The sequence below is a fragment of the Phyllobates terribilis genome, unplaced genomic scaffold (genome assembly GCF_046119375.1).
Source record: "Phyllobates terribilis strain yellow unplaced genomic scaffold, ASM4611937v1 Scaffold_12__6_contigs__length_324123572, whole genome shotgun sequence".
Classification (NCBI taxonomy): Eukaryota; Metazoa; Chordata; class Amphibia; order Anura; family Dendrobatidae; genus Phyllobates; species Phyllobates terribilis.
Window position 1 is genome coordinate 110,918,355 of NW_027362772.1, and position 72,089 is coordinate 110,990,443.

Consider the following 72,089-nt stretch of genomic DNA (forward strand, 5'->3'; position numbering starts at 1 on the left):
CAATTCTGAAATTTTTTGCTTTTTCCTGCTCCTCTTAGCATGATAAAGAAGATTCAAAGAGAGTGAGATGCCAGCTCTTTTCATTCAGTCAGTAGCTTCAAACATTTCTGGTATATGAATAACATGATGTTTTTCAATGGCAAAAATCAATGAATATTGTAAATGCACAAACAGTAATTTCTCCGCATTGCAAGGTGCAATACTGAAATTTTTTGCTTTTTCCTGCTCCTCTTAGCATGATAAAGAACATTCAAGGAGAGTGAGATGCCAGCTCCTTTCATTCAGTCAGTAGCTTCAAACATTTCTGGACGTTTTTCAATGGCAAAAATCAATGAATATTGTAAATGCACAAACAGTAATTTCTCCACATTGCAAGGTGCAATTCTGAAATTTTTTGCTTTTTCCTGTTCCTCTTAGCATGATAAAGAAGATTCAAAGAGAGTGAGATGCCAGCTCTTTTCATTCAGTCAGTAGCTTCAAACATTTCTGGTATATGAATAACATGATGTTTTTCAATGGCAAAAATCAATGAATATTGTAAATGCACAAACAGTAATTTCTCCGAATTGCATGGTGCAATTCTGAAATTTTTTGCTTTTTCCTGCTCCTCTTAGCATGATAAAGAAGATTCAAAGAGAGTGAGATGCCAGCTCCTTTCATTCAGTCAGTAGCTTCAAACATTTCTGGACGTTTTTCAATGGCAAAAATTAATGAATATTGTAAATGCACAAACAGTAATTTCTCCACATTGCAAGGTGCAATTCTGAAATTTTTTGCTTTTTCCTGCTCCTCTTAGCATGATAAAGAAGATTCAAAGAGAGTGAGATGCCAGTTCTTTTCATTCAGTCAGTAGCTTCAAACATTTCTGGTATATGAATAACATGATGTTTTTCAATGGCAAAAATCAATGAATATTGTAAATGCACAAACAGTAATTTCTCCGCATTGCAAGGTGCAATTCTGAAATTTTTTGCTTTTTCCTGCTCCTCTTAGCATGATAAAGAAGATTCAAAGAGAGTGAGATGCCAGCTCTTTTCATTCAGTCAGTAGCTTCAAACATTTCTGGTATATGAATAACATGATGTTTTTCAATGGCAAAAATCAATGAATATTGTAAATGCACAAACAGTAATTTCTCCGCATTGTAAGGTGCAATTCTGAAATTTTTTGCTTTTTCCTGCTCCTCTTAGCATGATAAAGAAGATACAAAGAGAGTGAGATGCCAGCTCCTTTCATTCAGTCAGTAGCTTCAAACATTTCTGGACGTTTTTCAATGGCAAAAATCAATGAATATTGTAAATGCACAAACAGTAATTTCTCCGCATTGCAAGGTGCAATTCTGAAATTTTTTGCTTTTTCCTGCTCCTCTTAGCATGATAAAGAAGATTCAAAGAGAGTGAGATGCCAGCTCTTTTCATTCAGTCAGTAGCTTCAAACATTTCTGGTATATGAATAACAGGATGTTTTTCAATGGCAAAAATCAATGAATATTGTAAATGCACAAACAGTAATTTCTCCGCATTGCAAGGTGCAATTCTGAAATTTTTTGCTTTTTCCTGCTCCTCTTAGCATGATAAAGAAGATTCAAAGAGAGTGAGATGCCAGCTCCTTTCATTCAGTCAGTAGCTTCAAACATTTCTGCACATTTTTCAATGGCAAAAATCAATGAATATTGTAAATGCACAAACAGTAATTTCTCCACATTGCAAGGTGCAATTCTGAAATTTTTGGCTTTTTCCTGCTCCTCTTAGCATGATAAAGAAGATTCAAAGAGAGTGAGATGCCAGCTCTTTTCATTCAGTCAGTAGCTTCAAACATTTTTGGTATATGAATAACATGATGTTTTTCAATGGCAAAAATCAATGAATATTGTAAATGCACAAACAGTAATTTCTCCGCATTGCAAGGTGCAATTCTGAAATTTTTTGCTTTTTCCTGCTCCTCTTAGCATGATAAAGAAGATTCAAAGAGAGTGAGATGCCAGCTCCTTTCATTCAGTCAGTAGCTTTAAACATTTCTGGACGTTTTTCAATGGCAAAAATCAATGAATATTGTAAATGCACAAACAGTAGTTTCTCCACATTGCAAGGTGCAATTCTGAAATTTTTTGCTTTTTCCTGCTCCTCTTAGCATGATAAAGAAGATTCAAAGAGAGTGAGATGCCAGCTCTTTTCATTCAGTCAGTAGCTTCAAACATTTCTGGTATATGAATAACATGATGTTTTTCAATGGCAAAAATCAATGAATATTGTAAATGCACAAACAGTAATTTCTCCGCATTGCAAGGTGCAATTCTGAAATTTTTTGCTTTTTCCTGCTCCTCTTAGCATGATAAAGAAGATTCAAAGAGAGTGAGATGCCAGCTCTTTTCATTCAGTCAGTAGCTTCAAACATTTCTGGTATATGAATAACATGATGTTTTTCAATGGCAAAAATCAATGAATATTGTAAATGCACAAACAGTAATTTCTCCGCATTGCAAGGTGCAATACTGAAATTTTTTGCTTTTTCCTGCTCCTCTTAGCATGATAAAGAAGATTCATAGAGAGTGAGATGCCAGCTCCTTTCATTCAGTCAGTAGCTTCAAACATTTCTGGACGTTTTTCAATGGCAAAAATCAATGAATATTGTAAATGCACAAACAGTAATTTCTCCAAATTGCAAGGTGCAATTCTGAAATTTTTTGCTTTTTCCTGTTCCTCTTAGCATGATAAAGAAGATTCAAAGAGAGTGAGATGCCAGCACTTTTCATTCAGTCAGTAGCTTCAAATATTTCTGGTATATGAATAACATGATGTTTTTCAATGGCAAAAATCAATGAATATTGTAAATGCACAAACAGTAATTTCTCCGAATTGCATGGTGCAATTCTGAAATTTTTTGCTTTTTCCTGCTCCTCTTAGCATGATAAAGAAGATTCAAAGAGAGTGAGATGCCAGCTCCTTTCATTCAGTCAGTAGCTTCAAACATTTCTGGACGTTTTTCAATGGCAAAAATTAATGAATATTGTAAATGCACAAACAGTAATTTCTCCACATTGCAAGGTGCAATTCTGAAATTTTTTGCTTTTTCCTGCTCCTCTTAGCATGATGAAGAAGATTCAAAGAGAGTGAGATGCCAGCTCTTTTCATTCAGTCAGTAGCTTCAAACATTTCTGGTATATGAATAACATGATGTTTTTCAATGGCAAAAATCAATGAATATTGTAAATGCACAAACAGTAATTTCTCCGCATTGCAAGGTGCAATTCTAAAATTTTTTGCTTTTTCCTGCTCCTCTTAGCATGATAAAGAAGATTCAAAGAGAGTGAGATGCCAGCTCTTTTCATTCAGTCAGTAGCTTCAAACATTTCTGGTATATGAATAACATGATGTTTTTCAATGGCAAAAATCAATGAATATTGTAAATGCACAAACAGTAATTTCTCCGCATTGCAAGGTGCAATACTGAAATTTTTTGCTTTTTCCTGCTCCTCTTAGCATGATAAAGAACATTCAAAGAGAGTGAGATGCCAGCTCCTTTCATTCAGTCAGTAGCTTCAAACATTTCTGGACGTTTTTCAATGGCAAAAATCAATGAATATTGTAAATGCACAAACAGTAATTTCTCCACATTGCAAGGTGCAATTCTGAAATTTTTTGCTTTTTCCTGTTCCTCTTAGCATGATAAAGAAGATTCAAAGAGAGTGAGATGCCAGCTCTTTTCATTCAGTCAGTAGCTTCAAACATTTCTGGTATATGAATAACATGATGTTTTTCAATGGCAAAAATCAATGAATATTGTAAATGCACAAACAGTAATTTCTCCGAATTGCATGGTGCAATTCTGAAATTTTTTGCTTTTTCCTGCTCCTCTTAGCATGATAAAGAAGATTCAAAGAGAGTGAGATGCCAGCTCCTTTCATTCAGTCAGTAGCTTCAAACATTTCTGGACGTTTTTCAATGGCAAAAATTAATGAATATTGTAAATGCACAAACAGTAATTTCTCCACATTGCATGGTGCAATTCTGAAATTTTTTGCTTTTTCCTGCTCCTCTTAGCATGATAAAGAAGATTCAAAGAGAGTGAGATGCCAGCTCTTTTCATTCAGTCAGTAGCTTCAAACATTTCTGGTATATGAATAACATGATGTTTTTCAATGGCAAAAATCAATGAATATTGTAAATGCACAAACAGTAATTTCTCCGCATTGCAAGGTGCAATTCTGAAATTTTTTGCTTTTTCCTGCTCCTCTTAGCATGATAAAGAAGATTCAAAGAGAGTGAGATGCCAGCTCTTTTCATTCAGTCAGTAGCTTCAAACATTTCTGGTATATGAATAACATGATGTTTTTCAATGGCAAAAATCAATGAATATTGTAAATGCACAAACAGTAATTTCTCCGCATTGCAAGGTGCAATTCTGAAATTTTTTGTTTTTTCCTGCTCCTCTTAGCATGATAAAGAAGATTCAAAGAGAGTGAGATGCCAGCTCTTTTCATTCAGTCAGTAGCTTCAAACATTTCTGGTATATGAATAACATGATGTTTTTCAATGGCAAAAATCAATGAATATTGTAAATGCACAAACAGTAATTTCTCCGCATTGCAAGGTGCAATTCTGAAATTTTTTGCTTTTTCCTGCTCCTCTTAGCATGATAAAGAAGATACAAAGAGAGTGAGATGCCAGCTCCTTTCATTCAGTCAGTAGCTTCAAACATTTCTGGACGTTTTTCAATGGCAAAAATCAATGAATATTGTAAATGCACAAACAGTAATTTCTCCACATTGCAAGGTGCAATTCTGAAATTTTTTGCTTTTTCCTGCTCCTCTTAGCATGATAAAGAAGATTCAAAGAGAGTGAGATGCCAGCTCTTTTCATTCAGTCAGTAGCTTCAAACATTTCTGGTATATGAATAACATGATGTTTTTCAATGGCAAAAATCAATGAATATTGTAAATGCACAAACAGTAATTTCTCCGCATTGCAAGGTGCAATTCTGAAATTTTTTGCTTTTTCCTGCTCCTCTTAGCATGATAAAGAAGATTCAAAGAGAGTGAGATGCCAGCTCCTTTCATTCAGTCAGTAGCTTCAAACATTTCTGCACGTTTTTCAATGGCAAAAATCAATGAATATTGTAAATGCACAAACAGTAATTTCTCCACATTGCAAGGTGCAATTCTGAAATTTTTGGCTTTTTCCTGCTCCTCTTAGCATGATAAAGAAGATTCAAAGAGAGTGAGATGCCAGCTCTTTTCATTCAGTCAGTAACTTCAAACATTTCTGGTATATGAATAACATGATGTTTTTCAATGGCAAAAATCAATGAATATTGTAAATGCACAAACAGTAATTTCTCCGCATTGCAAGGTGCAATTCTGAAATTTTTTGCTTTTTCCTGCTCCTCTTAGCATGATAAAGAAGATTCAAAGAGAGTGAGATGCCAGCTCCTTTCATTCAGTCAGTAGCTTCAAACATTTCTGCACGTTTTTCAATGGCAAAAATCAATGAATATTGTAAATGCACAAACAGTAATTTCTCCACATTGCAAGGTGCAATTCTGAAATTTTTGGCTTTTTCCTGCTCCTCTTAGCATGATAAAGAAGATTCAAAGAGAGTGAGATGCCAGCTCTTTTCATTCAGTCAGTAGCTTCAAACATTTCTGGTATATGAATAACATGATGTTTTTCAATGGCAAAAATCAATGAATATTGTAAATGCACAAACAGTAATTTCTCCGCATTGCAAGGTGCAATTCTGAAATTTTTTGCTTTTTCCTGCTCCTCTTAGCATGATAAAGAAGGTTCAAAGAGAGTGAGATGCCAGCTCCTTTCATTCAGTCAGTAGCTTCAAACATTTCTGCACGTTTTTCAATGGCAAAAATCAATGAATATTGTAAATGCACAAACAGTAATTTCTCCACATTGCAAGGTGCAATTCTGAAATTTTTGGCTTTTTCCTGCTCCTCTTAGCATGATAAAGAAGATTCAAAGAGAGTGAGATGCCAGCTCTTTTCATTCAGTCAGTAACTTCAAACATTTCTGGTATATGAATAACATGATGTTTTTCAATGGCAAAAATCAATGAATATTGTAAATGCACAAACAGTAATTTCTCCGCATTGCAAGGTGCAATTCTGAAATTTTTTGCTTTTTCCTGCTCCTCTTAGCATGATAAAGAAGAGTCAAAGAGAGTGAGATGCCAGCTCCTTTCATTCAGTCAGTAGCTTCAAACATTTCTGGACGTTTTTCAATGGCAAAAATCAATGAATATTGTAAATGCACAAACAGTAATTTCTCCACATTGCAAGGTGCAATTCTGAAAGTTTTTGCTTTTTCCTGCTCCTTTTAGCATGATAAAGAAGATTCAAAGAGAGTGAGATGCCAGCTCTTTTCATTCAGTCAGTAGCTTCAAACATTTCTGGTATATGAATAACATGATGTTTTTCAATGGCAAAAATCAATGAATATTGTAAATGCACAAACAGTAATTTCTCCGCATTGCAAGGTGCAATTCTGAAATTTTTTGCTTTTTCCTGCTCCTCTTAGCATGATAAAGAAGATTCAAAGAGAGTGAGATGCCAGCTCCTTTCATTCAGTCAGTAGCTTCAAACATTTCTGGACGTTTTTCAATGGCAAAAATCAATGAATATTGTAAATGCACAAACAGTAATTTCTCCACATTGCAAGGTGCAATTCTGAAATTTTTTGCTTTTTCCTGCTCCTCTTAGCATGATAAAGAATAGTCAAAGAGAGTGAGATGCCAGCTTTTTTCATTCAGTCAGTAGCTTCAAACATTTTTGGTATATGAATAACATGATGTTTTTCAATGGCAAAAATCAATGAATATTGTAAATGCACAAACAGTAATTTCTCCGCATTGCAAGGTGCAATTCTGAAATTTTTTGCTTTTTCCTGCTCCTCTTAGCATGATAAAGAAGATTCAAAGAGAGTGAGATGCCAGCTCCTTTCATTCAGTCAGTAGCTTTAAACATTTCTGGACGTTTTTCAATGGCAAAAATCAATGAATATTGTAAATGCACAAACAGTAATTTCTCCACATTGCAAGGTACAATTCTGAAATTTTTTGCTTTTTCCTGCTCCTCTTAGCATGATAAAGAAGATTCAAAGAGAGTGAGATGCCAGCTCTTTTCATTCAGTCAGTAGCTTCAAACATTTCTGGTATATGAATAACATGATGTTTTTCAATGGCAAAAATCAATGAATATTGTAAATGCACAAACAGTGATTTCTCCGCATTGCAAGGTGCAATTCTGAAATTTTTTGCTTTTTCCTGCTCCTCTTAGCATGATAAAGAAGATTCAAAGAGAGTGAGATGCCAGCTCCTTTCATTCAGTCAGTAGCTTCAAACATTTCTGGACGTTTTTCAATGGCAAAAATCAATGAATATTGTAAATGCACAAACAGTAATTTCTCCACATTGCAAGGTGCAATTCTGAAATTTTTTGCTTTTTCCTGCTCCTCTTAGCATGATAAAGAAGATTCAAAGAGAGTGAGATGCCAGCTCTTTTCATTCAGTCAGTAGCTTCAAACATTTCTGGTATATGAATAACATGATGTTTTTCAATGGCAAAAATCAATGAATATTGTAAATGCACAAACAGTAATTTCTCCACATTGCAAGGTGCATTTCTGTAATTTTTTGCTTTTTCCTGCTCCTCTTAGCATGATAAAGAAGATTCAAAGAGAGTGAGATGCCAGCTCCTTTCATTCAGTCAGTAGCTTTAAACATTTCTGGACGTTTTTCAATGGCAAAAATCAATGAATATTGTAAATGCACAAACAGTAATTTCTCCACATTGCAAGGTGCAATTCTGAAATTTTTTGCTTTTTCCTGCTCCTCTTAGCATGATAAAGAAGATTCAAAGAGAGTGAGATGCCAGCTCTTTTCATTCAGTCAGTGGCTTCAAACATTTCTGGTATATGAATAACATGATGTTTTTCAATGGCAAAAATCAATGAATATTGTAAATGCACAAACAGTAATTTCTCCGCATTGCAAGGTGCAATTCTGAAATTTTTTGCTTTTTCCTGCTCCTCTTAGCATGATAAAGAAGATTCAAAGAGAGTGAGATGCCAGCTCCTTTCATTCAGTCAGTAGCTTCAAACATTTCTGCACGTTTTTCAATGGCAAAAATCAATGAATATTGTAAATGCACAAACAGTAATTTCTCCACATTGCAAGGTGCAATTCTGAAATTTTTTGCTTTTTCCTGCTCCTCTTAGCATGATAAAGAAGATTCAAAGAGATTGAGATGCCAGCTCTTTTCATTCAGTCAGTAGCTTCAAACATTTCTGGTATATGAATAACATGATGTTTTTCAATGGCAAAAATCAATGAATATTGTAAATGCACAAACAGTAATTTCTCCGCATTGCAAGGTGCAATTCTGAAATTTTTTGCTTTTTCCTGCTCCTCTTAGCATGATAAAGAAGATTCAAAGAGAGTGAGATGCCAGCTCCTTTCATTCAGTCAGTAGCTTCAAACATTTCTGGACGTTTTTCAATGGCAAAAATCAATGAATATTGTAAATGCACAAACAGTAATTTCTCCGCATTGCAAGGTGCAATTCTGAAATTTTTTGCTTTTTCCTGCTCCTCTTAGCATGATAAAGAAGATTCAAAGAGAGTGAGATGCCAGCTCCTTTCATTCAGTCAGTAGCTTCAAACATTTCTGGACGTTTTTCAATGGCAAAAATCAATTAATATTGTAAATGCACAAACAGTAATATCTCCACATTGCAAGATGCAATTCTGAAATTTTTTGCTTTTTCCTGCTCCTCTTAGCATGATAAAGAAGATTCAAAGAGAGTGAGATGCCAGCTCTTTTCATTCAGTCAGTAGCTTCAAACATTTCTGGTATATGAATAACATGATGTTTTTCAATGGCAAAAATCAATGAATATTGTAAATGCACAAACAGTAATTTCTCCGCATTGCAAGGTGCAATTCTGAAATTTTTTGCTTTTTCCTGCTCCTCTTAGCATGATAAAGAAGATTCAAAGAGAGTGAGATGCCAGCTCTTTTCATTCAGTCAGTAGCTTCAAACATTTCTGGTATATGAATAACATGATGTTTTTCAATGGCAAAAATCAATGAATATTGTAAATGCACAAACAGTAATTTCTCCGCATTGCAAGGTGCAATACTGAAATTTTTTGCTTTTTCCTGCTCCTCTTAGCATGATAAAGAAGATTCAAAGAGAGTGAGATGCCAGCTCCTTTCATTCAGTCAGTAGCTTTAAGCATTTCTGGACGTTTTTCAATGGCAAAAATCAATGAATATTGTAAATGCACAAACAGTAATTTCTCCACATTGCAAGGTGCAATTCTGAAATTTTTTGCTTTTTCCTGCTCCTCTTAGCATGATAAAGAAGATTCAAAGAGAGTGAGATGCCAGCTCTTTTCATTCAGTCAGTAGCTTCAAACATTTCTGGTATATGAATAACATGATGTTTTTCAATGGCAAAAATCAATGAATATTGTAAATGCACAAACAGTAATTTCTCCGCATTGCAAGGTGCAATACTGCAATTTTTTGCTTTTTCCTGCTCCTCTTAGCATGATAAATAAGATTCAAAGAGAGTGAGATGCCAGCTCCTTTCATTCAGTCAGTAGCTTCAAACATTTCTGGACGTTTTTCAATGGCAAAAATCAATGAATATTGTAAATGCACAAACAGTAATTTCTCCACATTGCAAGGTGCAATCCTGAAATTTTTTGCTTTTTCCTGCTCCTCTTAGCATGATAAAGAAGATTCAAAGAGAGTGAGATGCCAGCTCTTTTCATTCAGTCAGTAGCTTCAAACATTTCTGGTATATGAATAACATGATGTTTTTCAATGGCAAAAATCAATGAATATTGTAAATGCACAAACAGTAATTTCTCCGAATTGCAAGGTGCAATTCTGAAATTTTTTGCTTTTTCCTGCTCCTCTTAGCATGATAAAGAAGATTCAAAGAGAGTGAGATGCCAGCTCCTTTCATTCAGTCAGTAGCTTCAAACATTTCTGGACGTTTTTCAATGGCAAAAATCAATGAATATTGTAAATGCACAAACAGTAATTTCTCCACATTGCAAGGTGCAATTCTGAAATTTTTTGCTTTTTCCTGCTCCTCTTAGCATGATAAAGAAGATTCAAAGAGAGTGAGATGCCAGCTCTTTTCATTCAGTCAGTAGCTTCAAACATTTCTGGTATATGAATAACATGATGTTTTTCAATGGCAAAAATCAATGAATATTGTAAATGCACAAACAGTAATTTCTCCGCATTGCAAGGTGCAATTCTGAAATTTTTTGCTTTTTCCTGCTCCTCTTAGCATGATAAATAAGATTCAAAGAGAGTGAGATGCCAGCTCTTTTCATTCAGTCAGTAGCTTCAAACATTTCTGGTATATGAATAACATGATGTTTTTCAATGGCAAAAATCAATGAATATTGTAAATGCACAAACAGTAATTTCTCCGCATTGCAAGGTGCAATTCTGAAATTTTTTGCTTTTTCCTGCTCCTCTTAGCATGATAAAGAAGATTCAAAGAGAGTGAGATGCCAGCTCCTTTCATTCAGTCAGTAGCTTCAAACATTTCTGGACGTTTTTCAATGGCAAAAATCAATGAATATTGTAAATGCACAAACAGTAATTTCTCCACATTGCAAGGTGCAATTATGAAATTTTTTGCTTTTTCCTGCTCCTCTTAGCATGATAAAGAAGATTCAAAGAGAGTGAGATGCCAGCTCTTTTCATTCAGTCAGTAGCTTCAAACATTTCTGGTATATGAATAACATGATGTTTTTCAATGGCAAAAATCAATGAATATTGTAAATGCACAAGCAGTAATTTCTCCGAATTGCAAGGTGCAATTCTGAAATTTTTTGCTTTTTCCTGCTCCTCTTAGCATGATAAAGAAGATTCAAAGAGAGTGAGATGCCAGCTCCTTTCATTCAGTCAGTAGCTTCAAACATTTCTGGACGTTTTTCAATGGCAAAAATCAATGAATATTGTAAATGCACAAACAGTAATTTCTCCACATTGCAAGGTGCAATTCTGAAATTTTTTGCTTTTTCCTGCTCCTCTTAGCATGATAAAGAAGATTCAAAGAGAGTGAGATGCCAGTTCTTTTCATTCAGTCAGTAGCTTCAAACATTTCTGGTATATGAATAACATGATGTTTTTCAATGGCAAAAATCAATGAATATTGTAAATGCACAAACAGTAATTTCTCCGCATTGCAAGGTGCAATTCTGAAATTTTTTGCTTTTTCCTGCTCCTCTTAGCATGATAAAGAAGATTCAAAGAGAGTGAGATGCCAGCTCTTTTCATTCAGTCAGTAGCTTCAAACATTTCTGGTATATGAATAACATGATGTTTTTCAATGGCAAAAATCAATGAATATTGTAAATGCACAAACAGTAATTTCTCCGCATTGCAAGGTGCAATTCTGAAATTTTTTGCTTTTTCCTGCTCCTCTTAGCATGATAAAGAAGATTCAAAGAGAGTGAGATGCCAGCTCCTTTCATTCAGTCAGTAGCTTCAAACATTTCTGGACGTTTTTCAATGGCAAAAATCAATGAATATTGTAAATGCACAAACAGTAATTTCTCCACATTGCAAGGTGCAATTCTGAAATTTTTTGCTTTTTCCTGCTCCTCTTAGCATGATAAAGAAGATTCAAAGAGAGTGAGATGCCAGCTCTTTTCATTCAGTCAGTAGCTTCAAACATTTCTGGTATATGAATAACATGATGTTTTTCAATGGCAAAAATCAATGAATATTGTAAATGCACAAACAGTAATTTCTCCGCATTGCAAGGTGCAATACTGCAATTTTTTGCTTTTTCCTGCTCCTCTTAGCATGATAAAGAAGATTCAAAGAGAGTGAGATGCCAGCTCCTTTCATTCAGTCAGTAGCTTCAAACATTTCTGGACGTTTTTCAATGGCAAAAATCAATGAATATTGTAAATGCACAAACAGTAATTTCTCCACATTGCAAGGTGCAATCCTGAAATTTTTTGCTTTTTCCTGCTCCTCTTAGCATGATAAAGAAGATTCAAAGAGAGTGAGATGCCAGCTCTTTTCATTCAGTCAGTAGCTTCAAACATTTCTGGTATATGAATAACATGATGTTTTTCAATGGCAAAAATCAATGAATATTGTAAATGCACAAACAGTAATTTCTCCGAATTGCAAGGTGCAATTCTGAAATTCTTTGCTTTTTCCTGCTCCTCTTAGCATGATAAAGAAGATTCAAAGAGAGTGAGATGCCAGCTCCTTTCATTCAGTCAGTAGCTTCAAACATTTCTGGACGTTTTTCAATGGCAAAAATCAATGAATATTGTAAATGCACAAACAGTAATTTCTCCACATTGCAAGGTGCAATTCTGAAATTTTTTGCTTTTTCCTGCTCCTCTTAGCATGATAAAGAAGATTCAAAGAGAGTGAGATGCCAGCTCTTTTCATTCAGTCAGTAGCTTCAAACATTTCTGGTATATGAATAACATGATGTTTTTCAATGGCAAAAATCAATGAATATTGTAAATGCACAAACAGTAATTTCTCCGCATTGCAAGGTGCAATTCTGAAATTTTTTGCTTTTTCCTGCTCCTCTTAGCATGATAAATAAGATTCTAAGAGAGTGAGATGCCAGCTCTTTTCATTCAGTCAGTAGCTTCAAACATTTCTGGTATATGAATAACATGATGTTTTTCAATGGCAAAAATCAATGAATATTGTAAATGCACAAACAGTAATTTCTCCGCATTGCAAGGTGCAATTCTGAAATTTTTTGCTTTTTCCTGCTCCTCTTAGCATGATAAAGAAGATTCAAAGAGAGTGAGATGCCAGCTCCTTTCATTCAGTCAGTAGCTTCAAACATTTCTGGACGTTTTTCAATGGCAAAAATCAATGAATATTGTAAATGCACAAACAGTAATTTCTCCACATTGCAAGGTGCAATTATGAAATTTTTTGCTTTTTCCTGCTCCTCTTAGCATGATAAAGAAGATTCAAAGAGAGTGAGATGCCAGCTCTTTTCATTCAGTCAGTAGCTTCAAACATTTCTGGTATATGAATAACATGATGTTTTTCAATGGCAAAAATCAATGAATATTGTAAATGCACAAACAGTAATTTCTCCGAATTGCAAGGTGCAATTCTGAAATTTTTTGCTTTTTCCTGCTCCTCTTAGCATGATAAAGAAGATTCAAAGAGAGTGAGATGCCAGCTCCTTTCATTCAGTCAGTAGCTTCAAACATTTCTGGACGTTTTTCAATGGCAAAAATCAATGAATATTGTAAATGCACAAACAGTAATTTCTCCACATTGCAAGGTGCAATTCTGAAATTTTTTGCTTTTTCCTGCTCCTCTTAGCATGATAAAGAAGATTCAAAGAGAGTGAGATGCCAGTTCTTTTCATTCAGTCAGTAGCTTCAAACATTTCTGGTATATGAATAACATGATGTTTTTCAATGGCAAAAATCAATGAATATTGTAAATGCACAAACAGTAATTTCTCCGCATTGCAAGGTGCAATTCTGAAATTTTTTGCTTTTTCCTGCTCCTCTTAGCATGATAAAGAAGATTCAAAGAGAGTGAGATGCCAGCTCTTTTCATTCAGTCAGTAGCTTCAAACATTTCTGGTATATGAATAACATGATGTTTTTCAATGGCAAAAATCAATGAATATTGTAAATGCACAAACAGTAATTTCTCCGCATTGCAAGGTGCAATTCTGAAATTTTTTGCTTTTTCCTGCTCCTCTTAGCATGATAAAGAAGATTCAAAGAGAGTGAGATGCCAGCTCCTTTCATTCAGTCAGTAGCTTCAAACATTTCTGGACGTTTTTCAATGGCAAAAATCAATGAATATTGTAAATGCACAAACAGTAATTTCTCCACATTGCAAGGTGCAATTCTGAAATTTTTTGCTTTTTCCTGCTCCTCTTAGCATGATAAAGAAGATTCAAAGAGAGTGAGATGCCAGCTCTTTTCATTCAGTCAGTAGCTTCAAACATTTCTGGTATATGAATAACATGATGTTTTTCAATGGCAAAAATCAATGAATATTGTAAATGCACAAACAGTAATTTCTCCGCATTGCAAGGTGCAATTCTGAAATTTTTTGCTTTTTCCTGCTCCTCTTAGCATGATAAAGAAGATTCAAAGAGAGTGAGATGCCAGCTCATTTCATTCAGTCAGTAGCTTCAAACATTTCTGGTATATGAATAACATGATGTTTTTCAATGGCAAAAATCAATGAATATTGTAAATGCACAAACAGTAATTTCTCCGCATTGCAAGGTGCAATTCTGAAATTTTTTGCTTTTTCCTGCTCCTCTTAGCATGATAAAGAAGATTCAAAGAGAGTGAGATGCCAGCTCCTTTCATTCAGTCAGTAGCTTTAAACATTTCTGGATGTTTTTCAATGGCAAAAATCAATGAATATTGTAAATGCACAAACAGTAATTTCTCGACATTGCAAGGTGCAATTCTGAAATTTTTTGCTTTTTCCTGCTCCTCTTAGCATGATAAAGAAGATTCAAAGAGAGTGAGATGCCAGCTCTTTTCATTCAGTCAGTAGCTTCAAACATTTCTGGTATATGAATAACATGATGTTTTTCAATGGCAAAAATCAATGAATATTGTAAATGCACAAACAGTAATTTCTCCGCATTGCAAGGTGCAATTCTGAAATTTTTTGCTTTTTCCTGCTCCTCTTAGCATGATAAAGAAGATTCAAAGAGAGTGAGATGCCAGCTCCTTTCATTCAGTCAGTAGCTTCAAACATTTCTGGACGTTTTTCAATGGCAAAAATCAATGAATATTGTAAATGCACAAACAGTAATTTCTCCACATTGCAAGGTGCAATTCTGAAATTTTTTGCTTTTTCCTGCTCCTCTTAGCATGATAAAGAAGATTCAAAGAGAGTGAGATGCCAGCTCTTTTCATTCAGTCAGTAGCTTCAAACATTTCTGGTATATGAATAACATGATGTTTTTCAATGGCAAAAATCAATGAATATTGTAAATGCACAAACAGTAATTTCTCCGCATTGCAAGGTGCAATTCTGAAATTTTTTGCTTTTTCCTGCTCCTCTTAGCATGATAAATAAGATTCAAAGAGAGTGAGATGCCAGCTCTTTTCATTCAGTCAGTAGCTTCAAACATTTCTGGTATATGAATAACATGATGTTTTTCAATGGCAAAAATCAATGAATATTGTAAATGCACAAACAGTAATTTCTCCGCATTGCAAGGTGCAATTCTGAAATTTTTTGCTTTTTCCTGCTCCTCTTAGCATGATAAAGAAGATTCAAAGAGAGTGAGATGCCAGCTCCTTTCATTCAGTCAGTAGCTTCAAACATTTCTGGACGTTTTTCAATGGCAAAAATCAATGAATATTGTAAATGCACAAACAGTAATTTCTCCACATTGCAAGGTGCAATTATGAAATTTTTTGCTTTTTCCTGCTCCTCTTAGCATGATAAAGAAGATTCAAAGAGAGTGAGATGCCAGCTCTTTTCATTCAGTCAGTAGCTTCAAACATTTCTGGTATATGAATAACATGATGTTTTTCAATGGCAAAAATCAATGAATATTGTAAATGCACAAACAGTAATTTCTCCGAATTGCAAGGTGCAATTCTGAAATTTTTTGCTTTTTCCTGCTCCTCTTAGCATGATAAAGAAGATTCAAAGAGAGTGAGATGCCAGCTCCTTTCATTCAGTCAGTAGCTTCAAACATTTCTGGACGTTTTTCAATGGCAAAAATCAATGAATATTGTAAATGCACAAACAGTAATTTCTCCACATTGCAAGGTGCAATTCTGAAATTTTTTGCTTTTTCCTGCTCCTCTTAGCATGATAAAGAAGATTCAAAGAGAGTGAGATGCCAGCTCTTTTCATTCAGTCAGTAGCTTCAAACATTTCTGGTATATGAATAACATGATGTTTTTCAATGGCAAAAATCAATGAATATTGTAAATGCACAAACAGTAATTTCTCCGCATTGCAAGGTGCAATTCTGAAATTTTTTGCTTTTTCCTGCTCCTCTTAGCATGATAAATAAGATTCAAAGAGAGTGAGATGCCAGCTCTTTTCATTCAGTCAGTAGCTTCAAACATTTCTGGTATATGAATAACATGATGTTTTTCAATGGCAAAAATCAATGAATATTGTAAATGCACAAACAGTAATTTCTCCGCATTGCAAGGTGCAATTCTGAAATTTTTTGCTTTTTCCTGCTCCTCTTAGCATGATAAAGAAGATTCAAAGAGAGTGAGATGCCAGCTCCTTTCATTCAGTCAGTAGCTTCAAACATTTCTGGACGTTTTTCAATGGCAAAAATCAATGAATATTGTAAATGCACAAACAGTAATTTCTCCACATTGCAAGGTGCAATTATGAAATTTTTTGCTTTTTCCTGCTCCTCTTAGCATGATAAAGAAGATTCAAAGAGACTGAGATGCCAGCTCTTTTCATTCAGTCAGTAGCTTCAAACATTTCTGGTATATGAATAACATGATGTTTTTCAATGGCAAAAATCAATGAATATTGTAAATGCACAAACAGTAATTTCTCCGAATTGCAAGGTGCAATTCTGAAATTTTTTGCTTTTTCCTGCTCCTCTTAGCATGATAAAGAAGATTCAAAGAGAGTGAGATGCCAGCTCCTTTCATTCAGTCAGTAGCTTCAAACATTTCTGGACGTTTTTCAATGGCAAAAATCAATGAATATTGTAAATGCACAAACAGTAATTTCTCCACATTGCAAGGTGCAATTCTGAAATTTTTTGCTTTTTCCTGCTCCTCTTAGCATGATAAAGAAGATTCAAAGAGAGTGAGATGCCAGTTCTTTTCATTCAGTCAGTAGCTTCAAACATTTCTGGTATATGAATAACATGATGTTTTTCAATGGCAAAAATCAATGAATATTGTAAATGCACAAACAGTAATTTCTCCGCATTGCAAGGTGCAATTCTGAAATTTTTTGCTTTTTCCTGCTCCTCTTAGCATGATAAAGAAGATTCAAAGAGAGTGAGATGCCAGCTCTTTTCATTCAGTCAGTAGCTTCAAACATTTTTGGTATATGAATAACATGATGTTTTTCAATGGCAAAAATCAATGAATATTGTAAATGCACAAACAGTAATTTCTCCGCATTGCAAGGTGCAATTCTGAAATTTTTTGCTTTTTCCTGCTCCTCTTAGCATGATAAAGAAGATTCAAAGAGAGTGAGATGCCAGCTCCTTTCATTCAGTCAGTAGCTTCAAACATTTCTGGACGTTTTTCAATGGCAAAAATCAATGAATATTGTAAATGCACAAACAGTAATTTCTCCACATTGCAAGGTGCAATTCTGAAATTTTTTGCTTTTTCCTGCTCCTCTTAGCATGATAAAGAAGATTCAAAGAGAGTGAGATGCCAGCTCTTTTCATTCAGTCAGTAGCTTCAAACATTTCTGGTATATGAATAACATGATGTTTTTCAATGGCAAAAATCAATGAATATTGTAAATGCACAAACAGTAATTTCTCCGCATTGCAAGGTGCAATTCTGAAATTTTTTGCTTTTTCCTGCTCCTCTTAGCATGATAAAGAAGATTCAAAGAGAGTGAGATGCCAGCTCTTTTCATTCAGTCAGTAGCTTCAAACATTTCTGGTATATGAATAACATGATGTTTTTCAATGGCAAAAATCAATGAATATTGTAAATGCACAAACAGTAATTTCTCCGCATTGCAAGGTGCAATTCTGAAATTTTTTGCTTTTTCCTGCTCCTCTTAGCATGATAAAGAAGATTCAAAGAGAGTGAGATGCCAGCTCCTTTCATTCAGTCAGTAGCTTTAAACATTTCTGGACGTTTTTCAATGGCAAAAATCAATGAATATTGTAAATGCACAAACAGTAATTTCTCGACATTGCAAGGTGCAATTCTGAAATTTTTTGCTTTTTCCTGCTCCTCTTAGCATGATAAAGAAGATTCAAAGAGAGTGAGATGCCAGCTCTTTTCATTCAGTCAGTAGCTTCAAACATTTCTGGTATATGAATAACATGATGTTTTTCAATGGCAAAAATCAATGAATATTGTAAATGCACAAACAGTAATTTCTCCGCATTGCAAGGTGCAATTCTGAAATTTTTTGCTTTTTCCTGCTCCTCTTAGCATGATAAAGAAGATTCAAAGAGAGTGAGATGCCAGCTCCTTTCATTCAGTCAGTAGCTTCAAACATTTCTGGACGTTTTTCAATGGCAAAAATCAATGAATATTGTAAATGCACAAACAGTAATTTCTCCACATTGCAAGGTGCAATTCTGAAATTTTTTGCTTTTTCCTGCTCCTCTTAGCATGATAAAGAAGATTCAAAGAGAGTGAGATGCCAGCTCTTTTCATTCAGTCAGTAGCTTCAAACATTTCTGGTATATGAATAACATGATGTTTTTCAATGGCAAAAATCAATGAATATTGTAAATGCACAAACAGTAATTTCTCCGCATTGCAAGGTGCAATTCTGAAATTTTTTGCTTTTTCCTGCTCCTCTTAGCATGATAAAGAAGATTCAAAGAGAGTGAGATGCCAGCTCCTTTCATTCAGTCAGTAGCTTCAAACATTTCTGGACATTTTTCAATGGCAAAAGTCAATGAATATTGTAAATGCACAAACAGTAATTTCTCCACATTGCAAGGTGCAATTCTGAAATTTTTTGCTTTTTCCTGCTCCTCTTAGCATGATAAAGAAGATTCAAAGAGAGTGAGATGCCAGCTCTTTTCATTCAGTCAGTAGCTTCAAACATTTCTGGTATATGAATAACATGATGTTTTTCAATGGCAAAAATCAATGAATATTGTAAATGCACAAACAGTAATTTCTCCGCATTGCAAGGTGCAATTCTGAAATTTTTTGCTTTTTCCTGCTCCTCTTAGCATGATAAAGAAGATTCAAAGAGAGTGAGATGCCAGCTCTTTTCATTCAGTCAGTAGCTTCAAACATTTCTGGTATATGAATAACATGATGTTTTTCAATGGCAAAAATCAATGAATCTTGTAAATGCACAAACTGTAATTTCTCCGCATTGCAAGGTGCAATTCTGAAATTTTTTGCTTTTTCCTGCTCCTCTTAGCATGATAAAGAAGATTCAAAGAGAGTGAGATGCCAGCTCCTTTCATTCAGTCAGTAGCTTCAAACATTTCTGGACGTTTTTCAATGGCAAAAATCAATGAATATTGTAAATGCACAAACAGTAATTTCTCCACATTGCAAGGTGCAATTCTGAAATTTTTTGCTTTTTCCTGCTCCTCTTAGCATGATAAAGAAGATTCAAAGAGAGTGAGATGCCAGCTCTTTTCATTCAGTCAGTAGCTTCAAACATTTCTGGTATATGAATAACATGATGTTTTTCAATGGCAAAAATCAATGAATATTGTAAATGCACAAACAGTAATTTCTCCGCATTGCAAGGTGCAATTCTGAAATTTTTTGCTTTTTCCTGCTCCTCTTAGCATGATAAAGAAGATTCAAAGAGAGTGAGATGCCAGCTCTTTTCATTCAGTCAGTAGCTTCAAACATTTCTGGTATATGAATAACATGATGTTTTTCAATGGCAAAAATCAATGAATCTTGTAAATGCACAAACTGTAATTTCTCCGCATTGCAAGGTGCAATTCTGAAATTTTTTGCTTTTTCCTGCTCCTCTTAGCATGATAAAGAAGATTCAAAGAGAGTGAGATGCCAGCTCCTTTCATTCAGTCAGTAGCTTCAAACATTTCTGGACGTTTTTCAATGGCAAAAATCAATGAATATTGTAAATGCACAAACAGTAATTTCTCCACATTGCAAGGTGCAATTCTGAAATTTTTTGCTTTTTCCTGCTCCTCTTAGCATGATAAAGAAGATTCAAAGAGAGTGAGATGCCAGCTCTTTTCATTCAGTCAGTAGCTTCAAACATTTCTGGTATATGAATAACATGATGTTTTCAATGGCAAAAATCAATGAATATTGTAAATGCACAAACAGTAATTTCTCCGCATTGCAAGGTGCAATTCTGAAATTTTTTGCTTTTTCCTGCTCCTCTTAGCATGATAAAGAAGATTCAAAGAGAGTGAGATGCCAGCTCTTTTCATTCAGTCAGTAGCTTCAAACATTTCTGGTATATGAATAACATGATGTTTTTCAATGGCAAAAATCAATGAATCTTGTAAATGCACAAACTGTAATTTCTCCGCATTGCAAGGTGCAATTCTGAAATTATTTGCTTTTTCCTGCTCCTCTTAGCATGATAAAGAAGATTCAAAGAGAGTGAGATGCCAGCTCTTTTCATTCAGTCAGTAGCTTCAAACATTTCTGGTATATGAATAACATGATGTTTTCAATGGCAAAAATCAATGAATATTGTAAATGCACAAACAGTAATTTCTCCGCATTGCAAGGTGCAATTCTGAAATTTTTTGCTTTTTCCTGCTCCTCTTAGCATGATAAAGAAGATTCAAAGAGAGTGAGATGCCAGCTCTTTTCATTCAGTCAGTAGCTTCAAACATTTCTGGTATATGAATAACATGATGTTTTTCAATGGCAAAAATCAATGAATCTTGTAAATGCACAAACTGTAATTTCTCCGCATTGCAAGGTGCAATTCTGAAATTATTTGCTTTTTCCTGCTCCTCTTAGCATGATAAAGAAGATTCAAAGAGAGTGAGATGCCAGCTCTTTTCATTCAGTCAGTAGCTTCAAACATTTCTGGTATATGAATAACATGATGTTTTTCAATGGCAAAAATCAATGAATATTGTAAATGCACAAACAGTAATTTCTCCGCATTGCAAGGTGCAATTCTGAAATTTTTTGCTTTTTCCTGCTCCTCTTAGCATGATAAAGAAGATTCAAAGAGAGTGAGATGCCAGCTCCTTTCATTCAGTCAGTAGCTTCAAACATTTCTGGACATTTTTCAATGGCAAAAGTCAATGAATATTGTAAATGCACAAACAGTAATTTCTCCACATTGCAAGGTGCAATTCTGAAATTTTTTGCTTTTTCCTGCTCCTCTTAGCATGATAAAGAAGATTCAAAGAGAGTGAGATGCCAGCTCTTTTCATTCAGTCAGTAGCTTCAAACATTTCTGGTATATGAATAACATGATGTTTTTCAATGGCAAAAATCAATGAATATTGTAAATGCACAAACAGTAATTTCTCCGCATTGCAAGGTGCAATTCTGAAATTTTTTGCTTTTTCCTGCTCCTCTTAGCATGATAAAGAAGATTCAAAGAGAGTGAGATGCCAGCTCTTTTCATTCAGTCAGTAGCTTCAAACATTTCTGGTATATGAATAACATGATGTTTTTCAATGGCAAAAATCAATGAATCTTGTAAATGCACAAACTGTAATTTCTCCGCATTGCAAGGTGCAATTCTGAAATTTTTTGCTTTTTCCTGCTCCTCTTAGCATGATAAAGAAGATTCAAAGAGAGTGAGATGCCAGCTCCTTTCATTCAGTCAGTAGCTTCAAACATTTCTGGACGTTTTTCAATGGCAAAAATCAATGAATATTGTAAATGCACAAACAGTAATTTCTCCACATTGCAAGGTGCAATTCTGAAATTTTTTGCTTTTTCCTGCTCCTCTTAGCATGATAAAGAAGATTCAAAGAGAGTGAGATGCCAGCTCTTTTCATTCAGTCAGTAGCTTCAAACATTTCTGGTATATGAATAACATGATGTTTTCAATGGCAAAAATCAATGAATATTGTAAATGCACAAACAGTAATTTCTCCGCATTGCAAGGTGCAATTCTGAAATTTTTTGCTTTTTCCTGCTCCTCTTAGCATGATAAAGAAGATTCAAAGAGAGTGAGATGCCAGCTCTTTTCATTCAGTCAGTAGCTTCAAACATTTCTGGTATATGAATAACATGATGTTTTTCAATGGCAAAAATCAATGAATCTTGTAAATGCACAAACTGTAATTTCTCCGCATTGCAAGGTGCAATTCTGAAATTTTTTGCTTTTTCCTGCTCCTCTTAGCATGATAAAGAAGATTCAAAGAGAGTGAGATGCCAGCTCCTTTCATTCAGTCAGTAGCTTCAAACATTTCTGGACGTTTTTCAATGGCAAAAATCAATGAATATTGTAAATGCACAAACAGTAATTTCTCCACATTGCAAGGTGCAATTCTGAAATTTTTTGCTTTTTCCTGCTCCTCTTAGCATGATAAAGAAGATTCAAAGAGAGTGAGATGCCAGCTCTTTTCATTCAGTCAGTAGCTTCAAACATTTCTGGTATATGAATAACATGATGTTTTCAATGGCAAAAATCAATGAATATTGTAAATGCACAAACAGTAATTTCTCCGCATTGCAAGGTGCAATTCTGAAATTTTTTGCTTTTTCCTGCTCCTCTTAGCATGATAAAGAAGATTCAAAGAGAGTGAGATGCCAGCTCTTTTCATTCAGTCAGTAGCTTCAAACATTTCTGGTATATGAATAACATGATGTTTTTCAATGGCAAAAATCAATGAATATTGTAAATGCACAAACAGTAATTTCTCCGCATTGCAAGGTGCAATTCTGAAATTATTTGCTTTTTCCTGCTCCTCTTAGCATGATAAAGAAGATTCAAAGAGAGTGAGATGCCAGCTCCTTTCATTCAGTCAGTAGCTTCAAACATTTCTGGACGTTTTTCAATGGCAAAAATCAATGAATATTGTAAATGCACAAACAGTAATTTCTCCGCATTGCAAGGTGCAATTCTGAAATTTTTTGCTTTTTCCTGCTCCTCTTAGCATGATAAAGAAGATTCAAAGAGAGTGAGATGCCAGCTCTTTTCATTCAGTCAGTAGCTTCAAACATTTCTGGTATATGAATAACATGATGTTTTTCAATGGCAAAAATCAATGAATATTGTAAATGCACAAACAGTAATTTCTCCGCATTGCAAGGTGCAATTCTGAAATTTTTTGCTTTTTCCTGCTCCTCTTAGCATGATAAAGAAGATTCAAAGAGAGTGAGATACCAGCTCTTTTCATTCAGTCAGTAGCTTCAAACATTTCTGGTATATGAATAACATGATGTTTTTCAATGGCAAAAATCAATGAATATTGTAAATGCACAAACAGTAATTTCTCCGCATTGCAAGGTGCAATTCTGAAATTTTTTGCTTTTTCCTGCTCCTCTTAGCATGATAAAGAAGATTCAAAGAGAGTGAGATGCCAGCTCCTTTCATTCAGTCAGTAGCTTTAAACATTTCTGGACGTTTTTCAATGGCAAAAATCAATGAATATTGTAAATGCACAAACAGTAATTTCTCCACATTGCAAGGTGCAATTCTGAAATTTTTTGCTTTTTCCTGCTCCTCTTAGCATGATAAAGAAGATTCAAAGAGAGTGAGATGCCAGCTCTTTTCATTCAGTCAGTAGCTTCAAACATTTCTGGTATATGAATAACATGATGTTTTTCAATGGCAAAAATCAATGAATATTGTAAATGCACAAACAGTAATTTCTCCGCATTGCAAGGTGCAATTCTGAAATTTTTTGCTTTTTCCTGCTCCTCTTAGCATGATAAAGAAGATTCAAAGAGAGTGAGATGCCAGCTCCTTTCATTCAGTCAGTAGCTTCAAACATTTCTGGATGTTTTTCAATGGCAAAAATCAATGAATATTGTAAATGCACAAACAGTAATTTCTCCACATTGCAAGGTGCAATTCTGAAATTTTTTGCTTTTTCCTGCTCCTCTTAGCATGATAAAGAAGATTCAAAGAGAGTGAGATGCCAGCTCTTTTCATTCAGTCAGTAGCTTCAAACATTTCTGGTATATGAATAACATGATGTTTTTCAATGGCAAAAATCAATGAATATTGTAAATGCACAAACAGTAATTTCTCCGCATTGCAAGGTGCAATTCTGAAATTTTTTGCTTTTTCCTGCTCCTCTTAGCATGATAAAGAAGATTCAAAGAGAGTGAGATGCCAGCTCCTTTCATTCAGTCAGTAGCTTCAAACATTTCTGGACGTTTTTCAATGGCAAAAATCAATGAATATTGTAAATGCACAAACAGTAATTTCTCCACATTGCAAGGTGCAATTCTGAAATTTTTTGCTTTTTCCTGCTCCTCTTAGCATGATAAAGAAGATTCAAAGAGAGTGAGATGCCAGCTCTTTTCATTCAGTCAGTAGCTTCAAACATTTCTGGTATATGAATAACATGATGTTTTTCAATGGCAAAAATCAATGAATATTGTAAATGCACAAACAGTAATTTCTCCGCATTGCAAGGTGCAATTCTGAAATTTTTTGCTTTTTCCTGCTCCTCTTATCATGATAAAGAAGATTCAAAGAGAGTGAGATGCCAGCTCTTTTCATTCAGTCAGTAGCTTCAAACATTTCTGGTATATGAATAACATGATGTTTTTCAATGGCAAAAATCAATGAATATTGTAAATGCACAACCAGTAATTTCTCCGCATTGCAAGGTGCAATTCTGAAATTTTTTGCTTTTTCCTGCTCCTCTTAGCATGATAAAGAAGATTCAAAGAGAGTGAGATGCCAGCTCCTTTCATTCAGTCAGTAGCTTCAAACATTTCTGGACGTTTTTCAATGGCAAAAATCAATGAATATTGTAAATGCACAAACAGTAATTTCTCCACATTGCAAGGTGCAATTCTGAAATTTTTTGCTTTTTCCTGCTCCTCTTAGCATGATAAAGAAGATTCAAAGAGAGTGAGATGCCAGCTCTTTTCATTCAGTCAGTAGCTTCAAACATTTCTGGTATATGAATAACATGATGTTTTTCAATGGCAAAAATCAATGAATATTGTAAATGCACAAACAGTAATTTCTCCGCATTGCAAGGTGCAATTCTGAATTTTTTTGCTTTTTCCTGCTCCTCTTAGCATGATAAAGAAGATTCAAAGAGAGTGAGATGCCAGCTCCTTTCATTCAGTCAGTAGCTTCAAACATTTCTGGACGTTTTTCAATGGCAAAAATCAATGAATATTGTAAATGCACAAACAGTAATTTCTCCACATTGCAAGGTGCAATTCTGAAATTTTTTGCTTTTTCCTGCTCCTCTTAGCATGATAAAGAAGATTCAAAGAGAGTGAGATGCCAGCTCTTTTCATTCAGTCAGTAGCTTCAAACATTTCTGGTATATGAATAACATGATGTTTTTCAATGGCAAAAATCAATGAATATTGTAAATGCACAAACAGTAATTTCTCCGAATTGCAAGGTGCAATTCTGAAATTTTTTGCTTTTTCCTGTTCCTCTTAGCATGATAAAGAAGATTCAAAGAGAGTGAGATGCCAGCTCCTTTCATTCAGTCAGTAGCTTCAAACATTTCTGGACGTTTTTCAATGGCAAAAATCAATGAATATTGTAAATGCACAAACAGTAATTTCTCCACATTGCAAGGTGCAATTCTGAAATTTTTTGCTTTTTCCTGCTCCTCTTAGCATGATAAAGAAGATTCAAAGAGAGTGAGATGCCAGCTCTTTTCATTCAGTCAGTAGCTTCAAACATTTCTGGTATATGAATAACATGATGTTTTTCAATGGCAAAAATCAATGAATATTGTAAATGCACAAACAGTAATTTCTCCGCATTGCAAGGTGCAATTCTGAAATTTTTTGCTTTTTCCTGCTCCTCTTAGCATGATAAAGAAGATTCAAAGAGAGTGAGATGCCAGCTCTTTTCATTCAGTCAGTAGCTTCAAACATTTCTGGTATATGAATAACATGATGTTTTTCAATGGCAAAAATCAATGAATATTGTAAATGCACAAACAGTAATTTCTCCGCATTGCAAGGTGCAATTCTGAAATTTTTTGCTTTTTCCTGCTCCTCTTAGCATGATAAAGAAGATTCAAAGAGAGTGAGATGCCAGCTCCTTTCATTCAGTCAGTAGCTTCAAACATTTCTGGACGTTTTTCAATGGCAAAAATCAATGAATATTGTAAATGCACAAACAGTAATTTCTCCACATTGCAAGGTGCAATTCTGAAATTTTTTGCTTTTTCCTGCTCCTCTTAGCATGATAAAGAAGATTCAAAGAGAGTGAGATGCCAGCTCTTTTCATTCAGTCAGTAGCTTCAAACATTTCTGGTATATGAATAACATGATGTTTTTCAATGGCAAAAATCAATGAATATTGTAAATGCACAAACAGTAATTTCTCCGCATTGCAAGGTGCAATTCTGAAATTTTTTGCTTTTTCCTGCTCCTCTTAGCATGATAAAGAAGATTCAAAGAGAGTGAGATGCCAGCTCTTTTCATTCAGTCAGTAGCTTCAAACATTTCTGGTATATGAATAACATGATGTTTTTCAATGGCAAAAATCAATGAATATTGTAAATGCACAAACAGTAACTTCTCCGCATTGCAAGGTGCAATTCTGAAATTTTTTGCTTTTTCCTGCTCCTCTTAGCATGATAAAGAAGATTCAAAGAGAGTGAGATGCCAGCTCCTTTCATTCAGTCAGTAGCTTCAAACATTTCTGGACGTTTTTCAATGGCAAAAATCAATGAATATTGTAAATGCACAAACAGTAATTTCTCCACATTGCAAGGTGCAATTCTGAAATTTTTTGCTTTTTCCTGCTCCTCTTAGCATGATAAAGAAGATTAAAAGAGAGTGAGATGCCAGCTCTTTTCATTCAGTCAGTAGCTTCAAACATTTCTGGTATATGAATAACATGATGTTTTTCAATGGCAAAAATCAATGAATATTGTAAATGCACAAACAGTAATTTCTCCGCATTGCAAGGTGCAAGTCTGAAATTTTTTGCTTTTTCCTGCTCCTCTTAGCATGATAAAGAAGATTCAAAGAGAGTGAGATGCCAGCTCTTTTCATTCAGTCAGTAGCTTCAAACATTTCTGGTATATGAATAACATGATGTTTTTCAATGGCAAAAATCAATGAATATTGTAAATGCACAAACAGTAATTTCTCCGCATTGCAAGGTGCAATTCTGAAATTTTTTGCTTTTTCCTGCTCCTCTTAGCATGATAAAGAAGATTCAAAGAGAGTGAGATGCCAGCTCCTTTCATTCAGTCAGTAGCTTTAAACATTTCTGGACGTTTTTCAATGGCAAAAATCAATGAATATTGTAAATGCACAAACAGTAATTTCTCCACATTGCAAGGTGCAATTCTGAAATTTTTTGCTTTTTCCTGCTCCTCTTAGCATGATAAAGAAGATTCAAAGAGAGTGAGATGCCAGCTCTTTTCATTCAGTCAGTAGCTTCAAACATTTCTGGTATATGAATAACATGATGTTTTTCAATGGCAAAAATCAATGAATATTGTAAATGCACAAACAGTAATTTCTCCGCATTGCAAGGTGCAATTCTGAAATTTTTTGCTTTTTCCTGCTCCTCTTAGCATGATAAAGAAGATTCAAAGAGAGTGAGATGCCAGCTCCTTTCATTCAGTCATTAGCTTCAAATATTTCTGGACGTTTTTCAATGGCAAAAATCAATGAATATTGTAAATGCACAAACAGTAATTTCTCCACATTGCAAGGTGCAATTCTGAAATTTTTTGCTTTTTCCTGCTCCTCTTAGCATGATAAAGAAGATTCAAAGAGAGTGAGATGCCAGCTCTTTTCATTCAGTCAGTAGCTTCAAACATTTCTGGTATATGAATAACATGATGTTTTTCAATGGCAAAAATCAATGAATATTGTAAATGCACAAACAGTAATTTCTCCGCATTGCAAGGTGCAATTCTGAAATTTTTTGCTTTTTCCTGCTCCTCTTATCATGATAAAGAAGATTCAAAGAGAGTGAGATGCCAGCTCTTTTCATTCAGTCAGTAGCTTCAAACATTTCTGGTATATGAATAACATGATGTTTTTCAATGGCAAAAATCAATGAATATTGTAAATGCACAAACAGTAATTTCTCCGCATTGCAAGGTGCAATTCTGAAATTTTTTGCTTTTTCCTGCTCCTCTTAGCATGATAAAGAAGATTCAAAGAGAGTGAGATGCCAGCTCCTTTCATTCAGTCAGTAGCTTCAAACATTTCTGGACGTTTTTCAATGGCAAAAATCAATGAATATTGTAAATGCACAAACAGTAATTTCTCCACATTGCAAGGTGCAATTCTGAAATTTTTTGCTTTTTCCTGCTCCTCTTAGCATGATAAAGAAGATTCAAAGAGAGTGAGATGCCAGCTCTTTTCATTCAGTCAGTAGCTTCAAACATTTCTGGTATATGAATAACATGATGTTTTTCAATGGCAAAAATCAATGAATATTGTAAATGCACAAACAGTAATTTCTCCGCATTGCAAGGTGCAATTCTGAAATTTTTTGCTTTTTCCTGCTCCTCTTAGCATGATAAAGAAGATTCAAAGAGAGTGAGATGCCAGCTCTTTTCATTCAGTCAGTAGCTTCAAACATTTCTGGTATATGAATAACATGATGTTTTTCAATGGCAAAAATCAATGAATATTGTAAATGCACAAACAGTAATTTCTCCGCATTGCAAGGTGCAATTCTGAAATTTTTTGCTTTTTCCTGCTCCTCTTAGCATGATAAAGAAGATTCAAAGAGAGTGAGATGCCAGCTCCTTTCATTCAGTCAGTAGCTTCAAACATTTCTGGACGTTTTTCAATGGCAAAAATCAATGAATATTGTAAATGCACAAACAGTAATTTCTCCACATTGCAAGGTGCAATTCTGAAATTTTTTGCTTTTTCCGGCTCCTCTTAGCATGATAAAGAAGATTCAAAGAGAGTGAGATGCCAGCTCTTTTCATTCAGTCAGTAGCTTCAAACATTTCTGGTATATGAATAACATGATGTTTTTCAATGGCAAAAATCAATGAATATTGTAAATGCACAAACAGTAATTTCTCCGCATTGCAAGGTGCAATTCTGAAATTTTTTGCTTTTTCCTGCTCCTCTTAGCATGATAAAGAAGATTCAAAGAGAGTGAGATGCCAGCTCTTTTCATTCAGTCAGTAGCTTCAAACATTTCTGGTATATGAATAACATGATGTTTTTCAATGGCAAAAATCAATGAATATTGTAAATGCACAAACAGTAATTTCTCCGCATTGCAAGGTGCAATTCTGAAATTTTTTGCTTTTTCCTGCTCCTCTTAGCATGATAAAGAAGATTCAAAGAGAGTGAGATGCCAGCTCCTTTCATTCAGTCAGTAGCTTTAAACATTTGTGGACGTTTTTCAATGGCAAAAATCAATGAATATTGTAAATGCACAAACAGTAATTTCTCCACATTGCAAGGTGCAATTCTGAAATTTTTTGCTTTTTCCTGCTCCTCTTAGCATGATAAAGAAGATTCAAAGAGAGTGAGATGCCAGCTCTTTTCATTCAGTCAGTAGCTTCAAACATTTCTGGTATATGAATAACATGATGTTTTTCAATGGCAAAAATCAATGAATATTGTAAATGCACAAACAGTAATTTCTCCGCATTGCAAGGTGCAATTCTGAAATTTTTTGCTTTTTCCTGCTCCTCTTAGCATGATAAAGAAGATTCAAAGAGAGTGAGATGCCAGCTCCTTTCATTCAGTCAGTAGCTTCAAACATTTCTGGACGTTTTTCAATGGCAAAAATCAATGAATATTGTAAATGCACAAACAGTAATTTCTCCACATTGCAAGGTGCAATTCTGAAATTTTTTGCTTTTTCCTGCTCCTCTTAGCATGATAAAGAAGATTCAAAGAGAGTGAGATGCCAGCTCTTTTCATTCAGTCAGTAGCTTCAAACATTTCTGGTATATGAATAACATGATGTTTTTCAATGGCAAAAATCAATGAATATTGTAAATGCACAAACAGTAATTTCTCCGCATTGCAAGGTGCAATTCTGAAATTTTTTGCTTTTTCCTGCTCCTCTTAGCATGATAAAGAAGATTCAAAGAGAGTGAGATGCCAGCTCCTTTCATTCAGTCAGTAGCTTCAAACATTTCTGGACGTTTTTCAATGGCAAAAATCAATGAATATTGTAAATGCACAAACAGTAATTTCTCCACATTGCAAGGTGCAATTCTGAAATTTTTTGCTTTTTCCTGCTCCTCTTAGCATGATAAAGAAGATTCAAAGAGAGTGAGATGCCAGCTCTTTTCATTCAGTCAGTAGCTTCAAACATTTCTGGTATATGAATAACATGATGTTTTTCAATGGCAAAAATCAATGAATATTGTAAATGCACAAACAGTAATTTCTCCGCATTGCAAGGTGCAATTCTGAAATTTTTTGCTTTTTCCTGCTCCTCTTAGCATGATAAAGAAGATTCAAAGAGAGTGAGATGCCAGCTCTTTTCATTCAGTCAGTAGCTTCAAACATTTCTGGTATATGAATAACATGATGTTTTTCAATGGCAAAAATCAATGAATATTGTAAATGCACAAACAGTAATTTCTCCGCATTGCAAGGTGCAATTCTGAAATTTTTTGCTTTTTCCTGCTCCTCTTAGCATGATAAAGAAGATTCAAAGAGAGTGAGATGCCAGCTCCTTTCATTCAGTCAGTAGCTTCAAACATTTCTGGACGTTTTTCAATGGCAAAAATCAATGAATATTGTAAATGCACAAACAGTAATTTCTCCGCATTGCAAGGTGCAAGTCTGAAATTTTTTGCTTTTTCCTGCTCCTCTTAGCATGATAAAGAAGATTCAAAGAGAGTGAGATGCCAGCTCTTTTCATTCAGTCAGTAGCTTCAAACATTTCTGGTATATGAATAACATGATGTTTTTCAATGGCAAAAATCAATGAATATTGTAAATGCACAAACAGTAATTTCTCCGCATTGCAAGGTGCAATTCTGAAATTTTTTGCTTTTTCCTGCTCCTCTTAGCATGATAAAGAAGATTCAAAGAGAGTGAGATGCCAGCTCCTTTCATTCAGTCAGTAGCTTTAAACATTTCTGGACGTTTTTCAATGGCAAAAATCAATGAATATTTAAATGCACAAACAGTAATTTCTCCACATTGCAAGGTGCAATTCTGAAATTTTTTGCTTTTTCCTGCTCCTCTTAGCATGATAAAGAAGATTCAAAGAGAGTGAGATGCCAGCTCTTTTCATTCAGTCAGTAGCTTCAAACATTTCTGGTATATGAATAACATGATGTTTTTCAATGGCAAAAATCAATGAATATTGTAAATGCACAAACAGTAATTTCTCCGCATTGCAAGGTGCAATTCTGAAATTTTTTGCTTTTTCCTGCTCCTCTTAGCATGATAAAGAAGATTCAAAGAGAGTGAGATGCCAGCTCCTTTCATTCAGTCATTAGCTTCAAACATTTCTGGACGTTTTTCAATGGCAAAAATCAATGAATATTGTAAATGCACAAACAGTAATTTCTCCACATTGCAAGGTGCAATTCTGAAATTTTTTGCTTTTTCCTGCTCCTCTTAGCATGATAAAGAAGATTCAAAGAGAGTGAGATGCCAGCTCTTTTCATTCAGTCAGTAGCTTCAAACATTTCTGGTATATGAATAACATGATGTTTTTCAATGGCAAAAATCAATGAATATTGTAAATGCACAAACAGTAATTTCTCCGCATTGCAAGGTGCAATTCTGAAATTTTTTGCTTTTTCCTGCTCCTCTTATCATGATAAAGAAGATTCAAAGAGAGTGAGATGCCAGCTCTTTTCATTCAGTCAGTAGCTTCAAACATTTCTGGTATATGAATAACATGATGTTTTTCAATGGCAAAAATCAATGAATATTGTAAATGCACAAACAGTAATTTCTCCGCATTGCAAGGTGCAATTCTGAAATTTTTTGCTTTTTCCTGCTCCTCTTAGCATGATAAAGAAGATTCAAAGAGAGTGAGATGCCAGCTCCTTTCATTCAGTCAGTAGCTTCAAACATTTCTGGACGTTTTTCAATGGCAAAAATCAATGAATATTGTAAATGCACAAACAGTAATTTCTCCACATTGCAAGGTGCAATTCTGAAATTTTTTGCTTTTTCCTGCTCCTCTTAGCATGATAAAGAAGATTCAAAGAGAGTGAGATGCCAGCTCTTTTCATTCAGTCAGTAGCTTCAAACATTTCTGGTATATGAATAACATGATGTTTTTCAATGGCAAAAATCAATGAATATTGTAAATGCACAAACAGTAATTTCTCCGCATTGCAAGGTGCAATTCTGAAATTTTTTGCTTTTTCCTGCTCCTCTTAGCATGATAAAGAAGATTCAAAGAGAGTGAGATGCCAGCTCTTTTCATTCAGTCAGTAGCTTCAAACATTTCTGGTATATGAATAACATGATGTTTTTCAATGGCAAAAATCAATGAATATTGTAAATGCACAAACAGTAATTTCTCCGCATTGCAAGGTGCAATTCTGAAATTTTTTGCTTTTTCCTGCTCCTCTTAGCATGATAAAGAAGATTCAAAGAGAGTGAGATGCCAGCTCCTTTCATTCAGTCAGTAGCTTCAAACATTTCTGGACGTTTTTCAATGGCAAAAATCAATGAATATTGTAAATGCACAAACAGTAATTTCTCCACATTGCAAGGTGCAATTCTGAAATTTTTTGCTTTTTCCGGCTCCTCTTAGCATGATAAAGAAGATTCAAAGAGAGTGAGATGCCAGCTCTTTTCATTCAGTCAGTAGCTTCAAACATTTCTGGTATATGAATAACATGATGTTTTTCAATGGCAAAAATCAATGAATATTGTAAATGCACAAACAGTAATTTCTCCGCATTGCAAGGTGCAATTCTGAAATTTTTTGCTTTTTCCTGCTCCTCTTAGCATGATAAAGAAGATTCAAAGAGAGTGAGATGCCAGCTCCTTTCATTCAGTCAGTAGCTTCAAACATTTCTGGACGTTTTTCAATGGCAAAAATCAATGAATATTGTAAATGCACAAACAGTAATTTCTCCACATTGCAAGGTGCAATTCTGAAATTTTTTGCTTTTTCCTGCTCCTCTTAGCATGATAAAGAAGATTCAAAGAGAGTGAGATGCCAGCTCTTTTCATTCAGTCAGTAGCTTCAAACATTTCTGGTATATGAATAACATGATGTTTTTCAATGGCAAAAATCAATGAATATTGTAAATGCACAAACAGTAATTTCTCCGCATTGCAAGGTGCAATTCTGAAATTTTTTGCTTTTTCCTGCTCCTCTTAGCATGATAAAGAAGATTCAAAGAGAGTGAGATGCCAGCTCCTTTCATTCAGTCAGTAGCTTCAAACATTTCTGGACGTTTTTCAATGGCAAAAATCAATGAATATTGTAAATGCACAAACAGTAATTTCTCCACATTGCAAGGTGCAATTCTGAAATTTTTTGCTTTTTCCTGCTCCTCTTAGCATGATAAAGAAGATTCAAAGAGAGTGAGATGCCAGCTCTTTTCATTCAGTCAGTAGCTTCAAACATTTCTGGTATATGAATAACATGATGTTTTTCAATGGCAAAAATCAATGAATATTGTAAATGCACGAACAGTAATTTCTCCGCATTGCAAGGTGCAATTCTGAAATTTTTTGCTTTTTCCTGCTCCTCTTAGCATGATAAAGAAGATTCAAAGAGAGTGAGATGCCAGCTCTTTTCATTCAGTCAGTAGCTTCAAACATTTCTGGTATATGAATAACATGATGTTTTTCAATGGCAAAAATCAATGAATATTGTAAATGCACAAACAGTAATTTCTCTGCATTGCAAGGTGCAATTCTGAAATTTTTTGCTTTTTCCTGCTCCTCTTAGCATGATAAAGAAGATTCAAAGAGAGTGAGATGCCAGCTCCTTTCATTCAGTCAGTAGCTTCAAACATTTCTGGACGTTTTTCAATGGCAAAAATCAATGAATATTGTAAATGCACAAACAGTAATTTCTCCACATTGCAAGGTGCAATTCTGAAATTTTTTGCTTTTTCCTGCTCCTCTTAGCATGATAAAGAAGATTCAAAGAGAGTGAGATGCCAGCTCTTTTCATTCAGTCAGTAGCTTCAAACATTTCTGGTATATGAATAACATGATGTTTTTCAATGGCAAAAATCAATGAATATTGTAAATGCACAAACAGTAATTTCTCCGCATTGCAAGGTGCAATTCTGAAATTTTTTGCTTTTTCCTGCTCCTCTTAGCATGATAAAGAAGATTCAAAGAGAGTGAGATGCCAGCTCTTTTCATTCAGTCAGTAGCTTCAAACATTTCTGGTATATGAATAACATGATGTTTTTCAATGGCAAAAATCAATGAATATTGTAAATGCACAAACAGTAATTTCTCCGCATTGCAAGGTGCAATTCTGAAATTTTTTGCTTTTTCCTGCTCCTCTTAGCATGATAAAGAAGATTCAAAGAGAGTGAGATGCCAGCTCCTTTCATTTAGTCAGTAGCTTCAAACATTTCTGGACGTTTTTCAATGGCAAAAATCAATGAATATTGTAAATGCACAAACAGTAATTTCTCCACATTGCAAGGTGCAATTCTGAAATTTTTTGCTTTTTCCTGCTCCTCTTAGCATGATAAAGAAGATTCAAAGAGAGTGAGATGCCAGCTCTTTTCATTCAGTCAGTAGCTTCAAACATTTCTGGTATATGAATAACATGATGTTTTTCAATGGCAAAAATCAATGAATATTGTAAATGCACAAACAGTAATTTCTCCGCATTGCAAGGTGCAATTCTGAAATTTTTTGCTTTTTCCTGCTCCTCTTAGCATGATAAAGAAGATTCAAAGAGAGTGAGATGCCAGCTCTTTTCATTCAGTCAGTAGCTTCAAACATTTCTGGTATATGAATAACATGATGTTTTTCAATGGCAAAAATCAATGAATATTGTAAATGCACAAACAGTAATTTCTCCGCATTGCAAGGTGCAATTCTGAAATTTTTTGCTTTTTCCTGCTCCTCTTAGCATGATAAAGAAGATTCAAAGAGAGTGAGATGCCAGCTCCTTTCATTCAGTCAGTAGCTTTAAACATTTCTGGATGTTTTTCAATGGCAAAAATCAATGAATATTGTAAATGCACAAACAGTAATTTCTCCACATTGCAAGGTGCAATTCTGAAATTTTTTGCTTTTTCCTGCTCCTCTTAGCATGATAAAGAAGATTCAAAGAGAGTGAGATGCCAGCTCTTTTCATTCAGTCAGTAGCTTCAAACATTTCTGGTATATGAATAACATGATGTTTTTCAATGGCAAAAATCAATGAATATTGTAAATGCACAAACAGTAATTTCTCCGCATTGCAAGGTGCAATTCTGAAATTTTTTGCTTTTTCCTGCTCCTCTTAGCATGATAAAGAAGATTCAAAGAGAGTGAGATGCCAGCTCCTTTCATTCAGTCAGTAGCTTCAAACATTTCTGGACGTTTTTCAATGGCAAAAATCAATGAATATTGTAAATGCACAAACAGTAATTTCTCCACATTGCAAGGTGCAATTCTGAAATTTTTTGCTTTTTCCTGCTCCTCTTAGCATGATAAAGAAGATTCAAAGAGAGTGAGATGCCAGCTCTTTTCATTCAGTCAGTAGCTTCAAACATTTCTGGTATATGAATAACATGATGTTTTTCAATGGCAAAAATCAATGAATATTGTAAATGCACAAACAGTAATTTCTCCGCATTGCAAGGTGCAATTCTGAAATTTTTTGCTTTTTCCTGCTCCTCTTAGCATGATAAAGAAGATTCAAAGAGAGTGAGATGCCAGCTCCTTTCATTCAGTCAGTAGCTTCAAACATTTCTGGACGTTTTTCAATGGCAAAAATCAATGAATATTGTAAATGCACAAACAGTAATTTCTCCACATTGCAAGGTGCAATTCTGAAATTTTTTGCTTTTTCCTGCTCCTCTTAGCATGATAAAGAAGATTCAAAGAGAGTGAGATGCCAGCTCTTTTCATTCAGTCAGTAGCTTCAAACATTTCTGGTATATGAATAACATGATGTTTTTCAATGGCAAAAATCAATGAATATTGTAAATGCACAAACAGTAATTTCTCCGCATTGCAAGGTGCAATTCTGAAATTTTTTGCTTTTTCCTGCTCCTCTTAGCATGATAAAGAAGATTCAAAGAGAGTGAGATGCCAGCTCTTTTCATTCAGTCAGTAGCTTCAAACATTTCCGGTATATGAATAACATGATGTTTTTCAATGGCAAAAATCAATGAATATTGTAAATGCACAAACAGTAATTTCTCCGCATTGCAAGGTGCAATTCTGAAATTTTTTACTTTTTCCTGCTCCTCTTAGCATGATAAAGAAGATTCAAAGAGAGTGAGATGCCAGCTCTTTTCATTCAGTCAGTAGCTTCAAACATTTCTGGTATATGAATAACATGATGTTTTTCAATGGCAAAAATCAATGAATATTGTAAATGCACAAACAGTAATTTCTCCGCATTGCAAGGTGCAATTCTGAAATTTTTTGCTTTTTCCTGCTCCTCTTAGCATGATAAAGAAGATTCAAAGAGAGTGAGATGCCAGCTCCTTTCATTCAGTCAGTAGCTTTAAACATTTCTGGACGTTTTTCAACGGCAAAAATCAATGAATATTGTAAATGCACAAACAGTAATTTCTCCACATTGCAAGGTGCAATTCTGAAATTTTTTGCTTTTTCCTGCTCCTCTTAGCATGATAAAGAAGATTCAAAGAGAGTGAGATGCCAGCTCCTTTCATTCAGTCAGTAGCTTCAAACATTTCTGGACGTTTTTCAATGGCAAAAATCAATGAATATTGTAAATGCACAAACAGTAATTTCTCCACATTGCAAGGTGCAATTCTGAAATTTTTTGCTTTTTCCTGCTCCTCTTAGCATGATAAAGAAGATTCAAAGAGAGTGAGATGCCAGCTCTTTTCATTCAGTCAGTAGCTTCAAACATTTCTGGTATATGAATAACATGATGTTTTTCAATGGCAAAAATCAATGAATATTGTAAATGCACAAACAGTAATTTCTCCGCATTGCAAGGTGCAATTCTGAAATTTTTTGCTTTTTCCTGCTCCTCTTAGCATGATAAAGAAGATTCAAAGAGAGTGAGATGCCAGCTCCTTTCATTCAGTCAGTAGCTTCAAACATTTCTGGACGTTTTTCAATGGCAAAAATCAATGAATATTGTAAATGCACAAACAGTAATTTCTCCACATTGCAAGGTGCAATTCTGAAATTTTTTGCTTTTTCCTGCTCCTCTTAGCATGATAAAGAAGATTCAAAGAGAGTGAGATGCCAGCTCTTTTCATTCAGTCAGTAGCTTCAAACATTTCTGGTATATGAATAACATGATGTTTTTCAATGGCAAAAATCAATGAATATTGTAAATGCACAAACAGTAATTTCTCCGCATTGCAAGGTGCAATTCTGAAATTTTTTGCTTTTTCCTGCTCCTCTTAGCATGATAAAGAAGATTCAAAGAGAGTGAGATGCCAGCTCTTTTCATTCAGTCAGTAGCTTCAAACATTTCTGGTATATGAATAACATGATGTTTTTCAATGGCAAAAATCAATGAATATTGTAAATGCACAAACAGTAATTTCTCCGCATTGCAAGGTGCAATTCTGAAATTTTTTGCTTTTTCCTGCTCCTCTTAGCATGATAAAGAAGATTCAAAGAGAGTGAGATGCCAGCTCCTTTCATTCAGTCAGTAGCTTCAAACATTTCTGGACGTTTTTCAATGGCAAAAATCAATGAATATTGTAAATGCACAAACAGTAATTTCTCCACATTGCAAGGTGCAATTCTGAAATTTTTTGCTTTTTCCTGCTCCTCTTAGCATGATAAAGAAGATTCAAAGAGAGTGAGATGCCAGCTCTTTTCATTCAGTCAGTAGCTTCAAACATTTCTGGTATATGAATAACATGATGTTTTTCAATGGCAAAAATCAATGAATATTGTAAATGCACAAACAGTAATTTCTCCGCATTGCAAGGTGCAATTCTGAAATTTTTTGCTTTTTCCTGCTCCTCTTAGCATGATAAAGAAGATTCAAAGAGAGTGAGATGCCAGCTCTTTTCATTCAGTCAGTAGCTTCAAACATTTCTGGTATATGAATAACATGATGTTTTTCAATGGCAAAAATCAATGAATATTGTAAATGCACAAACAGTAATTTCTCCGCATTGCAAGGTGCAATTCTGAAATTTTTTGCTTTTTCCTGCTCCTCTTAGCATGATAAAGAAGATTCAAAGAGAGTGAGATGCCAGCTCCTTTCATTCAGTCAGTAGCTTTAAACATTTCTGGACGTTTTTCAATGGCAAAAATCAATGAATATTGTAAATGCACAAACAGTAATTTCTCCACATTGCAAGGTGCAATTCTGAAATTTTTTGCTTTTTCCTGCTCCTCTTAGCATGATAAAGAAGATTCAAAGAGAGTGAGATGCCAGCTCTTTTCATTCAGTCAGTAGCTTCAAACATTTCTGGTATATGAATAACATGATGTTTTTCAATGGCAAAAATCAATGAATATTGTAAATGCACAAACAGTAATTTCTCCGCATTGCAAGGTGCAATTCTGAAATTTTTTGCTTTTTCCTGCTCCTCTTAGCATGATAAAGAAGATTCAAAGAGAGTGAGATGCCAGCTCCTTTCATTCAGTCAGTAGCTTCAAACATTTCTGGACGTTTTTCAATGGCAAAAATCAATGAATATTGTAAATGCACAAACAGTAATTTCTCCACATTGCAAGGTGCAATTCTGAAATTTTTTGCTTTTTCCTGCTCCTCTTAGCATGATAAAGAAGATTCAAAGAGAGTGAGATGCCAGCTCTTTTCATTCAGTCAGTAGCTTCAAACATTTCTGGTATATGAATAACATGATGTTTTTCAATGGCAAAAATCAATGAATATTGTAAATGCACAAACAGTAATTTCTCCGCATTGCAAGGTGCAATTCTGAAATTTTTTGCTTTTTCCTGCTCCTCTTAGCATGATAAAGAAGATTCAAAGAGAGTGAGATGCCAGCTCCTTTCATTCAGTCAGTAGCTTCAAACATTTCTGGACGTTTTTCAATGGCAAAAATCAATGAATATTGTAAATGCACAAACAGTAATTTCTCCACATTGCAAGGTGCAATTCTGAAATTTTTTGCTTTTTCCTGCTCCTCTTAGCATGATAAAGAAGATTCAAAGAGAGTGAGATGCCAGCTCTTTTCATTCAGTCAGTAGCTTCAAACATTTCTGGTATATGAATAACATGATGTTTTTCAATGGCAAAAATCAATGAATATTGTAAATGCACAAACAGTAATTTCTCCGCATTGCAAGGTGCAATTCTGAAATTTTTTGCTTTTTCCTGCTCCTCTTAGCATGATAAAGAAGATTCAAAGAGAGTGAGATGCCAGCTCTTTTCATTCAGTCAGTAGCTTCAAACATTTCTGGTATATGAATAACATGATGTTTTTCAATGGCAAAAATCAATGAATATTGTAAATGCACAAACAGTAATTTCTCCGCATTGCAAGGTGCAATACTGAAATTTTTTGCTTTTTCCTGCTCCTCTTAGCATGATAAAGAAGATTCAAAGAGAGTGAGATGCCAGCTCCTTTCATTCAGTCAGTAGCTTCAAACATTTCTGGACGTTTTTCAATGGCAAAAATCAATGAATATTGTAAATGCACAAACAGTAATTTCTCCACATTGCAAGGTGCAATTCTGAAATTTTTTGCTTTTTCCTGCTCCTCTTAGCATGATAAAGAAGATTCAAAGAGAGTGAGATGCCAGCTCTTTTCATTCAGTCAGTAGCTTCAAACATTTCTGGTATATGAATAACATGATGTTTTTCAATGGCAAAAATCAATGAATATTGTAAATGCACAAACAGTAATTTCTCCGAATTGCAAGGTGCAATTCTGAAATTTTTTGCTTTTTCCTGCTCCTCTTAGCATGATAAAGAAGATTCAAAGAGAGTGAGATGCCAGCTCCTTTCATTCAGTCAGTAGCTTCAAACATTTCTGGACGTTTTTCAATGGCAAAAATCAATGAATATTGTACATGCACAAACAGTAATTTCTCCACATTGCAAGGTGCAATTCTGAAATTTTTTGCTTTTTCCTGCTCCTCTTAGCATGATAAAGAAGATTCAAAGAGAGTGAGATGCCAGCTCTTTTCATTCAGTCAGTAGCTTCAAACATTTCTGGTATATGAATAACATGATGTTTTTCAATGGCAAAAATCAATGAATATTGTAAATGCACAAACAGTAATTTCTCCGCATTGCAAGGTGCAATTCTGAAATTTTTTGCTTTTTCCTGCTCCTCTTAGCATGATAAAGAAGATTCAAAGAGAGTGAGATGCCAGCTCTTTTCATTCAGTCAGTAGCTTCAAATATTTCTGGTATATGAATAACATGATGTTTTTCAATGGCAAAAATCAATGAATATTGTAAATGCACAAACAGTAATTTCTCCGCATTGCAAAGTGCAATTCTGAAATTTTTTGCTTTTTCCTGCTCCTCTTAGCATGATAAAGAAGATTCAAAGAGATTGAGATGCCAGCTCCTTTCATTCAGTCAGTAGCTTCAAACATTTCTGGACGTTTTTCAATGGCAAAAATCAATGAATATTGTAAATGCACAAACAGTAATTTCTCCACATTGCAAGGTGCAATTCTGAAATTTTTTGCTTTTTCCTGCTCCTCTTAGCATGATAAAGAAGATTCAAAGATAATGAGATGCCAGCTCTTTTCATTCAGTCAGTAGCTTCAAACATTTCTGGTATATGAATAACATGATGTTTTTCAATGGCAAAAATCAATGAATATTGTAAATGCACAAACAGTAATTTCTCCGCATTGCAAGGTGCAATTCTGAAATTGTTTGCTTTTTCCTGCTCCTCTTAGCATGATAAAGAAGATTCAAAGAGAGTGAGATGCCAGCTCTTTTCATTCAGTCAGTAGCTTCAAACATTTCTGGTATATGAATAACATGATGTTTTTCAATGGCAAAAATCAATGAATATTGTAAATGCACAAACAGTAATTTCTCCGCATTGCAAGGTGCAATTCTGAAATTTTTTACTTTTTCCTGCTCCTCTTAGCATGATAAAGAAGATTCAAAGAGAGTGAGATGCCAGCTCTTTTCATTCAGTCAGTAGCTTCAAACATTTCTGGTATATGAATAACATGATGTTTTTCAATGGCAAAAATCAATGAATATTGTAAATGCACAAACAGTAATTTCTCCGCATTGCAAGGTGCAATTCTGAAATTTTTTGCTTTTTCCTGCTCCTCTTAGCATGATAAAGAAGATTCAAAGAGAGTGAGATGCCAGCTCCTTTCATTCAGTCAGTAGCTTTAAACATTTCTGGACGTTTTTCAATGGCAAAAATCAATGAATATTGTAAATGCACAAACAGTAATTTCTCCGAATTGCAAGGTGCAATTCTGAAATTTTTTGCTTTTTCCTGCTCCTCTTAGCATGATAAAGAAGATTCAAAGAGAGTGAGATGCCAGCTCCTTTCATTCAGTCAGTAGCTTCAAACATTTCTGGACGTTTTTCAATGGCAAAAATCAATGAATATTGTACATGCACAAACAGTAATTTCTCCACATTGCAAGGTGCAATTCTGAAATTTTTTGCTTTTTCCTGCTCCTCTTAGCATGATAAAGAAGATTCAAAGAGAGTGAGATGCCAGCTCTTTTCATTCAGTCAGTAGCTTCAAACATTTCTGGTATATGAATAACATGATGTTTTTCAATGGCAAAAATCAATGAATATTGTAAATGCACAAACAGTAATTTCTCCGCATTGCAAGGTGCAATTCTGAAATTTTTTGCTTTTTCCTGCTCCTCTTAGCATGATAAAGAAGATTCAAAGAGAGTGAGATGCCAGCTCTTTTCATTCAGTCAGTAGCTTCAAATATTTCTGGTATATGAATAACATGATGTTTTTCAATGGCAAAAATCAATGAATATTGTAAATGCACAAACAGTAATTTCTCCGCATTGCAAAGTGCAATTCTGAAATTTTTTGCTTTTTCCTGCTCCTCTTAGCATGATAAAGAAGATTCAAAGAGATTGAGATGCCAGCTCCTTTCATTCAGTCAGTAGCTTCAAACATTTCTGGACGTTTTTCAATGGCAAAAATCAATGAATATTGTAAATGCACAAACAGTAATTTCTCCACATTGCAAGGTGCAATTCTGAAATTTTTTGCTTTTTCCTGCTCCTCTTAGCATGATAAAGAAGATTCAAAGATAATGAGATGCCAGCTCTTTTCATTCAGTCAGTAGCTTCAAACATTTCTGGTATATGAATAACATGATGTTTTTCAATGGCAAAAATCAATGAATATTGTAAATGCACAAACAGTAATTTCTCCGCATTGCAAGGTGCAATTCTGAAATTGTTTGCTTTTTCCTGCTCCTCTTAGCATGATAAAGAAGATTCAAAGAGAGTGAGATGCCAGCTCTTTTCATTCAGTCAGTAGCTTCAAACATTTCTGGTATATGAATAACATGATGTTTTTCAATGGCAAAAATCAATGAATATTGTAAATGCACAAACAGTAATTTCTCCGCATTGCAAGGTGCAATTCTGAAATTTTTTACTTTTTCCTGCTCCTCTTAGCATGATAAAGAAGATTCAAAGAGAGTGAGATGCCAGCTCTTTTCATTCAGTCAGTAGCTTCAAACATTTCTGGTATATGAATAACATGATGTTTTTCAATGGCAAAAATCAATGAATATTGTAAATGCACAAACAGTAATTTCTCCGCATTGCAAGGTGCAATTCTGAAATTTTTTGCTTTTTCCTGCTCCTCTTAGCATGATAAAGAAGATTCAAAGAGAGTGAGATGCCAGCTCCTTTCATTCAGTCAGTAGCTTTAAACATTTCTGGACGTTTTTCAATGGCAAAAATCAATGAATATTGTAAATGCACAAACAGTAATTTCTCCACATTGCAAGGTGCAATTCTGAAATTTTTTGCTTTTTCCTGCTCCTCTTAGCATGATAAAGAAGATTCAAAGAGAGTGAGATGCCAGCTCTTTTCATTCAGTCAGTAGCTTCAAAGATTTCTGGTATATGAATAACATGATGTTTTTCAATGGCAAAAATCAATGAATATTGTAAATGCACAAACAGTAATTTCTCCGCATTGCAAGGTGCAATTCTGAAATTTTTTGCTTTTTCCTGCTCCTCTTAGCATGATAAAGAAGATTCAAAGAGAGTGAGATGCCAGCTCCTTTCATTCAGTCAGTAGCTTCAAACATTTCTGGACGTTTTTCAATGGCAAAAATCAATGAATATTGTAAATGCACAAACAGTAATTTCTCCACATTGCAAGGTGCAATTCTGAAATTTTTTGCTTTTTCCTGCTCCTCTTAGCATGATAAAGAAGATTCAAAGAGAGTGAGATGCCAGCTCTTTTCATTCAGTCAGTAGCTTCAAACATTTCTGGTATATGAATAACATGATGTTTTTCAATGGCAAAAATCAATGAATATTGTAAATGCACAAACAGTAATTTCTCCGCATTGCAAGGTGCAATTCTGAAATTTTTTGCTTTTTCCTGCTCCTCTTAGCATGATAAAGAAGATTCAAAGAGAGTGAGATGCCAGCTCCTTTCATTCAGTCAGTAGCTTCAAACATTTCTGGACGTTTTTCAATGGCAAAAATCAATGAATATTGTAAATGCACAAACAGTAATTTCTCCACATTGCAAGGTGCAATTCTGAAATTTTTTGCTTTTTCCTGCTCCTCTTAGCATGATAAAGAAGATTCAAAGAGAGTGAGATGCCAGCTCTTTTCATTCAGTCAGTAGCTTCAAACATTTCTGGTATATGAATAACATGATGTTTTTCAATGGCAAAAATCAATGAATATTGTAAATGCACAAACAGTAATTTCTCCGCATTGCAAGGTGCAATTCTGAAATTTTTTGCTTTTTCCTGCTCCTCTTAGCATGATAAAGAAGATTCAAAGAGAGTGAGATGCCAGCTCTTTTCATTCAGTCAGTAGCTTCAAACATTTCTGGTATATGAATAACATGATGTTTTTCAATGGCAAAAATCAATGAATATTGTAAATGCACAAACAGTAATTTCTCCGCATTGCAAGGTGCAATTCTGAAATTTTTTGCTTTTTCCTGCTCCTCTTAGCATGATAAAGAAGATTCAAAGAGAGTGAGATGCCAGCTCCTTTCATTCAGTCAGTAGCTTCAAACATTTCTGGACGTTTTTCAATGGCAAAAATCAATGAATATTGTAAATGCACAAACAGTAATTTCTCCACATTGCAAGGTGCAATTCTGAAATTTTTTGCTTTTTCCTGCTCCTCTTAGCATGATAAAGAAGATTCAAAGAGAGTGAGATGCCAGCTCTTTTCATTCAGTCAGTAGCTTCAAACATTTCTGGTATATGAATAACATGATGTTTTTCAATGGCAAAAATCAATGAATATTGTAAATGCACAAACAGTAATTTCTCCGCATTGCAAGGTGCAATTCTGACATTTTTTGCTTTTTCCTGCTCCTCTTAGCATGATAAAGAAGATTCAAAGAGAGTGAGATGCCAGCTCTTTTCATTCAGTCAGTAGCTTCAAACATTTCTGGTATATGAATAACATGATGTTTTTCAATGGCAAAAATCAATGAATATTGTAAATGCACAAACAGTAATTTCTCCGCATTGCAAGGTGCAATTCTGAAATTTTTTGCTTTTTCCTGCTCCTCTTAGCATGATAAAGAAGATTCAAAGAGAGTGAGATGCCAGCTCCTTTCATTCAGTCAGTAGCTTTAAACATTTCTGGACGTTTTTCAATGGCAAAAATCAATGAATATTGTAAATGCACAAACAGTAATTTCTCCACATTGCAAGGTGCAATTCTGAAATTTTTTGCTTTTTCCTGCTCCTCTTAGCATGATAAAGAAGATTCAAAGAGAGTGAGATGCCAGCTCTTTTCATTCAGTCAGTAGCTTCAAACATTTCTGGTATATGAATAACATGATGTTTTTCAATGGCAAAAATCAATGAATATTGTAAATGCACAAACAGTAATTTCTCCGCATTGCAAGGTGCAATTCTGAAATTTTTTGCTTTTTCCTGCTCCTCTTAGCATGATAAAGAAGATTCAAAGAGAGTGAGATGCCAGCTCCTTTCATTCAGTCAGTAGCTTCAAACATTTCTGGACGTTTTTCAATGGCAAAAATCAATGAATATTGTAAATGCACAAACAGTAATTTCTCCACATTGCAAGGTGCAATTCTGAAATTTTTTGCTTTTTCCTGCTCCTCTTAGCATGATAAAGAAGATTCAAAGAGAGTGAGATGCCAGCTCTTTTCATTCAGTCAGTAGCTTCAAACATTTCTGGTATATGAATAACATGATGTTTTTCAATGGCAAAAATCAATGAATATTGTAAATGCACAAACAGTAATTTCTCCGCATTGCAAGGTGCAATTCTGAAATTTTTTGCTTTTTCCTGCTCCTCTTAGCATGATAAAGAAGATTCAAAGAGAGTGAGATGCCAGCTCCTTTCATTCAGTCAGTAGCTTCAAACATTTCTGGACGTTTTTCAATGGCAAAAATCAATGAATATTGTAAATGCACAAACAGTAATTTCTCCACATTGCAAGGTGCAATTCTGAAATTTTTTGCTTTTTCCTGCTCCTCTTAGCATGATAAAGAAGATTCAAAGAGAGTGAGATGCCAGCTCTTTTCATTCAGTCAGTAGCTTCAAACATTTCTGGTATATGAATAACATGATGTTTTTCAATGGCAAAAATCAATGAATATTGTAAATGCACAAACAGTAATTTCTCCGCATTGCAAGGTGCAATTCTGAAATTTTTTGCTTTTTCCTGCTCCTCTTAGCATGATAAAGAAGATTCAAAGAGAGTGAGATGCCAGCTCTTTTCATTCAGTCAGTAGCTTCAAACATTTCTGGTATATGAATAACATGATGTTTTTCAATGGCAAAAATCAATGAATATTGTAAATGCACAAACAGTAATTTCTCCGCATTGCAAGGTGCAATACTGAAATTTTTTGCTTTTTCCTGCTCCTCTTAGCATGATAAAGAAGATTCAAAGAGAGTGAGATGCCAGCTCCTTTCATTCAGTCAGTAGCTTCAAACATTTCTGGACGTTTTTCAATGGCAAAAATCAATGAATATTGTAAATGCACAAACAGTAATTTCTCCACATTGCAAGGTGCAATTCTGAAATTTTTTGCTTTTTCCTGCTCCTCTTAGCATGATAAAGAAGATTCAAAGAGAGTGAGATGCCAGCTCTTTTCATTCAGTCAGTAGCTTCAAACATTTCTGGTATATGAATAACATGATGTTTTTCAATGGCAAAAATCAATGAATATTGTAAATGCACAAACAGTAATTTCTCCGAATTGCAAGGTGCAATTCTGAAATTTTTTGCTTTTTCCTGCTCCTCTTAGCATGATAAAGAAGATTCAAAGAGAGTGAGATGCCAGCTCCTTTCATTCAGTCAGTAGCTTCAAACATTTCTGGACGTTTTTCAATGGCAAAAATCAATGAATATTGTACATGCACAAACAGTAATTTCTCCACATTGCAAGGTGCAATTCTGAAATTTTTTGCTTTTTCCTGCTCCTCTTAGCATGATAAAGAAGATTCAAAGAGAGTGAGATGCCAGCTCTTTTCATTCAGTCAGTAGCTTCAAACATTTCTGGTATATGAATAACATGATGTTTTTCAATGGCAAAAATCAATGAATATTGTAAATGCACAAACAGTAATTTCTCCGCATTGCAAGGTGCAATTCTGAAATTTTTTGCTTTTTCCTGCTCCTCTTAGCATGATAAAGAAGATTCAAAGAGAGTGAGATGCCAGCTCTTTTCATTCAGTCAGTAGCTTCAAATATTTCTGGTATATGAATAACATGATGTTTTTCAATGGCAAAAATCAATGAATATTGTAAATGCACAAACAGTAATTTCTCCGCATTGCAAAGTGCAATTCTGAAATTTTTTGCTTTTTCCTGCTCCTCTTAGCATGATAAAGAAGATTCAAAGAGATTGAGATGCCAGCTCCTTTCATTCAGTCAGTAGCTTCAAACATTTCTGGACGTTTTTCAATGGCAAAAATCAATGAATATTGTAAATGCACAAACAGTAATTTCTCCACATTGCAAGGTGCAATTCTGAAATTTTTTGCTTTTTCCTGCTCCTCTTAGCATGATAAAGAAGATTCAAAGATATTGAGATGCCAGCTCTTTTCATTCAGTCAGTAGCTTCAAACATTTCTGGTATATGAATAACATGATGTTTTTCAATGGCAAAAATCAATGAATATTGTAAATGCACAAACAGTAATTTCTCCGCATTGCAAGGTGCAATTCTGAAATTGTTTGCTTTTTCCTGCTCCTCTTAGCATGATAAAGAAGATTCAAAGAGAGTGAGATGCCAGCTCCTTTCATTCAGTCAGTAGCTTCAAACATTTCTGGACGTTTTTCAATGGCAAAAATCAATGAATATTGTAAATGCACAAACAGTAATTTCTCCACATTGCAAGGTGCAATTCTGAAGTTTTTTGCTTTTTCCTGCTACTCTTAGCATGATAAAGAAGATTCAAAGAGAGTGAGATGCCAGCTCTTTTCATTCAGTCAGTAGCTTCAAACATTTCTGGTATATGAATAACATGATGTTTTTCAATGGCAAAAATCAATGAATATTGTAAATGCACAAACAGTAATTTCTCCGCATTGCAAGGTGCAATTCTGAAATTTTTTGCTTTTTCCTGCTCCTCTTAGCATAATAAAGAAGATTCAAAGAGAGTGAAATGCCAGCTCCTTTCATTCAGTCAGTAGCTTCAAACATTTCTGGTATATGAATAACATGATGTTTTTCAATGGCAAAAATCAATGAATATTGTAAATGCACAAACAGTAATTTCTCCACATTGCAAGGTGCAATTCTGAAATTTTTTGCTTTTTCCTGCTCCTCTTAGCATGATAAAGAAGATTCAAAGAGAGTGAGATGCCAGCTCCTTTCATTCAGTCAGTAGCTTCAAACATTTCTGGACGTTTTTCAATGGCAAAAATCAATGAATATTGTAAATGCACAAACAGTAATTTCTCCACATTGCAAGGTGAAATTCTGAAATTTTTTGCTTTTTCCTGCTCCTCTTAGCATGATAAAGAAGATTCAAAGAGAGTGAGATGCCAGCTCTTTTCATTCAGTCAGTAGCTTCAAACATTTCTGGTATATGAATAACATGATGTTTTTCAATGGCAAAAATCAATGAATATTGTAAATGCACAAACAGTAATTTCTCCGCATTGCAAGGTGCAATTCTAAAATTTTTTGCTTTTTCCTGCTCCTCTTAGCATGGTAAAGAAGATTCAAAGAGAGTGAGATGCCAGCTCCTTTCATTCAGTCAGTAGCTTCAAACATTTCTGGACGTTTTTCAATGGCAAAAATCAATGAATATTGTAAATGCACAAACAGTAATTTCTCCACATTGCAAGGTGCAATTCTGAAATTTTTTGCTTTTTCCTGCTCCTCTTAGCATGATAAAGAAGATTCAAAGAGAGTGAGATGCCAGCTCTTTTCATTCAGTCAGTAGCTTCAAACATTTCTGGTATATGAATAACATGATGTTTTTCAATGGCAAAAATCAATGAATATTGTAAATGCACAAACAGTAATTTCTCCGAATTGCAAGGTGCAATTCTGAATTTTTTTGCTTTTTCCTGCTCCTCTTAGCATGATAAAGAATATTCAAAGAGAGTGAGATGCCAGCTCCTTTCATTCAGTCAGTAGCTTCAAACATTTCTGGACGTTTTTCAATGGCAAAAATCAATGAATATTGTAAATGCACAAACAGTAATTTCTCCACATTGCAAGGTGCAATTCTGACATTTTTTGCTTTTTCCTGCTTCTCTTAGCATGATAAAGAAGATTCAAAGAGAGTGAGATGCCAGCTCTTTTCATTCAGTCAGTAGCTTCAAACATTTCTGGTATATGAATAACATGATGTTTTTCAATGGCAAAAATCAATGAATATTGTAAATGCACAAACAGTAATTTCTCCGCATTGCAAGGTGCAATTCTGAATTTTTTTGCTTTTTCCTGCTCCTCTTAGCATGATAAAGAAGATTCAAAGAGAGTGAGATGCCAGCTCCTTTCATTCAGTCAGTAGCTTCAAACATTTCTGGACGTTTTTCAATGGCAAAAATCAATGAATATTGTAAATGCACAAACAGTAATTTCTCCACATTGCAAGCTGCAATTCTGAAATTTTTTGCTTTTTCCTGCTCCTCTTAGCATGATAAAGAAGATTCAAAGAGAGTGAGATTCCAGCTCTTTTCATTCAGTCAGTAGCTTCAAACATTTCTGGTATATGAATAACATGATGTTTTTCAATGGCAAAAATCAATGAATATTGTAAATGCACAAACAGTAATTTCTCCGCATTGCAAGGTGCAATTCTGAAATTTTTTGCTTTTTCCTGCTCCTCTTAGCATGATAAAGAAGATTCAAAGAGAGTGAGATGCCAGCTCCTTTCATTCAGTCATTAGCTTCAAACATTTCTGGACGTTTTTCAATGGCAAAAATCAATGAATATTGTAAATGCACAAACAGTAATTTCTCCACATTGCAAGGTGCAATTCTGAAATTTTTTGCTTTTTCCTGCTCCTCTTAGCATGATAAAGAAATTCAAAGAGAGTGAGATGCCAGCTCTTTTCATTCAGTCAGTAGCTCAAACATTTCTGGTATATGAATAACATGATGTTTTTCAATGGCAAAAATCAATGAATATTGTAAATGCACAAACAGTAATTTCTACTCATTGCAAGGTGCAATTCTGAAATTTTTTGCTTTTTCCTGCTCCTCTTAGCATGATAAAGAATATTCAAAGAGAGTGAGATGCCAGCTCCTTTCCTTCAGTCAGTAGCTTCAAACATTTCTGGACGTTTTTCAATGGCAAAAATCAATGAATATTGTAAATGCACAAACAGTAATTTCTCCACATTGCAAGGTGCAATTCTGAAATTTTTTGCTTTTTCCTGCTCCTCTTAGCATGATAAAGAAGATTCAAAGAGAGTGAGATGCCAGCTCTTTTCATTCAGTCAGTAGCTTCAAACATTTCTGGTATATGAATAACATGATGTTTTTCAATGGCAAAAATCAATGAATATTGTAAATGCACAAACAGTAATTTCTCCGCATTGCAAGGTGCAATTCTGAAATTTTTTGCTTTATCCTGCTCCTCTTAGCATGATAAAGAAGATTCAAAGAGAGTAAGATGCCAGCTCCTTTCATTCAGTCAGTAGCTTCAAACATTTCTGGATGTTTTTCAATGGCAAAAATCAATGAATATTGTAAATGCACAAACAGTAATTTCTCCACATTGCAAGGTGCAATTCTGAAATTTTTTGCTTTTTCCTGCTCCTCTTAGCATGATAAAGAAGATTCAAAGAGAGTGAGATGCCAGCTCTTTTCATTCAGTCAGTAGCTTCAAACATTTCTGGTATATGAATAACATGATGTTTTTCAATGGCAAAAATCAATGAATATTGTAAATGCACAAACAGTAATTTCTCCGCATTGCAAGGTGCAATTCTGAAATTTTTTGCTTTTTCCTGCTCCTCTTAGCATGATAAAGAAGATTCAAAGAGAGTGAGATGCCAGCTCCTTTCATTCAGTCATTAGCTTCAAACATTTCTGGACGTTTTTCAATGGCAAAAATCAATGAATATTGTAAATGCACAAACAGTAATTTCTCCACATTGCAAGCTGCAATTCTGAAATTTTTTGCTTTTTCCTGCTTCTCTTAGCATGATAAAGAAGATTCAAAGAGAGTGAGATGCCAGCTCTTTTCATTCAGTCAGTAGCTCAAACATTTCTGGTATATGAATAACATGATGTTTTTCAATGGCAAAAATCAATGAATATTGTAAATGCACAAACAGTAATTTCTACTCATTGCAAGGTGCAATTCTGAAGTTTTTTGCTTTTTCCTGCTCCTCTTAGCATGATAAAGAAGATTCAAAGAGAGTGAGATGCCAGCTCTTTTCATTCGGTCAGTAGCTTCAAACATTTCTGGTATATGAATAACATGATGTTTTTCAATGGCAAAAATCAATGAATATTGTAAATGCACAAACAGTAATTTCTCCGCATTGCAAGGTGCAATTCTGAAATTTTTTGCTTTTTCCTGCTCCTCTTAGCATGATAAAGAAGATTCAAAGAGAGTGAGATGCCAGCTCCTTTCATTCAGTCAGTAGCTTCAAACATTTCTGGACGTTTTTCAATGGCAAAAATCAATGAATATTGTAAATGCACAAACAGTAATTTCTCCACATTGCAAGCTGCAATTCTGAAATTTTTTGCTTTTTCCTGCTCCTCTTAGCATGATAAAGAAGATTCAAAGAGAGTGAGATTCCAGCTCTTTTCATTCAGTCAGTAGCTTCAAACATTTCTGGTATATGAATAACATGATGTTTTTCAATGGCAAAAATCAATGAATATTGTAAATGCACAAACAGTAATTTCTCCGCATTGCAAGGTGCAATTCTGAAATTTTTTGCTTTTTCCTGCTCCTCTTAGCATGATAAAGAAGATTCAAAGAGAGTGAGATGCCAGCTCCTTTCATTCAGTCATTAGCTTCAAACATTTCTGGACGTTTTTCAATGGCAAAAATCAATGAATATTGTAAATGCACAAACAGTAATTTCTCCACATTGCAAGGTGCAATTCTGAAATTTTTTGCTTTTTCCTGCTCCTCTTAGCATGATAAAGAAATTCAAAGAGAGTGAGATGCCAGCTCTTTTCATTCAGTCAGTAGCTCAAACATTTCTGGTATATGAATAACATGATGTTTTTCAATGGCAAAAATCAATGAATATTGTAAATGCACAAACAGTAATTTCTACTCATTGCAAGGTGCAATTCTGAAATTTTTTGCTTTTTCCTGCTCCTCTTAGCATGATAAAGAATATTCAAAGAGAGTGAGATGCCAGCTCCTTTCATTCAGTCAGTAGCTTCAAACATTTCTGGACGTTTTTCAATGGCAAAAATCAATGAATATTGTAAATGCACAAACAGTAATTTCTCCACATTGCAAGATGCAATTCTGAAATTTTTTGCTTTTTCCTGCTCCTCTTAGCATGATAAAGAAGATTCAAAGAGAGTGAGATGCCAGCTCTTTTCATTCAGTCAGTCGCTTCAAACATTTCTGGTATATGAATAACATGATGTTTTTCAATGGCAAAATCAATGAATATTGTAAATGCACAAACAGTAATTTCTCCGCATTGCAAGGTGCAATTCTGAAATTTTTTGCTTTATCCTGCTCCTCTTAGCATGATAAAGAAGATTCAAAGAGAGTGAGATGCCAGCTCCTTTCATTCAGTCAGTAGCTTCAAACATTTCTGGATGTTTTTCAATGGCAAAAATCAATGAATATTGTAAATGCACAAACAGTAATTTCTCCACATTGCAAGGTGCAATTCTGAAATTTTTTGCTTTTTCCTGCTCCTCTTAGCATGATAAAGAAGATTCAAAGAGAGTGAGATGCCAGCTCTTTTAATTCAGTCAGTAGCTTCAAACATTTCTGGTATATGAATAACATGATGTTTTTCAATGGCAAAAATCAATGAATATTGTAAATGCACAAACAGTAATTTCTCCTCATTGCAAGGTGCAATTCTGAAATTTTTTGCTTTTTCCTGCTCCTCTTAGCATGATAAAGAAGATTCAAAGAGAGTGAGATGCCAGCTCCTTTCATTCAGTCAGTAGCTTCAAACATTTCTGGACGTTTTTCAATGGCAAAAATCAATGAATATTGTAAATGCACAAACAGTAATTTCTCCACATTGCAAGGTGCAATTCTGAAATTTTTTGCTTTTTCCTGCTCCTCTTAGCATGATAAAGAAGATTCAAAGAGAGTGAGATGCCAGCTCTTTTCATTCAGTCAGTAGCTTCAAACATTTCTGGTATATGAATAACATGATGTTTTTCAATGGCAAAAATCAATGAATATTGTAAATGCACAAACAGTAATTTCTCCGCATTGCAAGGTGCAATTCTGAAATTTTTTGCTTTTTCCTGCTCCTCTTAGCATGATAAAGAAGATTCAAAGAGAGTGAGATGCCAGCTCCTTTCATTCAGTCAGTAGCTTCAAACATTTCTGGACGTTTTTCAATGGCAAAAATCAATGAATATTGTAAATGCACAAACAGTAATTTCTCCACATTGCAAGCTGCAATTCTGAAATTTTTTGCTTTTTCCTGCTTCTCTTAGCATGATAAAGAAGATTCAAAGAGAGTGAGATTCCATCTATTTTCATTCAGTCAGTAGCTTCAAACATTTCTGGTATATGAATAACATGATGTTTTTCAATGGCAAAAATCAATGAATATTGTAAATGCACAAACAGTAATTTCTCCACATTGCAAGGTGCAATTCTGAAATTTTTTGCTTTTTCCTGCTCCTCTTAGCATGATAAAGAAGATTCAAAGAGAGTGAGATGCCAGCTCTTTTCATTCAGTCAGTAGCTTCAAACATTTCTGGTATATGAATAACATGATGTTTTTCAATGGCAAAAATCAATGAATATTGTAAATGCACAAACAGTAATTTCTCCGCATTGCAAGGTGCAATTCTGAAATTTTTTGCTTTTTCCTGCTCCTCTTAGCATGATAAAGAAGATTCAAAGAGAGTGAGATGCCAGCTCCTTTCATTCAGTCAGTAGCTTCAAACATTTCTGGACGTTTTTCAATGGCAAAAATCAATGAATATTGTAAATGCACAAACAGTAATTTCTCCACATTGCAAGCTGCAATTCTGAAATTTTTTGCTTTTTCCTGCTTCTCTTAGCATGATAAAGAAGATTCAAAGAGAGTGAGATTACAGCTCTTTTCATTCAGTCAGTAGCTTCAAACATTTCTGGTATATGAATAACATGATGTTTTTCAATGGCAAAAATCAATGAATATTGTAAATGCACAAACAGTAATTTCTCCACATTGCAAGGTGCAATTCTGAAGTTTTTTGCTTTTTCCTGCTCCTCTTAGCATGATAAAGAAGATTCAAAGAGAGTGAGATGCCAGCTCTTTTCATTCGGTCAGTAGCTTCAAACATTTCTGGTATATGAATAACATGATGTTTTTCAATGGCAAAAATCAATGAATATTGTAAATGCACAAACAGTAATTTCTCCGCATTGCAAGGTGCAATTCTGAAATTTTTTGCTTTTTCCTGCTCCTCTTAGCATAATAAAGAAGATTCAAAGAGAGTGAGATGCCAGCTCCTTTCATTCAGTCAGTAGCTTCAAACATTTCTGGTATATGAATAACATGATGTTTTTCAATGGCAAAAATCAATGAATATTGTAAATGCACAAACAGTAATTTCTCCACATTGCAAGGTGCAATTCTGAAATTTTTTGCTTTTTCCTGCTCCTCTTAGCATGATAAAGAAGATTCAAAGAGAGTGAGATGCCAGCTCCTTACATTCAGTCAGTAGCTTCAAACATTTCTGGACGTTTTTCAATGGCAAAAATCAATGAATATTGTAAATGCACAAACAGTAATTTCTCCACATTGCAAGGTGCAATTCTGAAATTTTTTGCTTTTTCCTGCTCCTCTTAGCATGATAAAGAAGATTCAAAGAGAGTGAGATGCCAGCTCTTTTCATTCAGTCAGTAGCTTCAAACATTTCTGGTATATGAATAACATGATGTTTTTCAATGGCAAAAATCAATGAATATTGTAAATGCACAAACAGTAATTTCTCCGCATTGCAAGGTGCAATTCTAAATTTTTTTGCTTTTTCCTGCTCCTCTTAGCATGATAAAGAAGATTCAAAGAGAGTGAGATGCCAGCTCCTTTCATTCAGTCAGTAGCTTCAAACATTTCTGGACGTTTTTCAATGGCAAAAATCAATGAATATTGTAAATGCACAAACAGTAATTTCTCCACATTGCAAGGTGCAATTCTGAAATTTTTTGCTTTTTCCTGCTCCTCTTAGCATGATAAAGAAGATTCAAAGAGAGTGAGATGCCAGCTCTTTTCATTCAGTCAGTAGCTTCAAACATTTCTGGTATATGAATAACATGATGTTTTTCAATGGCAAAAATCAATGAATATTGTAAATGCACAAACAGTAATTTCTTCGCATTGCAAGGTGCAATTCTGAAATTTTTTGCTTTATCCTGCTCCTCTTAGCATGATAAAGAAGATTCAAAGAGAGTGAGATGCCAGCTCCTTTCATTCAGTCAGTAGCTTCAAACATTTCTGGATGTTTTTCAATGGCAAAAATCAATGAATATTGTAAATGCACAAACAGTAATTTCTCCACATTGCAAGGTGCAATTCTGAAATTTTTTGCTTTTTCCTGCTCCCCTTAGCATGATAAAGAAGATTCAAAGAGAGTGAGATGCCAGCTCTTTTAATTCAGTCAGTAGCTTCAAACATTTCTGGTATATGAATAACATGATGTTTTTCAATGGCAAAAATCAATGAATATTGTAAATGCACAAACAGTAATTTCTCCTCATTGCAAGGTGCAATTCTGAAATTTTTTGCTTTTTCCTGCTCCTCTTAGCATGATAAAGAAGATTCAAAGAGAGTGAGATGCCAGCTCCTTTCATTCAGTCAGTAGCTTCAAACATTTCTGGACGTTTTTCAATGGCAAAAATCAATGAATATTGTAAATGCACAAACAGTAATTTCTCCACATTGCAAGGTGCAATTCTGAAATTTTTTGCTTTTTCCTGCTCCTCTTAGCATGAAAAAGAAGATTCAAAGAGAGTGAGATGCCAGCTCTTTTCATTCAGTCAGTAGCTTCAAACATTTCTGGTATATGAATAACATGATGTTTTTCAATGGCAAAAATCAATGAATATTGTAAATGCACAAACAGTAATTTCTCCTCATTGCAAGGTGCAATTCTGAAATTTTTTGCTTTTTCCTGCTCCTCTTAGCATGATAAAGAATATTCAAAGAGAGTGAGATGCCAGCTCCTTTCATTCAGTCAGTAGCTTCAAACATTTCTGGACGTTTTTCAATGGCAAAAATCAATGAATATTGTAAATGCACAAACAGTAATTTCTCCACATTGCAAGGTGCAATTCTGAAATTTTTTGCTTTTTCCTGCTCCTCTTAGCATGATAAAGAAGATTCAAAGAGAGTGAGATGCCAGCTCTTTTCATTCAGTCAGTAGCTTCAAACATTTCTGGTATATCAATAACATGATGTTTTTCAATGGCAAAAATCAATGAATATTGTAAATGCACAAACAGTAATTTCTCCGCATTGCAAGGTGCAATTCTGAAATTTTTTGCTTTATCCTGCTCCTCTTAGCATGATAAAGAAGATTCAAAGAGAGTGAGATGCCAGCTCCTTTCATTCAGTCAGTAGCTTCAAACATTTCTGGATGTTTTTCAATGGCAAAAATCAATGAATATTGTAAATGCACAAACAGTAATTTCTCCACATTGCAAGGTGCAATTCTGAAATTTTTTGCTTTTTCCTGCTCCTCTTAGCATGATAAAGAAGATTCAAAGAGAGTGAGATGCCAGCTCCTTTCATTCAGTCAGTAGCTTCAAACATTTCTGGACGTTTTTCAATGGCAAAAATCAATGAATATTGTAAATGCACAAACAGTAATTTCTCAACATTGCAAGGTGCAATTCTGAAATTTTTTGCTTTTTCCTGCTCCTCTTAGCATGAAAAAGAAGATTCAAAGAGAGTGAGATGCCAGCTCTTTTCATTCAGTCAGTAGCTTCAAACATTTCTGGTATATGAATAACATGATGTTTTTCAATGGCAAAAATCAATGAATATTGTAAATGCACAAACAGTAATTTCTCCTCATTGCAAGGTGCAATTCTGAAATTTTTTGCTTTTTCCTGCTCCTCTTAGCATGATAAAGAATATTCAAAGAGAGTGAGATGCCAGCTCCTTTCATTCAGTCAGTAGCTTCAAACATTTCTGGACGTTTTTCAATGGCAAAAATCAATGAATATTGTAAATGCACAAACAGTAATTTCTCCACATTGCAAGGTGCAATTCTGAAATTTTTTGCTTTTTCCTGCTCCTCTTAGCATGATAAAGAAGATTCAAAGAGAGTGAGATGCCAGCTCTTTTCATTCAGTCAGTAGCTTCAAACATTTCTGGTATATCAATAACATGATGTTTTTCAATGGCAAAAATCAATGAATATTGTAAATGCACAAACAGTAATTTCTCCGCATTGCAAGGTGCAATTCTGAAATTTTTTGCTTTATCCTGCTCCTCTTAGCATGATAAAGAAGATTCAAAGAGAGTGAGATGCCAGCTCCTTTCATTCAGTCAGTAGCTTCAAACATTTCTGGATGTTTTTCAATGGCAAAAATCAATGAATATTGTAAATGCACAAACAGTAATTTCTCCACATTGCAAGGTGCAATTCTGAAATTTTTTGCTTTTTCCTGCTCCTCTTAGCATGATAAAGAAGATTCAAAGAGAGTGAGATGCCAGCTCTTTTAATTCAGTCAGTAGCTTCAAACATTTCTGGCATATGAATAACATGATGTTTTTCAATGGCAAAATCAATGAATATTGTAAATGCACAAACAGTAATTTCTCCTCATTGCAAGGTGCAATTCTGAAATTTTTTGCTTTTTCCTGCTCCTCTTAGCATGATAAAGAAGATTCAAAGAGAGTGAGATGCCAGCTCCTTTCATTCAGTCAGTAGCTTCAAACATTTCTGGACGTTTTTCAATGGCAAAAATCAATGAATATTGTAAATGCACAAACAGTAATTTCTCCACATTGCAAGGTGCAATTCTGAAATTTTTTGCTTTTTCCTGCTCCTCTTAGCATGATAAAGAAGATTCAAAGAGAGTGAGATGCCAGCTCTTTTCATTCAGTCAGTAGCTTCAAACATTTCTGGTATATGAATAACATGATGTTTTTCAATGGCAAAAATCAATGAATATTGTAAATGCACAAACAGTAATTTCTCCGCATTGCAAGGTGCAATTCTGAAATTTTTTGCTTTTTCCTGCTCCTCTTAGCATGATAAAGAAGATTCAAAGAGAGTGAGATGCCAGCTCCTTTCATTCAGTCAGTAGCTTCAAACATTTCTGGACGTTTTTCAATGGCAAAAATCAATGAATATTGTAAATGCACAAACAGTAATTTCTCCACATTGCAAGCTGCAATTCTGAAATTTTTTGCTTTTTCCTGCTCCTCTTAGCATGATAAAGAAGATTCAAAGAGAGTGAGATTCCAACTCTTTTCATTCAGTCAGTAGCTTCAAACATTTCTGGTATATGAATAACATGATGTTTTTCAATGGCAAAAATCAATGAATATTGTAAATGCACAAACAGTAATTTCTCCGCATTGCAAGGTGCAATTCTGAAATTTTTTGCTTTTTCCTGCTCCTCTTAGCATGATAAAGAAGATTCAAAGAGAGTGAGATGCCAGCTCCTTTCATTCAGTCAGTAGCTTCAAACATTTCTGGACGTTTTTCAATGGCAAAAATCAATGAATATTGTAAATGCACAAACAGTAATTTCTCCACATTGCAAGGTGCAATTCTGAAATTTTTTGCTTTTTCCTGCTCCTCTTAGCATGATAAAGAAGATTCAAATAGAGTGAGATGCCAGCTCTTTTCATTCAGTCAGTAGCTTCAAACATTTCTGGTATATGAATAACATGATGTTTTTCAATGGCAAAAATCAATGAATATTGTAAATGCACAAACAGTAATTTCTCCGCATTGCAAGGTGAAATTCTGAAATTTTTTGCTTTTTCCTGCTCCTCTTAGCATGATAAAGAACATTCAAAGAGAGTGAGATGCCAGCTCCTTTCATTCAGTCAGTAGCTTCAAACATTTCTGGACGTTTTTCAATGGCAAAAATCAATGAATATTGTAAATGCACAAACAGTAATTTCTCCGCATTGCAAGGTGCAATTCTAAAATTTTTTGCTTTTTCCTGCTCCTCTTAGCATGATAAAGAAGATTCAAAGAGAGTGAGTTTCCAGCTCCTTTCATTCAGTCAGTAGCTTCAAACCATTCTGGACGTTTTTCAATGGCAAAAATCAATGAATATTGTAAATGCACAAACAGTAATTTCTCCACATTGCAAGGTGCAATTCTGAAATTTTTTGCTTTTTCCTGCTCCTCTTAGCATGATAAAGAAGATTCAAAGAGAGTGAGATGCCAGCTCTTTTCATTCAGTCAGTAGCTTCAAACATTTCTGGTATGTGAATAACATGATGTTTTTCAATGGCAAAAATCAATGAATATTGTAAATGCACAAACAGTAATTTCTCCTCATTGCAAGGTGCAATTCTGAAATTTTTTGCTTTTTCCTGCTCCTCTTAGCATGATAAAGAAGATTCAAAGAGAGTGAGATGCCAGCTCCTTTCATTCAGTCAGTAGCTTCAAACATTTCTGGACGTTTTTCAATGGCAAAAATCAATGAATATTGTAAATGCACAAACAGTAATTTCTCCACATTGCAAGGTGCAATTCTGAAATTTTTTGCTTTTTCCTGCTCCTCTTAGCATGATAAAGAAGATTCAAAGAGAGTGAGATGCCAGCTCTTTTCATTCAGTCAGTAGCTTCAAACATTTCTGGTATATGAATAACATGATATTTTTCAATGGCAAAAATCAATGAATATTGTAAATGCACAAACAGTAATTTCTCCGCATTGCAAGGTGCAATTCTGAAATTTTTTGCTTTATCCTGCTCCTCTTAGCATGATAAAGAAGATTCAAAGAGAGTGAGATGCCAACTCCTTTCATTCAGTCAGTAGCTTCAAACATTTCTGGACGTTTTTCAATGGCAAAAATCAATGAATATTGTAAATGCACAAACAGTAATTTCTCCACATTGCAAGGTGCAATTCTGAAATTTTTTGCTTTTTCCTGCTCCTCTTAGCATGATAAAGAAGATTCAAAGAGAGTGAGATGCCAGCTCTTTTCATTCAGTCAGTAGCTTCAAACATTTCTGGTATATGAATAACATGATGTTTTTCAATGGCAAAAATCAATGAATATTGTAAATGCACCATCAGTAATTTCTCCACATTGCAAGGTGCAATTCTGAAATTTTTTGCTTTTTCCTGCTCCTCTTAGCATGATAAAGAAGATTCAAAGAGAGTGAGATGCCAGCTCTTTTAATTCAGTCAGTAGCTTCAAACATTTCTGGTATATGAATAACATGATGTTTTTCAATGGCAAAAATCAATGAATATTGTAAATGCACAAACAGTAATTTCTCCTCATTGCAAGGTGCAGTTCTGAAATTTTTTGCTTTTTCCTGCTCCTCTTAGCATGATAAAGAAGATTCAAAGAGAGTGAGATGCCAGCTCCTTTCATTCAGTCAGTAGCTTCCAACATTTTTGGACGTTTTTCAATGGCAAAAATCAATGAATATTGTAAATGCACAAACAGTAATTTCTCCACATTGCAAGGTGCAATTCTGAAATTTTTTGCTTTTTCCTGCTCCTCTTAGCATGATAAAGAAGATTCAAATAGAGTGAGATGCCAGCTCTTTTCATTCAGTCAGTAGCTTCAAACATTTCTGGTATATGAATAACATGATGTTTTTCAATGGCAAATATCAATGAATATTGTAAATGCACAAACAGTAATTTCTCCTCATTGCAAGGTGCAATTCTGAAATTTTTTGCTTTTTCCTGCTCCTCTTAGCATGATAAAGAAGATTCAAAGAGAGTGAGATGCCAGCTCCTTTCATTCAGTCAGTAGCTTCAAACATTTCTGGACGTTTTTCAATGGCAAAAATCAATGAATATTGTAAATGCACAAACAGTAATTTCTCCACATTGCAAGGTGCAATTCTGAAATTTTTTGCTTTTTCCTGCTCCTCTTAGCATGATAAAGAAGATTCAAAGAGAGTGAGATGCCAGCTCTTTTCATTCAGTCAGTAGCTTCAAACATTTCTGGTATATGAATAACATGATGTTTTTCAATGGCAAAAATCAATGAATATTGTAAATGCACAATCAGTAATTTCTCCGCATTGCAAGGTGCAATTCTGAAATTTTTTGCTTTTTCCTGCTCCTCTTAGCATGATAAAGAAGATTCAAAGAGAGTGAGATGCCAGCTCCTTTCATTCAGTCAGTAGCTTCAAACATTTCTGGACGTTTTTCAATGGCAAAAATCAATGAATATTGTAAATGCACAAACAGTAATTTCTCCACATTGCAAGCTGCAATTCTGAAACTTTTTGCTTTTTCCTGCTCCTCTTAGCATGATAAAGAAGATTCAAAGAGAGTGAGATTCCAGCTCTTTTCATTCAGTCAGTAGCTTCAAACATTTCTGGTATATGAATAACATGATGTTTTTCAATGGCAAAAATCAATGAATATTGTAAATGCACAAACAGTAATTTCTCCGCATTGCAAGGTGCAATTCTGAAATTTTTTGCTTTTTCTTGCTCCTCTTAGCATGATAAAGAAGATTCAAAGAGAGTGAGATGCCAACTCCTTTCATTCAGTCAGTAGCTTCAAACATTTCTGGACGTTTTTCAATGGCAAAAATCAATGAATATTGTAAATGCACAAACAGTAATTTCTCCACATTGCAAGGTGCAATTCTGAAATTTTTTGCTTTTTCCTGCTCCTCTTAGCATGATAAAGAAGATTCAAACAGAGTGAGATGCCAGCTCTTTTCATTCAGTCAGTAGCTTCAAACATTTCTGGTATATGAATAACATGATGTTTTTCAATGGCAAAAATCAATGAATATTGTAAATGCTCAAACAGTAATTTCTCCGCATTGCAAGGTGCAATTCTGAAATTTTTTGCTTTATCCTGCTCCTCTTAGCATGATAAAGAAGATGCAAAGAGAGTGAGATGCCAGCTCCTTTCATTCAGTCAGTAGCTTCAAACATTTCTGGATGTTTTTCAATGGCAAAAATCAATGAATATTGTAAATGCACCATCAGTAATTTCTCCACATTGCAAGGTGCAATTCTGAAATTTTTTGCTTTTTCCTGCTCCTCTTAGCATGATAAAGAAGATTCAAAGAGAGTGAGATGCCAGCTCTTTTCATTCAGTCAGTAGCTTCAAACATTTCTGGTATATGAATAACATGATGTTTTTCAATGGCAAAAATCAATGAATATTGTAAATGCACCATCAGTAATTTCTCCACATTGCAAGGTGCAATTCTGAAATTTTTTGCTTTTTCCTGCTCCTCTTAGCATGATAAAGAAGATTCAAAGAGAGTGAGATGCCAGCTCTTTTAATTCAGTCAGTAGCTTCAAACATTTCTGGTATATGAATAACATGATGTTTTTCAATGGCAAAAATCAATGAATATTGTAAATGCACAAACAGTAATTTCTCCTCATTGCAAGGTGCAGTTCTGAAATTTTTTGCTTTTTCCTGCTCCTCTTAGCATGATAAAGAAGATTCAAAGAGAGTGAGATGCCAGCTCCTTTCATTCAGTCAGTAGCTTCCAACATTTTTGGACGTTTTTCAATGGCAAAAATCAATGAATATTGTAAATGCACAAACAGTAATTTCTCCACATTGCAAGGTGCAATTCTGAAATTTTTTGCTTTTTCCTGCTCCTCTTAGCATGATAAAGAAGATTCAAATAGAGTGAGATGCCAGCTCTTTTCATTCAGTCAGTAGCTTCAAACATTTCTGGTATATGAATAACATGATGTTTTTCAATGGCAAATATCAATGAATATTGTAAATGCACAAACAGTAATTTCTCCTCATTGCAAGGTGCAATTCTGAAATTTTTTGCTTTTTCCTGCTCCTCTTAGCATGATAAAGAAGATTCAAAGAGAGTGAGATGCCAGCTCCTTTCATTCAGTCAGTAGCTTCAAACATTTCTGGACGTTTTTCAATGGCAAAAATCAATGAATATTGTAAATGCACAAACAGTAATTTCTCCACATTGCAAGGTGCAATTCTGAAATTTTTTGCTTTTTCCTGCTCCTCTTAGCATGATAAAGAAGATTCAAAGAGAGTGAGATGCCAGCTCTTTTCATTCAGTCAGTAGCTTCAAACATTTCTGGTATATGAATAACATGATGTTTTTCAATGGCAAAAATCAATGAATATTGTAAATGCACAAACAGTAATTTCTCCGCATTGCAAGGTGCAATTCTGAAATTTTTTGCTTTTTCCTGCTCCTCTTAGCATGATAAAGAAGATTCAAAGAGAGTGAGATGCCAGCTCCTTTCATTCAGTCAGTAGCTTCAAACATTTCTGGACGTTTTTCAATGGCAAAAATCAATGAATATTGTAAATGCACAAACAGTAATTTCTCCACATTGCAAGCTGCAATTCTGAAATTTTTTGCTTTTTCCTGCTCCTCTTAGCATGATAAAGAAGATTCAAAGAGAGTGAGATTCCAGCTCTTTTCATTCAGTCAGTAGCTTCAAACATTTCTGGTATATGAATAACATGATGTTTTTCAATGGCAAAAATCAATGAATATTGTAAATGCACAAACAGTAATTTCTCCGCATTGCAAGGTGCAATTCTGAAATTTTTTGCTTTTTCCTGCTCCTCTTAGCATGATAAAGAAGATTCAAAGAGAGTGAGATGCCAGCTCCTTTCATTCAGTCAGTAGCTTCAAACATTTCTGGATGTTTTTCAATGGCAAAAATCAATGAATATTGTAAATGCACAAACAGTAATTTCTCCACATTGCAAGGTGCAATTCTGAAATTTTTTGCTTTTTCCTGCTCCTCTTAGCATGATAAAGAAGATTCAAATAGAGTGAGATGCCAGCTCTTTTCATTCAGTCAGTAGCTTCAAACATTTCTGGTATATGAATAACATGATGTTTTTCAATGGCAAAAATCAATGAATATTGTAAATGCATAAACAGTAATTTCTCCGCATTGCAAGGTGAAATTCTGAAATTTTTTGCTTTTTCCTGCTCCTCTTAGCATGATAAAGAACATTCAAAGAGAGTGAGATGCCAGCTCCTTTCATTCAGTCAGTAGCTTCAAACATTTCTGGACGTTTTTCAATGGCAAAAATCAATGAATATTGTAAATGCACAAACAGTAATTTCTCCGCATTGCAAGGTGCAATTCTAAAATTTTTTGCTTTTTCCTGCTCCTCTTAGCATGATAAAGAAGATTCAAAGAGAGTGAGTTTCCAGCTCCTTTCATTCAGTCCGTAGCTTCAAACCTTTCTGGACGTTTTTCAATGGCAAAAATCAATGAATATTGTAAATGCACAAACAGTAATTTCTCCACATTGCAAGGTGCAATTCTGAAATTTTTTGCTTTTTCCTGCTCCTCTTAGCATGATAAAGAAGATTCAAAGAGAGTGAGATGCCAGCTCTTTTCATTCAGTCAGTAGCTTCAAACATTTCTGGTATGTGAATAACATGATGTTTTTCAATGGCAAAAATCAATGAATATTGTAAATGCACAAACAGTAATTTCTCCTCATTGCAAGGTGCAATTCTGAAATTTTTTGCTTTTTCCTGCTCCTCTTAGCATGATAAAGAAGATTCAAAGAGAGTGAGATGCCAGCTCCTTTCATTCAGTCAGTAGCTTCAAACATTTCTGGACGTTTTTCAATGGCAAAAATCAATGAATATTGTAAATGCACAAACAGTAATTTCTCCACATTGCAAGGTGCAATTCTGAAATTTTTTGCTTTTTCCTGCTCCTCTTAGCATGATAAAGAAGATTCAAAGAGAGTGAGATGCCAGCTCTTTTCATTCAGTCAGTAGCTTCAAACATTTCTGGTATATGAATAACATGATATTTTTCAATGGCAAAAATCAATGAATATTGTAAATGCACAAACAGTAATTTCTCCGCATTGCAAGGTGCAATTCTGAAATTTTTTGCTTTATCCTGCTCCTCTTAGCATGATAAAGAAGATTCAAAGAGAGTGAGATGCCAACTCCTTTCATTCAGTCAGTAGCTTCAAACATTTCTGGACGTTTTTCAATGGCAAAAATCAATGAATATTGTAAATGCACAAACAGTATTTTCTCCACATTGCAAGGTGCAATTCTGAAATTTTTTGCTTTTTCCTGCTCCTCTTAGCATGATAAAGAAGATTCAAACAGAGTGAGATGCCAGCTCTTTTCATTCAGTCAGTAGCTTCAAACATTTCTGGTATATGAATAACATGATGTTTTTCAATGGCAAAAATCAATGAATATTGTAAATGCTCAAACAGTAATTTCTCCGCATTGCAAGGTGCAATTCTGAAATTTTTTGCTTTATCCTGCTCCTCTTAGCATGATAAAGAAGATGCAAAGAGAGTGAGATGCCAGCTCCTTTCATTCAGTCAGTAGCTTCAAACATTTCTGGATGTTTTTCAATGGCAAAAATCAATGAATATTGTAAATGCACCATCAGTAATTTCTCCACATTGCAAGGTGCAATTCTGAAATTTTTTGCTTTTTCCTGCTCCTCTTAGCATGATAAAGAAGATTCAAAGAGAGTGAGATGCCAGCTCTTTTCATTCAGTCAGTAGCTTCAAACATTTGTGGTATATGAATAACATGATGTTTTTCAATGGCAAAAATCAATGAATATTGTAAATGCACCATCAGTAATTTCTCCACATTGCAAGGTGCAATTCTGAAATTTTTTGCTTTTTCCTGCTCCTCTTAGCATGATAAAGAAGATTCAAAGAGAGTGAGATGCCAGCTCTTTTAATTCAGTCAGTAGCTTCAAACATTTCTGGTATGTGAATAACATGATGTTTTTCAATGGCAAAAATCAATGAATATTGTAAATGCACAAACAGTAATTTCTCCTCATTGCAAGGTGCAATTCTGAAATTTTTTGCTTTTTCCTGCTCCTCTTAGCATGATAAAGAAGATTCAAAGAGAGTGAGATGCCAGCTCCTTTCATTCAGTCAGTAGCTTCAAACATTTCTGGACGTTTTTCAATGGCAAAAATCAATGAATATTGTAAATGCACAAACAGTAATTTCTCCACATTGCAAGGTGCAATTCTGAAATTTTTTGCTTTTTCCTGCTCCTCTTAGCATGATAAAGAAGATTCAAAGAGAGTGAGATGCCAGCTCTTTTCATTCAGTCAGTAGCTTCAAACATTTCTGGTATATGAATTACATGATATTTTTCAATGGCAAAAATCAATGAATATTGTAAATGCACAAACAGTAATTTCTCCGCATTGCAAGGTGCAATTCTGAAATTTTTTGCTTTATCCTGCTCCTCTTAGCATGATAAAGAAGATTCAAAGAGAGTGAGATGCCAACTCCTTTCATTCAGTCAGTAGCTTCAAACATTTCTGGACGTTTTTCAATGGCAAAAATCAATGAATATTGTAAATGCACAAACAGTATTTTCTCCACATTGCAAGGTGCAATTCTGAAATATTTTGCTTTTTCCTGCTCCTCTTAGCATGATAAAGAAGATTCAAACAGAGTGAGATGCCAGCTCTTTTCATTCAGTCAGTAGCTTCAAACATTTCTGGTATATGAATAACATGATGTTTTTCAATGGCAAAAATCAATGAATATTGTAAATGCTCAAACAGTAATTTCTCCGCATTGCAAGGTGCAATTCTGAAATTTTTTGCTTTATCCTGCTCCTCTTAGCATGATAAAGAAGATGCAAAGAGAGTGAGATGCCAGCTCCTTTCATTCAGTCAGTAGCTTCAAACATTTCTGGATGTTTTTCAATGGCAAAAATCAATGAATATTGTAAATGCACCATCAGTAATTTCTCCACATTGCAAGGTGCAATTCTGAAATTTTTTGCTTTTTCCTGCTCCTCTTAGCATGATAAAGAAGATTCAAAGAGAGTGAGATGCCAGCTCTTTTCATTCAGTCAGTAGCTTCAAACATTTCTGGTATATGAATAACATGATGTTTTTCAATGGCAAAAATCAATGAATATTGTAAATGCACCATCAGTAATTTCTCCACATTGCAAGGTGCAATTCTGAAATTTTTTGCTTTTTCCTGCTCCTCTTAGCATGATAAAGAAGATTCAAAGAGAGTGAGATGCCAGCTCTTTTAATTCAGTCAGTAGCTTCAAACATTTCTGGTATATGAATAACATGATGTTTTTCAATGGCAAAAATCAATGAATATTGTAAATGCACAAACAGTAATTTCTCCTCATTGCAAGGTGCAGTTCTGAAATTTTTTGCTTTTTCCTGCTCCTCTTAGCATGATAAAGAAGATTCAAAGAGAGTGAGATGCCAGCTCCTTTCATTCAGTCAGTAGCTTCCAACATTTTTGGACGTTTTTCAATGGCAAAAATCAATGAATATTGTAAATGCACAAACAGTAATTTCTCCACATTGCAAGGTGCAATTCTGAAATTTTTTGCTTTTTCCTGCTCCTCTTAGCATGATAAAGAAGATTCAAATAGAGTGAGATGCCAGCTCTTTTCATTCAGTCAGTAGCTTCAAACATTTCTGGTATATGAATAACATGATGTTTTTCAATGGCAAATATCAATGAATATTGTAAATGCACAAACAGTAATTTCTCCGCATTGCAAGGTGAAATTCTGAAATTTTTTGCTTTTTCCTGCTCCTCTTAGCATGATAAAGAACATTCAAAGAGAGTGAGATGCCAGCTCCTTTCATTCAGTCAGTAGCTTCAAACATTTCTGGACGTTTTTCAATGGCAAAAATCAATGAATATTGTAAATGCACAAACAGTAATTTCTCCACATTGCAAGGTGCAATTCTGAAATTTTTTGCTTTTTCCTGCTCCCCTTAGCATGATAAAGAAGATTCAAAGAGAGTGAGATGCCAGCTCTTTTCATTCAGTCAGTAGCTTCAAACATTTCTGGTATATGAATAACATGATGTTTTTCAATGGCAAAAATCAATGAATATTGTAAATGCACAAACAGTAATTTCTCCGCATTGCAAGGTGCAATTCTGAAATTTTTTGCTTTTTCCTGCTCCTCTTAGCATGATAAAGAAGATTCAAAGAGAGTGGGATGCCAGCTCCTTTCATTCAGTCAGTAGCTTCAAACATTTCTGGACGTTTTTCAATGGCAAAAATCAATGAATATTGTAAATGCACAAACAGTAATTTCTCCACATTGCAAGCTGCAATTCTGAATTTTTTTGCATTTTCCTGCTCCTCTTAGCATGATAAAGAAGATTCAAAGAGAGTGAGATTCCAGCTCTTTTCATTCAGTCAGTAGCTTCAAGCATTTCTGGTATATGAATAACATGATGTTTTTCAATGGCAAAAATCAATGAATATTGTAAATGCACAAACAGTAATTTCTCCGCATTGCAAGGTGCAATTCTGAAATTTTTTGCTTTTTCCTGCTCCTCTTAGCATGATAAAGAAGATTCAAGAGAGTGAGATGCCAGCTCCTTTCATTCAGTCAGTAGCTTCAAACATTTCTGGACGTTTTTCAATGGCAAAAATCAATGAATATTGTAAATGCACAAACAGTAATTTCTCCACATTGCAAGGTGCAATTCTGAAATTTTTTGCTTTTTCCTGCTCCTCTTAGCATGATAAAGAAGATTCAAATAGAGTGAGATGCCAGCTCTTTTCATTCAGTCAGTAGCTTCAAACATTTCTGGTATATGAATAACATGATGTTTTTCAATGGCAAAAATCAATGAATGTTGCAAATGCACAAACAGTAATTTCTCCGCATTGCAATGTGAAATTCTGAAATTTTTTGCTTTTTCCTGCTCCTCTTAGCATGATAAAGAACATTCAAAGAGAGTGAGATGCCAGCTCCTTTCATTCAGTCAGTAGCTTCAAACATTTCTGGACGTTTTCCAATGGCAAAAATCAATGAATATTGTAAATGCACAAACAGTAATTTCTCCACATTGCAAGGTGCAATTCTGAAATTTTTTGCTTTTTCCTGCTGTTCTTAGCATGGTAAAGAAGATTCAAAGAGAGTGAGATGCCAGCTCTTTTCATTCAGTCAGTAGCTTTAAACATTTCTGGTATATGAATAACATGATGTTTTTCAATGGCAAAAATCAATGAATATTGTAAATGCACAAACAGTAATTTCTCCGCATTGCAAGGTGCAATTCTGAAATTTTTTGCTTTTTCCTGCTCCTCTTAGCATGATAAAGAAGATTCAAAGAGAGTGAGATGCCAGCTCCTTTCATTCAGTCAGTAGCTTCAAACATTTCTGGATGTTTTTCAATGGCAAAAATCAATGAATATTGTAAATGCACAAACAGTAATTTCTCCACATTGCAAGGTGCAATTCTGAAATTTTTTGCTTTTTCCTGCTCCTCTTAGCATGATAAAGAAGATTCAAAGAGAGTGAGATGCCAGCTCTTTTCATTCAGTCAGTAGCTTCAAACATTTCTGGTATATGAATAACATGATGTTTTTCAATGGCAAAAATCAATGAATATTGTAAATACACAAACAGTAATTTCTCCGCATTGCAAGGTGCAATTCTGAAATTTTTTGCTTTATCCTGCTCCTCTTAGCATGATAAAGAAGATTCAAAGAGAGTGAGATGCCAGCTCCTTTCATTCAGTCAGTAGCTTCAAACATTTCTGGATGTTTTTCAATGGCAAAAATCAATGAATATTGTAAATGCACAAACAGTAATTTCTCCACATTGCAAGGTGCAATTCTGAAATTTTTTGCTTTTTCCTGCTCCTCTTAGCATGATAAAGAAGATTCAAAGAGAGTGAGATGCCAGCTCTTTTCATTCAGTCAGTAGCTTCAAACATTTCTGGTATATGAATAACATGATGTTTTTCAATGGCAAAAATCAATGAATATTGTAAATGCACAAACAGTAATTTCTCCGCATTGCAAGGTGCAATTCTGAAATTTTTTGCTTTTTCCTGCTCCTCTTAGCATGATAAAGAAGATTCAAAGAGAGTGGGATGCCAGCTCCTTTCATTCAGTCAGTAGCTTCAAACATTTCTGGACGTTTTTCAATGGCAAAAATCAATGAATATTGTAAATGCACAAACAGTAATTTCTCCACATTGCAAGCTGCAATTCTGAAATTTTTTGCATTTTCCTGCTCCTCTTAGCATGATAAAGAAGATTCAAAGAGAGTGAGATTCCAGCTCTTTTCATTCAGTCAGTAGCTTCAAGCATTTCTGGTATATGAATAACATGATGTTTTTCAATGGCAAAAATCAATGAATATTGTAAATGCACAAACAGTAATTTCTCCGCATTGCAAGGTGCAATTCTGAAATTTTTTGCTTTTTCCTGCTCCTCTTAGCATGATAAAGAAGATTCAAGAGAGTGAGATGCCAGCTCCTTTCATTCAGTCAGTAGCTTCAAACATTTCTGGACGTTTTTCAATGGCAAAAATCAATGAATATTGTAAATGCACAAACAGTAATTTCTCCACATTGCAAGGTGCAATTCTGAAATTTTTTGCTTTTTCCTGCTCCTCTTAGCATGATAAAGAAGATTCAAATAGAGTGAGATGCCAGCTCTTTTCATTCAGTCAGTAGCTTCAAACATTTCTGGTATATGAATAACATGATGTTTTTCAATGGCAAAAATCAATGAATGTTGCAAATGCACAAACAGTAATTTCTCCGCATTGCAAGGTGAAATTCTGAAATTTTTTGCTTTTTCCTGCTCCTCTTAGCATGATAAAGAACATTCAAAGAGAGTGAGATGCCAGCTCCTTTCATTCAGTCAGTAGCTTCAAACATTTCTGGACGTTTTCCAATGGCAAAAATCAATGAATATTGTAAATGCACAAACAGTAATTTCTCCACATTGCAAGGTGCAATTCTGAAATTTTTTGCTTTTTCCTGCTGTTCTTAGCATGGTAAAGAAGATTCAAAGAGAGTGAGATGCCAGCTCTTTTCATTCAGTCAGTAGCTTTAAACATTTCTGGTATATGAATAACATGATGTTTTTCAATGGCAAAAATCAATGAATATTGTAAATGCACAAACAGTAATTTCTCCGATTGCAAGGTGCAATTCTGAAATTTTTTGCTTTTTCCTGCTCCTCTTAGCATGATAAAGAAGATTCAAAGAGAGTGAGATGCCAGCTCCTTTCATTCAGTCAGTAGCTTCAAACATTTCTGGATGTTTTTCAATGGCAAAAATCAATGAATATTGTAAATGCACAAACAGTAATTTCTCCACATTGCAAGGTGCAATTCTGAAATTTTTTGCTTTTTCCTGCTCCTCTTAGCATGATAAAGAAGATTCAAAGAGAGTGAGATGCCAGCTCTTTTCATTCAGTCAGTAGCTTCAAACATTTCTGGTATATGAATAACATGATGTTTTTCAATGGCAAAAATCAATGAATATTGTAAATGCACAAACAGTAATTTCTCCGCATTGCAAGGTGCAATTCTGAAATTTTTTGCTTTATCCTGCTCCTCTTAGCATGATAAAGAAGATTCAAAGAGAGTGAGATGCCAGCTCCTTTCATTCAGTCAGTAGCTTCAAACATTTCTGGATGTTTTTCAATGGCAAAAATCAATGAATATTGTAAATGCACAAACAGTAATTTCTCCACATTGCAAGGTGCAATTCTGAAATTTTTTGCTTTTTCCTGCTCCTCTTAGCATGATAAAGAAGATTCAAAGAGAGTGAGATGCCAGCTCTTTTCATTCAGTCAGTAGCTTCAAACATTTCTGGTATATGAATAACATGATGTTTTTCAATGGCAAAAATCAATGAATATTGTAAATGCACAAACAGTAATTTCTCCTCATTGCAAGGTGCAATTCTGAAATTTTTTGCTTTTTCCTGCTCCTCTTAGCATGATAAAGAAGATTCAAAGAGAGTGAGATGCCAGCTCCTTTCATTCAGTCAGTAGCTTCAAACATTTCTGGACGTTTTTCAATGGCAAAAATCAATGAATATTGTAAATGCACAAACAGTAATTTCTCCACATTGCAAGGTGCAATTCTGAAATTTTTTGCTTTTTCCTGCTCCTCTTAGCATGATAAAGAAGATTCAAAGAGAGTGAGATGCCAGCTCTTTTCATTCAGTCAGTAGCTTCAAACATTTCTGGTATATGAATAACATGATGTTTTTCAATGGCAAAAATCAATGAATATTGTAAATGCACCATCAGTAATTTCTCCTCATTGCAAGGTGCAGTTCTGAAATTTTTTGCTTTTTCCTGCTCCTCTTAGCATGATAAAGAAGATTCAAAGAGAGTGAGATGCCAGCTCCTTTCATTCAGTCAGTAGCTTCCAACATTTCTGGACGTTTTTCAATGGCAAAAATCAATGAATATTGTAAATGCACAAACAGTAATTTCTCCACATTGCAAGGTGCAATTCTGAAATTTTTTGCTTTTTCCTGCTCCTCTTAGCATGATAAAGAAGAT